General features: G+C 32.6%; 3 non-coding genes across 3 annotated transcripts; 2 read left to right on the top strand and 1 right to left on the bottom strand.

Annotated features, from left to right (window-relative positions):
- Window positions 1-14,579: 14,579 nt before the first annotated feature.
- On the bottom strand, window positions 14,580-14,652 carry TRNAR-UCU (transfer RNA arginine (anticodon UCU)). The gene has a single exon. It is a non-coding gene; the product is annotated as a tRNA-Arg (tRNA).
- Window positions 14,653-39,752: 25,100 nt separating this feature from the next.
- Window positions 39,753-39,824, top strand: TRNAE-UUC (transfer RNA glutamic acid (anticodon UUC)). Its single transcript has one exon. It is a non-coding gene; the product is annotated as a tRNA-Glu (tRNA).
- Window positions 39,825-40,005: 181 nt separating this feature from the next.
- Window positions 40,006-40,124, top strand: LOC143916274 (5S ribosomal RNA). The gene has a single exon (XR_013260964.1). It is a non-coding gene; the product is annotated as a 5S ribosomal RNA (ribosomal RNA).
- Window positions 40,125-72,089: the final 31,965 nt, after the last annotated feature.

Below are 72,089 nucleotides of genomic sequence, written 5' to 3'. Positions count from 1 at the left end.
TATTTCAACTTTTTTTTTAATTATTATGATAGATCAAACGCTTTTTGATCGCAAAAATTTTGTTTTTAATTATGTTTGGCTTTTCTTATCGTTTTCTTGTCGTTTTCTTGACTTTTCTTATCGTTTTCTTGACTTTTATTGACTTTTCTTGACTTTTATTGACGTCATTTAATTATTGCACAAAAAAGTGTTCTTACAGCCGATTGTCACCGATTTTTTATGAATGGGCAGAAGTACCGTTTATTTTCAAGCGGTTCGCGAAGTCGTAAATAAAATATGTATGTATGCATATGCTACATTGAAAAATCAAAGAAATCGTGCGTTAACCATTTCCCGATGAACACATCACGAAGATACGTTATTGTTTTGGAAGCGTGGGCGAACCGAACCGAACCGAACCGAACCGTACATAAATCACCGGCTCGCCATTACTGCCGCGTAATTCCGGTTCCCTGCAGAACATCGCCTGTAATAAGGTAGTTAGGCCAGATATCGGCACATTAGTACCTCTGGGTCCATTGTGCCCTGCCCGCACCAACACTATATACAACATATCAATTACCTGTGCACCTGCAATAAATTCAAATTACGATCCCATTACGTCCCCGGAGGCCGAACGCCTACTACAACACAGATTCAAAAGTCGCTATACAATTTGTCAAAATATCCCGTCTTCGGATTTATATCAGACATATGTATATATGTATATATATGTACATATGTAGATATAATATATACAATTTCGGACGTGCTCCGCCGCAAAAAGTTTTTTGAGAAACGATGACATCGTTCGAAAAAATACACATACATACATATGTATGTACATACGTATATAGGATATACGCAGTGGAACGCATTACGGGCAGAAATAAAAGCAAAACTTTTGCCGGGAACCGGGGACGTATTAATTATATCCGGAGAAAAGTGGACATTGTTTTTATTGCTGGATAAAAGTTATAAGGGAAGAATTGTTTTCTCTTCTTTTTTTCGTCGGCTATATGTCGTCATCACACATTGGTAAGGGTCACTTTATACCCCCAATGAATTCCTGAAAAAATGAAACAAAAATATTATACCTTGACCTAAATAAACTTATTCTATTGAAGTTGTATCTATATGAATTAATCATACCAGTTTATTTTTATGGTACAAGTGTGTACGTACATATGTATGTATAATTGGAAAGATCATTCTTGGTGAAAAAATAGCGGGGAATATATAAATTTATTTTATTTTAATATTATAGTATTCACTAAATACGCGGAACTTATTTCAAGTACTGATACGTCAAATATCATGCACTTATATTTAGAAAATTTTGACATAGTATCATGAGCTTTTAATTGAATAGTTTTCAGTTGGTAAATGAATATTTGAAATATTTTTGAAGAAAGATGATATAATTTTGTTTAAAACTGAGTTGGCAAGGGTTGTCGTTTCATATTTGCCTTACGTCTAATTTTAAATATTTTACTTGCTTTCTTTTCACTTCCCGAATCAAAATTATTGGTCAGTCCAAGAAGATTATTCAGTTTCTATTTTCCATCTGTGATACAATATGATTTAATCAATTGATCTAGTATAAATTCGCCTACCAGGTCACCAATAAACAAAGTAACGTTCAGTTTGACAGTCAAAAAATGAGGTTATGGACACAAACGTACTTTATTGGAAATATAACGTTGCCAGAAAAAAAATAGCGTTTGATTTGGTAATTTTTAGGTGGAAATAAAATAAATTCCAGTGATAATAATTTTTTTCATGCACAATACTATTGTATAATATGTTTGTTGAATGTTGGAATAATTTATTTAAGTTGAATCTATTTAGTTAAAGTAAAATAATTTGTTTTTCGTCCGATATATTATATTTTTAGTGACGAGTGTAAATTAATATTATGAAAGTGCAAATGGTCAAAATTTTTGTTGAATAAGTTAGCACCCAAAAAAAACTCGCACTAAATCGAACACGTCCTCAATATGAAGGAAGTTTCGTCCATTTATTTAGAATTATTATTTTACATCCACGAAAGAATAACACTATGCATTTAGACTTAACGCCCTGAGATTTGTTTGTGTTATAAAACGATTCACTCAACCTCAACTCCATTCCGACCCTCTGCTCTTATTCAATTAAGCTCTATAAAGATAGTCAGTTGCTGATGTGCAAAGCCGTGTACGACCAGGTGCTTATTCAGTGTACCTATGTACTTCGTTTTGTAATATTAACGCTAATATACAAGGTACGTTCCCAGCTTTTTATCATCCCGCTTAATTAAGCAGGAAACTAATTAGTTTGTTTCGCCGTGTTAATATGCAATTGCAACATTATGTCGACACGTTATACTGCGTATATATAGAATAATTTCCAGTTTATGTACATACGACGTCGTTCAATTAACATGTCGACGACTTATGGCTTGTCGACACTACTGTCCTGCTTAACAGTATTTCCTCAATAATTCACTCTCAGAGAATACGTCGTCCCAACACCGGTGGAGCACTTCAACGTATTGATTTAATACCGAGATATCAAACGATGCATCGGTTGCATTGATAAATAAAACATACATATTTCCATAGTGAGATATAAACAAATATGTATGTACATATAATATATAAGGACTTTTGAACTTATTAAGTTTGATTGAAGAAGTTGTCGATGAATGAAATTGGGAAATGTGGATTGTGATCGGGTAAAATAGTCGTGAATGAAACATGATTAAAGAGGGTCATCATTTTTGGGTGAATGATGAAAGTTCGTCGGTGATGTGTGTACACTAATTTTACAATGTAATTTCCCGTTGACGTTCACTCGTCACATTTACTCTCAATTATTCACGTATTCAGCTCAGCGAGCTTATATTAGCGGTAAATCGCAATCGAAATACGGCAAAACTATGAAATGAATTTTCAATAAAAGCTTTCGACTGTGGACCGTTCGAGGGGAGGATGGGAAAAGGGAGCTTCCGCCTATTTCCATTTTGGCTTTGTGCTTTTATGCGGGGGTTACAGTCAATACGGATTCGGCCTGTATTTTTAACTGGAAGTTAATTTACACATAACCACACTGTAATTTCGGTTATAACGCACGCTCGCCCCCGAATGCAGTGGGATTATGGTTCATTGTTCAAAATGCGGTTTTTTTCCGCGTCTGTCGGATTTAAAATTAATAATGCGCGCATTCAGTATGCAATGTAACTGACGGTCGTAATGGTTTCAATAATTGAAAATATACAAATTACACATATTGTAGCTGTTAACGGGAGTATTTGAATAGTCAAAATAATCTACCTACATATATGTACATACATACATACATACATGTGTGTTGCACTTTTATCGGATAAATGTCTTTCACCGTAAATAAAAAAAGTATTGCTAAAAATGGTATCCATTTTTCGAATTTGTTGGATTTGCTATCATATGTATATTTCTCCCAGATTAGATTTAGTATATACATATATGTACCCATATGTATGTACCAGGACTGTAGAGTCGGTTCAAACTTTAACGACTCTGAGTCCGAGTGCAAACTCTGACTCCAACTTGAGCGGTCTTAATAAGATTTTTACCAACGTATAAAATCATTAGTATAGGAATTAATTGTGGTATTAAAAATATTTAAAAAAATGAAGGGAATCTACAAAATCACTAAAAATTGACGTTGAACCCGATTTATTGAATTATTGATATTGAAATATTTAGGTATAAATTAAAAACAAGTACATACATTCATAGTGCATGTGTATAAATTTCATACAAGCAAATCAATTTAAATAAAAAATGAGAGTCAAAATGAAAATAAAAAAGTTTTATACAAAAACACAATAAAATAAATACATCAAAATACTTCAACGATTTTATTTATAGTGCAAATTCATATTAGTGGTTAAAATTCAATAAAATCCAGTTGACACACACACTTATTTTTTTAATTAAAGAAAATAATAAAAAGGAGTCGGAGTCGGTTGATTTTTTACGACTCCGGCTCCGATTCCACCGACCTGATAAACAAAAATGTAATTTAAGTATTTGCTGTCAATTATCACCTAAACTACTCATCGGATTGGGCTCAAACATTTTTACATGTCATGGAAATGATGAATTCCGTTTCTCCCATATCGATACGTCGATATTAAAATACGCTTACCTACATATATTGTATGTAGATTGTGTTTCAAATTCTTTGATTGTATGATATCAGTTTGTCTAAAAATGACACTTTTGTACTGTATTGTATGGTTTAATACTCACGTACAAACATTTGAAAAGTGTCGCCTTGAGGCAACCTGTCATGACACATCGTAGAAATGTATTTATCTATACATCTATATAAAAATCAATGTTTGTCACGTATGCGTTCCTATACCATTCAACTGATTGCGATGAAACTTACAAGAGCTATTGTGTGCATGTCCGCGATGGTTTCTGTAAAAAAATATCCCCCAAAAACGGGAATGAGTGACATTGCATGGCAAATAATTTCAAATCAGCTCGCAACCTACGTTCTTAGGGTAAAATAAACAAATAATTGAATAATTGAAAAAGTGTTCGCCACTATTGGTTTTTTTAGTCATGTCAAGTCAAGTTCGCCGCCTGAGTTTTTCCGACAAATGGGAACGGGTACGAGAATGGGAACGGGAACGGGAATTGCATGCGTTATTGTGGCATTGCAACGCGGGTTCAGCTAGTATATAATAAAATATACTATATATGTACATATGTATATGTATGCAGTTAGTAAAGATAGTAATTAGTTTTTTGAGCGAATTTTTTGAGCAATATATGGAAATATTCATATATTGTAATACTATGAATATTTCCTACAATATTATATCACTGTACAAGTGCTGATACTTGAAGATGGTGTTTTTTTTTTATTGGCTTTAAGCTGCATTAAGCGTTATATATGTATTTCGTGGCGCAGTGTGTAATTATGGCGAGCGCTCCATCACGACCGTGAAATATCTGGCAGCTACTTGGTTAACAACATCATTATTTATCGCATCGGCAAATGGTGTTGCAGTGCGAAAATCTCGCTGTTCCTCTCGACATGGGGTATAAGCACATACACACCATACACAGAGACGAGAGAGCGTCGGATCGCATGATCTGTCAAGAGCCGCCGCGCGTTGCACTCGCGCCACTTTATTGCCGTACCGCACCACCTGATCTCGGATCATTTTTCACCTGCCCCGTGTGTCGGTTCGAAGGTTTTTCCCATATTAATGGATCCGATTACATGCTTTATGATTACATATCGCCCCGCTACACACTCGCCGGCTAAACTATCGACGCGCGTCGCTATCCCTCATATCTGGCGCTAATGCACTCGCTGCAAGCTGTGCATTAAGCGTGTTAACACGCGTAAGGTGCACGAATGCTCGTCGTACTTCGCCGCGGTAATTGTGTGAAATTTTTCGAGGACTTGGTGCGATTTATGGACAGGTGTGAATGTGGACGTATGTGATCATATATTTATATGCAGCGTGTACGGTCGGCACGTATCTATCTATGTACGTACTTGCTCATGAATATCCTTTTCGAGCGGTTCTTTCTGTGAAACTGTAGATGTACATATGTATGTATGTATATAGACTGGCTGGATCTGTTTCGTTTAGCTGTCACAATATTTTCAGTGAAATAAGCGCCCTAATCAACAGAGAGATTAATCGACAGTAAGTTTGTCGTAGGATTTCGTGCTGTTTGTCGTTGCAAGATGCCCTACCTAAAAATTCTGCTGTTTTATGAATCCTCATTGTATGAAAAAAAAACTTCGTCGTTGCATAGTATATTTCCATTTACATATGTATATAGGCAATGAACACAACTATAACCACCCGATTGATTGTGTTGTGTCCTTTTCTGTTGTGGACGAATGACTTTTCTCTGAGCGACAGCTACGACAGGCAGATTTGTTTATGAAAATTCAACCTCGATTTAATTTTTTAAATCCAATCTTTTTACAGGCTTTTTATTAGCTTCAATTGCAGTTAGTTCAATGTCATTCAAAAATTTGTGATCTGCTTTTGAACTACTTCCACTCTTTGGGTCGCTTTGATATTGTAACGTAGAGATTAGGTGATTGGCGCTTGTCGACCACTGGTTTACTAGCGCTGATCACATGATCTCGCAATCAATTTTCAGTTTTAAATGAAATTATTTTAATGTCAATGCCCGATTCGCCAGATATACAAATCTTTTCTATCCACGAATTTGTCATAACAATACATCATTTAATAGTGCAATCGCACGGATATGCCGTCTTTACGATGGTATGGATGATCGCTTTGATCTTTTTGCTGACTATATCAGTACTTTTAGGGCTACGATTAAGAAGCAAATCTGTGGTTGATTTGCTTTCTCACCTTCATTGTCATTTATTATTTATTATTTTTACTATGTTTTTGTAATTTTTCTTTTTTGTTTTATTTATCTTGCCATGTGGTGCTCACTGTAGGTACTTGGAATATAATATTTTCATTTTTATTTATATATTTTTTATCTCATTGTACTGCTTTTTTGTATATTTTATTATGTATGTGTGCCAATTTAAATAAATAAACGTATGAAAGTATAAAAGACATGTGAACAAGCCGTATACAACAGCCAATACGGTCTCGTGACCCATGGACCAATAATGTCTCTGTGTTGAGTGTACATATACGATAGGTATAAATATTAGACGGTTTTGGTCCGTGCTTAAATCGGAACTAGCAGGCCGACGGATCAAGAACAATAAACTGCATCTACTACTACTGTCCGTCTTTCACTCTAATATTGGAAAGAGTGTTCCTTCTCGAGAATTATTTCTCGAGAATTTGTCGAAAAAAATGCCAAATTGAGAATTCTCATTTCTTGAGAAATTTTACAATTTATCGAGAAATATTATAAAACATTTTTTACTATACAATTTTTTTTTTGTCGAATATTTTCAAAAAGTTTACAACCACTGCCCTTTATAAAGCTGCATTTGAAAGGGTATACTTCTTAGAATGTTTATAAGTGGTCTAGGAATGATGAAAAATTGTTTACAAATTTCTAACTTCCGAACTTGCCTTATCTTATGTTATTTTGACTACTTTCTGAATTGATCTTAATATCATTTTGACCTAGACATTGCAAACGCGCCAATCTTTAGAAATATGCAAACAATATCTTCTGACTACCCTCAATTATCCTCTGAATGAATTTACCGTAATTTTTGACCTGACTTTTTTCTATTACTATTTATTTATATTACTCTACACGGCTGGCGGTGTTATATTTGCTTTGGTGATTATAGAAACCTCTATGATAAGAAAAAATAAGGCGTGAGAATCAGTAGAATGCAATACAAAATTACATACCAATAATGCGAAAACATATATTTGTATTCTTGAATCCAATTATGTCGAATAAACGATACTTTACTGTGTTAAATACATTTTTTCATTTATCAAAATTTCTTGAGAATTCTCGAGAAATTTAAGAAGTCAAATTGAGAAATGAAAATCATTGAAAAATCAGAATCACTTTTTGTAAACCTCTATACACGTCCATATTACAATATTTTACCGATATACCGGGGTTAGATACATAATATTGAAGTAAGCTAATGTCTCCGACATTAGGCTAGAGGAATTTAATCATTAAAAATCTCATTAAATACTACATTATAATCTTGTTTCAGATCTAAGCAATGATAGCTAGCTATCCATAAGCGGCTTTCTACTGCCCCATTACCACTCAATTTAAATAATAGTAAACTTTTTTCACTCTCATTTCATATAAACTTAATATAAAGCCTTTATACATTTTCGTATTCCTTTTTTAATTCATTTATAGATTATTTCAAACTTTATTCATTAATCACGAAGTCGTTGTTGATTTTTTGATCATCATTAAATAGAGCAGTACATCTACATATGGGCGTATTTTATCGTGTGATATGTTTATTTGCGACAATTCACATGTTAAATATTGTGAATAGAATGAGTTGTACGTAAATATTTATGTATGCAAATACCGACATATTATTACATCGGTAAATACCCCGAATTCCGCAAAAGTGTTTGTGTTTATGTATTTATTTATTTTCCCTTTTCGCGGTTCTTCCGTATTAACTTTTTCCAGCGGGGCATTTTTTCACTTCTTATTTTTATTTTGTCGGGGAGTATATATTTCATGCGTACATATGAATGTGTGTGTGCGTAGTTTTTTTTTTCTTTTGTAGAAATTCGATTCCTGCGTATAATGTCACACGCACTTTTGACCGTTGTTGCGGTGGTGAATATATTATCAGGAATATATGAATGATAAAAGGGCGTGGAAGAATAGGGAAGAAAAAGAACGAAATGGACCGCGAGCAACGCAAAAAATATGTTTGCGGATTATATATAAATGATAAACGATACCGCAGACATAATGTATCATGTACAAATAAGAAGAAACTTGATCAGCGCTTTTTTTCGTGGGCAGTTCTTCCAGTGGCGAGATAAAGGGAGGCGGGGAGGGAAGATATTCCAGAGCACTCGTAAATCACACATTAGATGTGGCGGCGCTCTTCCATTTTGTCAGGCAGAAGATTTCACACTGCGCACACGCGGATAAGTTAAGCCGAAGTTTGAAATATAGGAAAACAAACAAGATCAAAGCGGTATGATCGTAAATCTGTCCGTTTTTAAAAAGTGCTGACCGCACGGAGGGCTCTTCCAGCCACCTCTCCTCCGGTTTCCTATTAGCGTGCTCTTTGATGCTGAAAATAATGCGGGTCTGAAAAGGGTCAACGAAACCCATTTGCGAGGGTGACCCCCCGTACCACCGACGAATCAACGGTTCTCTTTAACAACGTCATCACAGGTGGTACTCCTCACCGTGGGCCATACTGTTTGTTGAACGTTGCCAGCCAGTATCGGCGGTGATTGATATGAGCTATTGTGAAAATCACACTGCAAGAGAGTGATATTGAGATCTCGAACGAGTTGGAAGTGGTTTCCTTTGATCGGCGATATTTTCGGAAAAGCCGGGTAAAGAGTGACGCGTCGCAGACGCACTGCATCTGCCACCACAAACACTATCGCGTGACCGTGCATTTTCCGAAATAAATTTAAGATGAAAAGCTCTCCTTAGCGTTCGCACTCACCTTAGATGGAATGGATCTGTTTTAAAAATAACGGGATATAGTGAAATTATAGCTCATTCTCCAATTTCCGTTCATCATATACATATGTATGTATGTAGTCATTTGAGCAGTGGATCTACATATATTGTTGAAACCACATACATATACATATAAAATATTCAACGCATGTTTACTCACTGGGTATTTCCCAGAATACTGGAAAACAGCCAACGTAATTCCCATACTTAAGCCCGATAAAAGCTCAAAAAACCCGGCCAATTATCGACCCATTAGCTTACTTTGCACGCTTTCAAAAATTCTGGAAAAAATAATATACACTCGTTTACTTAAATTCGTAAATAAGAAATTAATAAATGAACAATTTGGATTTCGCACTGGACATTCCATGACCCAACAACTAACAAGACTAACTGAACACGTGACGAAGAACTTTAATATGAAGAGAAGTACCGGAATGGTATGTCTCGACATAGAAAAGGACGACACGGTTTGGCACGATGGACTCATTCATAAGCTCCTTATTAACAAAATACCAAACTACCTAATTCTCATCATCAAATCGTACTTAACTCGTAGAAAGCTAGTGGTTAGCGTAAATAATGAATTATCGTCTCCAAAAATAATCACAGCTGGTGTTCCGCAGGGGAGCTTGCTAGGCCCACTCTTGTTCTCCATATATATAAATGACATACCTATTCCAAAAAACTGTCACATAGCCCTATATGCAGATGATACAGCTTGCTTCACAAGTAGTAAAAAACCAGACATCATTCTTAAAAATCTTGAATTTGCAATTAAAACAATGACTGAACACTTCACTAAGTGGAAAATTCAAATTAATCAAACCAAAACAGACGCCATATTCTTTAGTGTTAGAAAGCATAAACCAAGTTCAGATCTGAAAATCCCCTGGAGAAAGTCTTACCAAACCAAATCAAATTAAATTGTAAAATAGAAAATGATCAGTAGATCAGTAGCTATTAAAATATATATAAGATGTATTGTGAACATAATTTCGTAATAATAAAAAGCATTTAAAAATCAAAAAAAAAAAATACATATACATATATGTACATGAATGTATCTACCGTAACGGTCAATAAAAAAGTGTCCACTTTCAAACTATGATAAATGCAGTTATACTTTTTTTTGGGGGCTGAGGATTTGTTCAAAGCCCTTTTGTTTTATGAATATGATCCTTTGCTTTTATTTAAGTTAGTTTAACCGTGGCTTTCGGCTCATTCACATCGTCCATGTGCTATTTACTAAAATTATGCCTCAAATGATATCAAATAATCAAAAATATATTTATGTAACACTTATCATTCAAAGTTGTTGGTCAGAAATTATTTAGAGCAAATTAATTTAAAAAATACGCATTTTTAAGGTGGATACTTTTTTATTGACCGCTACTGTAGATTTTCAGTTTTAGAAAATTTCGATTCCAGAAATTTATATAGCATATGTTTACATACTGATCGTAAGTAGCTGTAACTGTTTTGCTTTACTGTTTAAAAAACCAAAAGCCAATAAAACCCGCAGCTGCGCATAATTTAATTATGTAAAGATCTTTCATGAGGCTATCGAGGATTGCTTTTTGTCCCACATAAAAAATGCTGGTTTGTAAGCAGAACAGAATTTGTTGAAACGTTTTCAAATAGTGTAATATAATTTATAGGTCCTATAAATGGAAGGGTATATGATTTCCACGACTTTTTCAATTCCCGGTATACGGGGCAGAGCTTGTGATCATTCCCGGGATTCCCGATCCCGAGACATATGAAGTAAACATTTAATTTTTCAAAATTATTTATTTTTTATTAATATAAAATTATTTATTTTTTATTAATATTTTTTTAGATTCTGATGAAGATGAGACACACAATTGTCTCATCTTCATAAGAATGTAAAAAAGTTTCTTCAATTGTGGAACAAGAAAGATTCACTCACTTCATAATAATTACATCGTAGAATAGTTTCATTTGCCTTTATTGAGTTATTTAAAGAACGTTTGGATTTAAATATTTTTCCCGGAGTTCGAGATAAAAATTCCCGGGAGACGGGATATAAAAAAATCCCGCGAGTTCTCGGGAATTTCTGTCCCGGGTAGACCCAAACAGAAACTAGCTATTACCGTGACTTTTTCACTAACCTCCGAAATCTGGATAATTTTCTGTCGCACCCGATATTATTAAAGTGATTAAATTCAGCAGTAAATAACAGCTTTATGTCTGATATAAATTTTAAGTTCTTCTTATTCTGTCAACAACAACCACTTTTTCATGAAAGTAATTATGCAAAGTATCTATGATTTTGATTAATCCAATTATTTACTGTAAAACTGCTTTAAGTATATTTATTAATTAATTTGTATGTTTTATTCCCCTTTTTTTTATTATTTTTCTATATATACATATATGTATGTATAAACATATATTCTGCCATTTCAGTAAGTACAATTTTTTTTCTTTATTTCATTTGTAACTTCTGTTTAATCATACAAAATAATGTGATCATAGAAGGCACAATGCTCTGCATTACAGTTTAATTAAAATTAGTCTGACCCATTATTATTCTAAAATACAGCTAAAATTTGCGTTTTTCAAACGCTGGTCCCGGCAGATATGCCCTTTAGCTATCTCCTCGGTTAATTTTAAATGTTAAACTCGTAGACATACCTAGCGTACATATTATATATGCAGACTGTTTGAATTTTGCCAGCAAAACTGTGTAATTCCGTATAATTAAATTGATTAAAACGCACGCGCACAATCACCGACACACATACATTCACCCCCCAGCGCACAACCTAACGTGCAAAATCCTAAATTTATATGCGAGATAATGGTAAAGGGATTAAAACGTCACAAAGTGAACGTAAAGTAAAACTGTTCGGTGGAAATTCTTTGAACGTCGAGCGCAATAAGAAGCTGCCCACGTCGCGCCGGAAACGACGACAAGACCGGGACTTTTACCCACCCCAAAACCACCCCCATCTCCGTCCCACTTCCTCCCCCGTGTCCTACGGTAGCCCGATCAAAGCGGTAGTATTCGGGCGTGCCGTGTTTGATTTCCCATTTGTTGTTGGGGAATCCGTGTTTGCGCCGGTCAGGCCTCCCATCGCCACCCCTATCAATCCCCACCACCCCCTCCCCCTCCCCCGCCTCTGGGGGATCGGATGCCACCCGCTAATAAAGCGCATTCCGGCACCAGAGCCGGACCCCGGTTGACAAAGGGATGAAATGCTTCATTAATTCCGGCTTATGTCTGTTTATTACACTTTGATAACCGACCGTGGCGGACCGGACCGGCCAAGACGCCATTTGCGTCGCGGCCTCGGTGAATAACCGAAACCGGACGTCCACCTATGTATGCGAAATTTAATCTAAATCAAGAAAATGAACATGACTTGGATCAATCATAGTGGCGCAGATGCAACACGAGGTGCGATATACGCGTGCATACTCGTCCCTTTCAATTAGTCAATTGTATAGTTACTGACCCTTTGTTGCCATAGACTCTATCGTCACAAGAGTCGTTATTTCATGACTCTTGATAATCTTTTCCCACTATTTAAAATCTATTGCAATAGGGAACATACTATAAGCATAAAATAAATCGTTCAATCCATTACATTAATGAATTTAATTTTTGGCCAGTCTTTGTTCTAGTAGTGTAGGTATGTACATATGTATGTTGATACTTGCTAAGCTGGCTCATACATATGTAAATATATCTCTTCTAGATATAAATTATATGTATAAATATATCTCTTCTAGAAAAATAAATTTTAATATCTATTTACATATGATAGAATTTTTGTACAAAAATTATGGTAAAAATTTCTATTCCTAATAAATTTCCAGATTTCTTCAAAATGTTCGTTTTGTGTCCTTATAATCTAGAAGGAAAATTTAAGATTTACATTATTTTTTTAAACTTTTTAATTATATAATTATTAGTCCTTTTTTATTTAGTGAGATCCTATTCCAATGTCTAATCAGATCCCTACGCAATCCTTCATTATTTCACATTAATCCCTGTACTACTAACTAGTCCAATAATTTATTTTTGTATAGATCTTGCTCTTCTATTAACAATATTCCCCCACATATTAATCCATTTTGTTGTTCCTTTTCTTGCTATAAATTGTAATTATTTGGTCATTATTCTTAGTATGTATTAATATGTACATACATACATATATCCCGTATCTACCACTAGTAAATGCTTTTCTTCTTAGATTTTATTTTATTTCATTGTTGTAATTTATTTTAAGAAACATTTTTTCTATCAATGTTATGTTATGTATGTTGTGATGCTGTTTGTTTCTATTTTTAAAAAATAAATTAAATATATATACATATACATTTATGATTTATCATATCTTCCCGTAAATCTTGTTCCCAAGTGTGTGTATAATATTTCTTTCGATTCAATTGAAAGTTCAATTAATTAAATTGATAAAACAATGAAATAGCTGTCACGAATTCTAGCTATAAATAAAAATGTGGGCTCGTTTAAATACAACATAGTATTATTGTAACTGTCGCACGTTTGTGATTTAATGCTTATTCATTAACGAAAACGCACATTGTATAAATGCACACAACACTTTTCTACTGCGGTCGTCGTAAATATTATTTTATAATTATGAGTAATAATTGTGATTAATAGCCCGGCTAAAATTTGCATATGCAAAAAATAAAATTATACTGCATCGCGCGCGCACACACGTGTACCCACATTGTTGCATTACCAAACATTTAAACGGGGGTTGGCGCAAAAGAAAAAAAAATTCGCGTTTTCAAATAACGATTTTCACTTATGGTTGGGTCGTTGTAGTTTTTTTTTTTAATTTCATTTTCGGCGTACTTAGTACTTCTTAGTAAATTCTCGGGTACTTGCGTCGAGTACGGTGCAAAGTCACTCGTCTAAGTGCTCGAAAGTTAAGGATCAGTTGGAAAGTTCATTGCATTCCACATTTTATGCTTGATTAATGCAAATTAATAGTTTAAAATGTGACTGAGCGCAGTTTAAAAACGGCGAGCCGCAAATAAATTTATGTATGTTTATATGTATGTATGTAGTATGTAAAAACGTGCATGACCCGAACACATTTGTTATAATCGCGAAATGCGGTTGAGTGCTGTGCTTGCAAAATTTATTGTCTGTCAAATTCTCCTAAAAAAAATATATAAATGATGCAAAAAATATATACGGAATTTTCCACTGCATTCACCCCGATGTAACCTTTGCATGAATCATAGACTTTTTTTATTGTGCACGTAGTAAAATTTCAATAATTGAGTCCCATCGTAACGATACGATTATTCAATTATCGTTCATTGTTTGAAATGTTTATTATCGTCGTTTTTTTATTATTTTTCTAATAAATATTTACACAGCTGCGTTGAATTAAAATTGATAAATAAAAATAATTGTTTGAATAGCATCCCTGGTGGGGATCGAACCCACGACCTTTGGATTAGAAGTCCAACGCGCTATCCTCTGCGCCACAGGGACAGATATCGGTTAGGGTTATCTCGCCGTTCGCCAGTTGTTTCTAAACTGTTTACTCGACCGACGTATATACGTATGTATGTACTGATAACATTGACTTTATCGCATGTGTTTTCATATGCGTCCAAGATGCCACGAGAACACCTGTGCACATTTGCGATAAACGGAACACAATTAATATGAGCAATTTCTTACGTATGTATTTGTATTAGAATCGATACGATGTGATATTATCTCGACGCAATTGATGTGGATTTTATTAATGTGGTTCATTTTCAAAATAATTCTCAATTTTTAAATGATGTTTGATTCTGAAATAAAAAAAAGATTTAATTAGTTATTTATTTATTTTAAGTTTAGACCATTGTGGCATTTTAGCGATTCCTAATGAACCAAAATGGTTGGAAATATAACAATGAAGAAACAAAATAATATCTACTGTACAGAAAACAAAAAAGCGTAAAAAAAAAATTCACGTCGAATCAATAAGAATTTCAGTAACTGATACTAAGTTTTAGTTCGATAGGACTAACGGTGTTCAAAAAATCCCCAAAATACACAGACACACATACTAACACACAGACACATACACAGTCACACACACATACACACACACACACACACACACACACACACACACACACACACACACACACTTTTTTAGATCATGAAAACGTGTTCAGTGTACGATTCTGAGTTGGAGTTACTCAAAATCTCAAGTTCGAATTTTCATATGACCACAAAACTTCATATATTGTTACTACTACGTACATATATTATATAAAGTAAAAAAAAAAACAATAGAATTGAAAGTTAGAATAGTAATAGAAGTAGTCACAAAACATATAATAATAGGAGAAAAATTGGGAATGGCTTGCATCAACAGTCAACATATTGGTGTTGTGCCTATATGTACATACATATGTATATGTATACAAGAACCAGTCGTGAATACAAAATATCCCCGTGAGGCCCAAAAAGAAAAGAGAAGATCAAATTCAGTCATACATCACATCCAATTATGAAACTAATGATGAGCGCAGGCTACCAGACAAATTGGTTAAAATAATGATGTTTGCATACATACATACATATACATATATTTATATATGTATATAGGAGGAGAATTCTTAAGTTGAGGCAAATCTCAAATATTATCAACGGTTTAACCGTGTGATGATTTACTTAATATTTAGGTATATTTATTTCATTAGTGTTATCAATGTGAAAAAACACTAATAACAATTTTTTATTCATGATTTTTTAATAATAAATGTATACATATCCATATGTATACATCTACAGCCACTTATAAAAAATACTCGGATATTTAAAGCAGCCACTCCCTACATCGGATCTTACTAGAATTCCTCTATTGCTTAATCCTACTTTTTCTTCCTTGGGTCATTTGTTATTTAAAAAAATATATGATATTGTTCTACTATTTAAGCAAATCAGTGTTTATATTGTTTTTATTGTTTGTGTTTTTGATTTTTTTATTAATTAAGTGCATCTTTTTTAAAAACACGAGCATCGAATAAAGGAAATAGATAAAAATTTCATTCAAGAAAGTCCAAACATCGTTAAAAAGATACAGTAAGATTGGTTCTATAAAAAACCTACCTTCTAATACCCAGCTTCTCTCAGAAGTATTCTTATCATTCGCAAAAATCATTCCCTTTTCACATTTCCAGCTAGCTCAGAAATATCTTTTTTTGGATTTTTAAAGAAACGGTCGCTAAAATGAGATCTTGTCAGAGTTTTCTTTCTTTTTCTTCTTCTTCCCATTTTTGATCGATTTTTAATTTTTTTCATTTAAATGTTCAATACTAGTAATTAACAGATTTTTTATTGCTTATAGCGGAAAAGTTGAAACTGTTTTTAATACTCACGGGTAATATTTTAGGGCGTATTCTTTAATATTTTATTGTCTGAGAATTAGACGAATAACAAATAAGCAATGTCTTGAACTTTGTTTGATTGTTATTAATGATAAAGTTTTTAATGTTGTTCCGTATCCGGAAAGAATGGTTGCACCGAGCAGTCCCCTTCTTCACTTCGGCGACCAGTTTCGCAAGTATAATATATCTAACGTAAATCTTGCCCTTTAGCATAAATCTCAATTTCGCAAGTGTACAAATATGACGCAGCCTCCCGCTGATTTATGTTATATTCCGGCTGCAGTAATTTCAGCGTCTCTCACCTCTATTTGGCAATTTAAAAAAGATATTCGAGAGCGGAAGACAGTCGCGCCAACCCTCCAGTCCCTAAGCTCACCCTTATTTTGCTTTTTTTGCACACATACACATTCCTTGACTCGCACACACTCACCCTTATTTGCGTGCGGTCTCATCGCCCCATCGAATCGACGTCAGCGTCGTATTCAAACTCAATTTTGGTGAAAGTGTAGAGAGCGGAAAATCCTAAGGGTGCGATCGGAGACGGTCAGTGGATTTTCGCTGTTATAAGCAAAATATACATTTCTTTTTTTAATACGGGAATTGCCTATCCTTAGGAAGGGTAAATAATCCTATTTTTTAACGATTTCGCTTTCGCCTAGCACAAAACTATATGATGTGATTTAACTGTTTATTTGTATACAATTATGATGGTTTAGAATACATACATATTTATTTTAATTTATATTTATTTATTTCAATTTATATTTTCAATTTGGAATTGCGTCAAGTATGCTTTTATGTATGTACTATGTACATAGAAGAGCTTCGGTATATTTCATACAATTTTAAAATGGACTGTACATATGTATGTAGTGCAAGTTAAAACCACGTAATTGCGTTCATTATAATGGGATTGGATTGCCGTAGGGCTATTGAAACACTGAAACGAAATTACATATCGATTTCAGCGATACTAAATAATCAACAAATTTAATGGTGGATTTTTAATTAAAAATTAAATTAAATGCAGACCCGTTTCATGCAGATGAAGGGTGCTTATTAATTATGGTAGAATGTTAGTATAGCTGCCTATATCCATCGACATTGAGTTTGTATATTTTATATATTGCATGTATTATATGTAAGTTTTGATGTGTTCTGTTAAGTCAGGAAAAAATCAATTCACAGGATTTTACTCCTGTCGTGTATTAAATGAAAATCTTATCATAGAACGATTGTGTATCTCTATTTTATGTACATTTAGGGTCACAAATAGTATAATAAATGTGAAAAGTTGATCGCAATATAAACATATTTTTCAGAACCATGCGAATTGTGAAAAAAATCGCGATAAGCGAATTTTAAAATCCAACGTGGACGAAATTTGCGAATTTTTAATGGCCACACTAAAAGGCATTTTAAAGTGAAAGTCATAATTTAGACTGTGGTCGTGACACGCAACCCCCGGCCGATACGGGGGTGAAAAATGAAGCATGACGTGTTAGTTGATTCGATTTCCCCGCTGATTCCATAAACAAGGTATGGTTGTTCACACTCGCACGCGTACAGCCGAAAATAAATAAATATATACATATATCTCTTTCCGTCTTTTCCCGCGTTTTTTTTTTTTTTTTTTACTTTTATTTTAGCCCCACTTTTCTTCGTATCGAACTCGGAGCTAGCACCTTTAGCACAACAACCGCAAACTTACCGGTTGGAAAAGTTTTCCCGGTCCCGGAAAAACGAAACAAGAAGTCGCTTACGTACGACCGAGCTCCGAACACCTGCAATCGGAAAAATTTCGACCCGAGTTGTTTTTACGCCGGAGTTGACAGCTTCTGACCCGAAAAGTGCTATGGGAAAGTTTTGGGATCTCCGACACATACACCGTGCGAACAAAGTATTATATGACTTTATTAACTTACTGTTTACATTTTAAGTTACATAATACTTTGAAAGCAATATAGTTAAAAGACAATAATTTCACTCCATCATCTTATACTAAATATGTATATTATTATATAACTTATTGTTTACCTTTACAATATAAAATATTTATGTATGTACAAATAAATAAATAATTCAATTTTGTAGTTTAGTTTCAAACCATTTTATTTATTTTATCTATTTCAAAAACAAGCCTTTTAGTGACATCTTTGATCAATTTCATACAATGTCAATGTAAATACGAGTTTTATTCCATATCAATAAATTGATTACTAGCATAAAACTGACTTCGAACTGTTCATGTCGTTTCAATAAATAGTTTTATTAAATTTATGCTTCGAAAAAATATTTAATTAAAAAATAATTCATGATAAATAAATACTTATACATATATGTATGTATAAGAGTATTTATCTGAAGAGGTCTATTAAATATTTATTTTGTCTCGAAATTATGACCGGATTTAAGAAGTGTTTTTTATTTCGAAATCGACTGAATACTCCAGGTCTGCCTGTCACCACCCCAAGTCAACGAGAACGAAAATAATTACAACACAGGGGAAAAAATCTTTCGAGTGGAGAGAATCTTCGATGTCAAATTTAATAACTCCCCTCGCGGTAATTCCAAAAAAAAAGTAAAAAATTGTACACGCGTATAAAAATATATATTTGGTTTTTGCCGGCCGTTTCGAGTCCCGTCACTTCCCATCTTCTTTTTATTTCTCATTATTTCTCTCCACTCGGCTTTACGTGGTCTTGACGTAGAAAAATGATTGCTTTGCCGAGGCCTTTGCTCGCCCGTCTCCCGCACTTTTTTCGGCGTGCTAATAGATTTTTGTTACCTTTTGGAGCGGCCGTTAATTTTTCATGTTTATGTATTTTTAAAAAATCTATCTAATCTTATTTCAACTATATTTACAAATATCTTGCGACACTCTCGACATGTACTGTATTTTAATCATAGCCGCCTTTCATGTCATTCCTCTGAAAAGCTCTTTAGTTTAATCCATTCATTTTGTATGTAAATATATTTATTGTATAACTATTCTTTGATTATCATTAATGCGCCAGTATGAGTATGAAATATTTTTAAAATAATACTTTGCTAAGTAACTACTACGAAATTATTTATTAATTTAATTATTTCTACAAACATTACTACTAAAACGTTTGTCAGAAAAAAAATATTTTTTTGCAACGCAACAAGGGTCGTTGGACCCACAAAAGCAATTATAAATTAAATGACATATAATAATAATTGTAAAAAATTATTGATAATTTAGATTTTTTATATATTAAAAATTATAAAAAAAAATTTACTATCAATAATTTTAATTTTAATATAAAAAATTTTTCTTTAAAATTATTTCTATTAAACGTTTGTCAGAAAAAAAATTTTTTTTGCAAGGCATCCAGAGCCGTTGGACCCACTAAGGCAATTAATATGGGAATATGCATTTTCAAAGTTTTTCTGAACTTTATTACATTCAATGATTAAAATAGTTAATATTAATGAGAAAAAATACTATATCCGATATTTGGTTAAAATAAACGAAAATATAAGATAATACTGTACATCCAAAGATTACTTTATATTCAATCATTAATCATTCCATTCATCTGATTATGAGTTGGAATGAGTTTTTGAATTTCCATTTTGACAAAATGCTATCAAAAACTCAAGAATATAATGGAATAAAATTTAGTTATTTTACCATCAAACGACCGCATGCGGCCCGCGAACTACATTATCACGTTTCAAGCGTAAGACGTCATTTTAATTGATATAGATAAATAATTTTTATTTTTAATCAAAAAAATAGCCGTATAATATAGAACTAAGTCAACTTAATTACGTTTTTTCCAAAATGCCATTTATTATTTTGAATTAAAATATATTTTATTTAATAAAATAATTAAATAAAAATGAAATAATTAAATAAAAATAAAATAATTAAAATAAAAAATTATAATTTTATACGTAAGTTTAACAAATTGCAATGATTGAAATTACATATGTACATATACATATTATATTATTTTAGGGTTACTTATTATAGTTTTGTTAATTTTGTTAACTATGTTATATTATAGTTTTTATTTTTAGTTTAAATTTGTTAATTGTTAATTAATTCATTAGAAATTTTCTATTTAATAATAATAAATAAATACATAAATAGAAATCATGTAATGACTTTTATAATCAATTACCCTTCATATAAAACAATAAACAATAAAAAATTAAAATACAGGCCAATATACGCAAGGGTCGAACGGATCCACCGTATCCGTTTGTGCTGTGGTATCCGTACTAGGGTTAAAGTTCAATTTTCACTCGTCTGAAAATATTCTAGATGTAAATATTCCAATAATTTTTTATTGGAATAAATTTTTGTGAAAATTTTGAATTGATATGTACAATGTCATCTGATTAGCTTCAAATGCTTATTTATAAAATGCAAATTTATTTTTAAATAGCTAGACATACACACATATATGTATGTATAAGTATGTAAAGACATACATAGTTCAAGCAGAAACTAACAATTTCATGAGGCTGAAAATTCATATTACAATTCATAACACAGTTCTTAACCTTCACACATGTGTGTATGTAAGTTTGTTTGAATAGGTTTGTTTTTGGTTATGCAACAAGAACACCCATCGGTACGATAAGAATTTCCATTGATGGCGTGCATACATACACACTCGTACATATAAAACATATCCACGCGTGAAATACGAGTGTTAAACGAGGAAAAGACGAATGTTAGACGACAGGGCTTTGAATAAAGGGTCGGGGCGATTCTTTTACGGCCAGATCCGGAGGTATTTTTTCGCCGTGATTTAATGACGGTCGCGCTATACCGTATCGACTGGCAGCTATAGGGGGAGGCTCGAGGGTCGCACTCGGGGTTGGGGGGGGGCGAGAGAGAGAGCTTTTTCCGAAGCTTGAGCAGCGTACCCCTCGCACCGCTCCTCACAGCCCCTCGTCCCAAGAAGAAGCTTTTCATATTTATGGCGAGAGCGCAGCTTGAGTCCGGGACGTAAATAATAACGCGATAGATTTACAGCCGGGCACACTTTGGAAAAACCGACGGCGGCCATTTTCCCCGCGGCGGGGGGGCTCCGACCACGTGTTCCTCCGTGCGTGGCCTGCGCCCCCGGGCCCCCGAGCCCCCTTTCGCCAAATATCTACCGCCAAACCCCTTCTCTCTGCCCTCTTCCCCGTGAGCCCCCAAAACACATTCAGTACAGATTACGCGCTCGCCAGATATGCGCGAATGGTGTATACGGCGACGTGCGGCAGAAGCGCTTTATGGTGATAGATCGGGCCGTTATTTACACCGAGACCCACCCCGTGTATGTATCTGTGTATGGTGTGGTTGTGTGTGTGTGTGTGTGTGTGTGTGTTTTGCCAATAAAAGCCGTATTATTGGGGTGGAAAGGGGGTGTGTGACACAAATAAGCTTCATCGATACGGTGACGGATGTGTGAACGGCAATTATTGCGCGGTGAAAGAATGGTGGGGAATGTTTCTAGGATTTGTGTAATTAATGTTGAAATGGATATATATTTTTTTAATTTTATTAAGTTTATTTAATAAAGGAAGTTGTGCTATAATATTATACATTATTAATTAGTAATTAACGAATAATAACTACTGATACACATAAATAGTCCGATGAAAATTCTTAGATGAAATTTCAAAATATCTATGATATTTATTATAATTTCGCCATAGTGATTTTACAGAGTAGTTCCAAATTGTCATTATGGCTAAAAAAATATATACAATAAGATGAAAATAAAATATAACAAAATTAAACATAATAAAAAAACAAATACAATAATAGAACACATTACGATCTCCAATTTAACAATCGCTCCACCAGATCAGCATATTTAAGATTACACAAATCCAAGCTAAAATCTGGTTGAGGAGATTGATGCCCTTGGCAATAGGCGACGAAACCATCAAATTGGTACATGCCCCAGGTGAGGAGAATGATTTGCGGTATCTAGTCATACCGTATTTGAGTTGGGTGGCAACATTGAACCTGAATTCTGCAAGAATTTGAGGATTGCTAACCAAACCAACAAGTAATTTATAAAAATGTTTCATCAAATATACTAGAAAATTATAACTTAGTGTTCCCAGCAGGTAAGCACTAGGATTGAGCCAAGGATGGCGACCGTTAACTATCATATAGGTATATAGAATATATAGAGTCATGTAGGTTTCTCTGTATATCAATAGAGTACAGAGAAACCTACTCTGTACTCTCTTGATTCAAAAACAATGTGTACATAAGGGCTCTGTTATAGGTCTTGTCTCTGCACTTACTAGAAAGAATAAGATGGCAAAGTACATACATATGTATGTACATAGAGAATGATTGTGTTGACCATGACAATTCTCAGAGGTGATGGATTTTATTCGAGCTATTGGCATCTCGAATTCATTGAATCTTTGCCACATAATGTATTTCTTGCAAATTTGATGTACATATGTATATCAAAAAAATTGTTGATTGTCCATAAATGTGTATTGTACTCTATGTCCTGTATGTTAGAAAAATTGTGAGTACTTTTATAAAAAGTACTCATATTTGTCTAAAGTCGCAAAGTAAAGTACTCAAGTCGCCTTGGAGTAATTCGTGTTATGGCACATGTGTTGTATGTATTTAATAAAAAATATATTAAAGTCAAATTGAATTTAAATAATGTCTTAAAATTCTTTAAAAACATTATTTAAATTAAAATTAAAGACAATAATTACATAAAATTCTTTGACATTGACTTTTTTTCACAATAATTAGCTACCCCCATATAAATTTATCAAAGAAAGCGGATTATACCATGGTGACATCCTGATATACACTGCTGACATCCCGACAAGCGAAGAGACATTCATTGGAACATTTGCAGATGACACAGTCATTATGTCATCGAGCGAGTCACAGGAGGAAGCATTTGAACGCCTGCAGCGTGCACTGGACAAGATCAGCAAATGGACCAAGGACTGGAAAATGAAACTCAACGAGCTAAAATCAATGCAGGTCACATTTGTACTGCGACGAAATAGTGTCAGCACTCAGACTTTCATAAACGGAATCCAAGTTCCACAAGCTTTGTCAGCTAAATATTTAGGACTGCATCTTGACTCAAGGCTTACGTGGAGGCATCACATTAAAAAAAAAATAGAACAGATTCGAATTAAACAAAGAGAAATGCATTGGCTAATAGGAAGACACTCCAAATTAGACCTACAATGCAAAAAACTGATATACCAGGCAATCGTGAAGCCAATATGGACATATGGCATACAACTGTGGGGATGCAGTAAGCCATCCAATATCGAAAAAATGCAAAGATGTCAAAACCAGTTTTTGAGGATTATCACCGATGCATATCGCTTCGTCACAAATGAAGAGATCCACAAGGACCTTAAAATCAAAAAAGTAAAAGAAGTCATCCGAGAATGCGCCGGGAGGCACGAGTTGAGACTGCACCGTCACCCTAACATAGAAGCGTTGCAGCTATTGGACACAACTCACCAGCAGAGGCGTTTAAAGCGAAAAAAGCCTCACGAATTGGTGTTCTGAATGTGAGAGATTCAGAAGCCCAATTCACAAAATTGGGGACGGAGTGATGATTCCGTAGTGCCCGTACATGATCTGAAGAGCAACGATATCGCTGGTGATGATTTATCGGGAATCGATAAGATGGCACCAAAAAAAAAAAAAAAAAAAAAAATACCATGGTGGGTATAAACTACATATATTTTTTTTTTAAATAGCCTAAGTAAAACATGATTTCAATAAAATCGATTAAACAATAGCATTTCTGAATAAATCCTGTAAACATGTATTTTTATTTAATACATGAAAATATTTGTAAAAATAAAAATATATACACCCAGCGCAAAACGAAGCTTATCAGTTGCATCACATGCAAATAACGATATATTTTTAAAGACTAGGAAATGAATTTAAAATAACAGTTTTCGTATTATTTTCTACAACTCCTCTTCATCAATATGCAGCAAAAAAAAGCGATTTCGTCAATAGATAACATTATGAGGGGAATCATTGTAAATTTAGAGTAAAAATGATCATTTTTTTATACCTGGAGTAGATTTCATAAATCAAAAAATCGATAAAAACGGATTTTTTTTTCTTTTTCAAGCTTTTCAACATATCAAGGGGACTTCAAATAATAGTAGGGAATACGAATAAAAATGTTTTTTTTTATTTTAATATTTAATGGGACCCCCTTTGTTTTTAATAAATAGTTTTATTCGTTTAAGTAGTGATTCATATTATTTTTTTAATAATCCATCACTAATTTCATTGTAGCATACATCATAAATAATGTATTTTAATTATTTTATCGTTTTTGTTTTCTTATCTCTAATTTTTTTGCCTATTTTGCTTCAAATATTTTCGATTATATTTAGATCCGAGCTGTTTCCTGGCCATTCAATGGAGTTTATACCTAAACTATCTTTATCTTGATCGATATTTAAACAAAAACTAAATGGTGATATACCATTGCATTAAAAATAATTAAAATAATTGTGAAAAAAATTTGAATACTCTAAAATTTTAAACGATGCGCCGGTGCTGAATCATCGTGAAAGACAAGATCCTTAACCATTTCCGGTAAGCCTTCTAATGTAGGAATAACGCTTTTGTCGATGATTTTTTTATACTCGTGTGAGTTGACTATCCCATCTAGTTTAATGATTGACCGAACACCATACCGTGTGATGGCCCCCAATACCATACCATGGCGAATGTTAAACAGTCAGCGCTTAGCACTATTCTTTATAGCGTTCACCTGATTTTCGTCGTACTAGCGCCATCCCATCTGATCCAATCAGGTTGAATTTGGATTCATCTGAAAAAGTAATTGTCTCCCAATCTTGAACTGTCCAATTTTTCTTCTCTTTGGCCCACCAAAGATGAGTATCCTTCATTTTCTTCGTGAGGAGGGTTTTTTTGCACGGCCCGTTAAAATAGACCAAGTTCATTTAGTTTATATTAAACTGTTCTAAGGTTTACTGTTTTTTCCAACTTCAATGAACTCAAAACCAATTTTTGACGCAGTTTTGAAACGATTTTGAAGTGAAATTCTCTTTAAAATCCGTTCGTCTCGAGAAATCAGTTTTTTTGCCATTTTTCCTCTTTCGACAGGTGTTATGTCCATTGTTTTTTTATACTTTTTAAAAAATATAGTTATTGTAGGTAGAATACGTCCCCGTTCGTCGATAAATTTCCACAAAAGAATAATTTTCCTCCCAGAAACAATTTTTGACAAAACAGTGACAATTTTTGATTTCTCGGCGATCGACAAAAATTCATATTTTACGCTCAACGCTCACAACACTAAAAAAAGACACGCACTACTTGAAATTCTGGGGGAAACTGACTTTAAAAGTTTTTGGCAACAATACGTTGAGGTATGCTGAAAACAACTGTAAAATTATAAAAACAAAATTGCCAGAAAGTGAGACCCAATAGGGCGAAAAATGGGCCATTCCGGTAAAATTTGTGACTGATGCGACTGAAGCTTCGTTTTGCGCTGGGTGTATGTATGTACATGTGTATTAAAAATTATTTGAAAAAATATTGAGTTTTGTAATTTCTAATTAGTAGATAAATAAAATTGTGTATATACATATGTAAGTGAAATTATAAAGTATTACTATGTATAATATAAATTAAATTGTAAAAAATGAATAATCTCAGGTGTCAATCTTCAGTTTTTTCCGCCAGTATTTATTGCTCTTAACACCAAGGAAATGCTATATTTCGTTGTGAATATACATGTATATATATATATATATATATATATATATATATATATATATATATACGTAGTACATTACAGTAGTATTTAATAAAATAGCGTCTGTTCGGAAAATTCAGAATAAGTGTGCATCGTCTAGCGTGCTAACCGTGTCTAATGAAAATTGAGGATTTCCGGCGACGTATACACAGACGCTACTCTGACGGGAAATGTACGGAAAATCTTCATTTAACATCGTATTTCCATTTCGCGAAGCTGTGCATCTAGACGCTTCCAATTCCAATCCTAAGAAAATATTATCGCCTCGCTGTGCATTCGAGTTTGGTGCACCGACCGCGGGGAAAATATTTACACTCATTTACTCGACAGAAGCTCGGTACGTTTTCCGGAATTTGAATAAAAGGTCGAAATGTCCTGATCACCTGGGCAAGTTCCATGTATAATATTACATCCTCTATTGAATCAATTTTCAAATGATGAATGGAGTCTATTCATTCTTTGAACATTGAAAATCAAACCCTCCGTATTTTGTAGTTTACGTAATTTAATCGTTATATAGATGTGTAAACGGACGCAAATTTCAATTCATAGTAATGCGTTTCGGTTGTAAAGTTTAAGCGTTGGTCCTCAAATGTGTACCGTTTGCGTTTAGCTGACGGTAAAATTTCAATTTAGTACGATTAATAGGTGTGTTTAACTTATTCGTTGAAATTTTGCGTCAGTAAATTTCAGCGATTTATATATAGGTATATAAGAAAAGATGCTCTTTGAGGGCGGTCCTTATCCTCGAACCAACGTCCTCCCTTTCATCCGTTTAAATACGAGACCCCAACATCTTGATATACTTGTACTATGTCTACCTATACATTTTTAAGTCCGAATGACCCGAGCTCGATTTCCGTGAACGGTTGAAAAGGAAGGCCTTTCTGGATTTTCCTTTTGAACAAGAACAAAGTTCCCCCGAAGCACTCTCTTGTACGACGGGTGCTAAGTAATCCGCGTACCTTTTCGCCAACGGCGAGGTCCTTCAAATCCATGATTAAACTGAATGAAATTTAATTAAAAATACAATTGCAAAGCGATCGTAAGGTATAATGGAAAATACTTTAATTACTGAGATCACGTTTTATTGCCTTTTTGCGATACGGAATATCCCTAACTGCGCGCAATGATCGTCCAAACGTTTGCTACTGTTTTCAATTAGTTCTGAAGAGAATATTTTCAATTTTGAATAATTCTCAGTAATTGCATCAAATGGTTCATATTTAATTACACGTCATTTTCACCGACGAGAATCTTCTTTTTTGTGCTTTTCAGACGGTTAAACGCCCTCGCTTTGTACATCGCTAAATATATTATATGTAAAACGAATAGGCTATAAACGGTGCATGGATTGGAGTCTGAGGATAAAAGAGGTTAACAATCTATTACTGTTTTCAGATAAGGCCGTCATTAATGCGACAACTGGGAAGGTTGTCGTGGAACGACATCGACCTCAATTCATCCCCTAATATATTGGTGATAAAATGTTGCCGAATGTCTGCGCGATTTTGGTCGATGTCTCGATGTTGCGGCGACGTCATTAGAGCCCGGGCGCCGCCTCATCAATCAACGTCCCGCATCTTTGTTTTGTTTCCAAACTCGAAAACTTGATAAAGCTATTTGGGGAAATAATCCACGGTTAAATGTAGCGAGAGCCAAGGTTTGTGCAGATCTCGGGGCGTCGGCGGCGACTCCGCCCCACCAGCAAATGTTTGTCTTTCGAGTTTACCGCCATCGCCCCTCTATGAGAGACGAGAGGGGATGTGAGGAGAGGGGGAAGTGGTGAGATGGGAGTTGGGGGCTAGCCCCGCCAAAGTGCTGGAAGTATCGACGAATAATAAATTACATTTTTTTCCACTTCGACATTAAGAGAAAGAAACAAAAAAAAATAGCGCGGAAACAACAACAACAGGGAAACAGATGAAAAAGTTGACTTTCGCATAATACATCGCTTTTCTTACAAATAGATTTATGATCTAACCATTTCGCATAAATATATGGTAATAGTAATAATAATTCTAATGGTTTGGTGTAACAGTTGGACACACCGGCATCCGGTTAAAACGTCGCTACAAAAACTTCCAAAAGAAAACATTTTACCATATAAAAAAAAAATATTCAAAACATACATACACTTGATTTAAATCATTGTTGCTTCACAGTAATCAAAATTTTTACTGTCATGTATTCATAACAAGAAAAAACTGTCCAAGTTAATTTAAAAAAGTTTAAAGCAATTTTACTGATTCGAGGTTAGTAAGAATCAGTAAAATTGCTTTAAAAAATCAGTAAATTCCGTATTACAAGTTATGTATGTACATACATATGTATGTATTAAATACATTCAATTTTTGATTTTTGTCGAGAAAAAAATGCTGCATTTTGTTATTTTATTTTCTATGAATAATCTATTGTAGATACCATACATAAATGAGCTGTTATATTTGAACGTGGCGGAAGCTTAATTTTCAGTTCCAAAAACATTATTTCAGTTTTACTTAATTCACATATTGTTATGACTACCTTAATTTGATATGTCCATAATCTCGGGAAGGCAGAATAAACTTATCACAGGCCACCATTATTTTTAATTAAATATTGTAAAACGCAAAACATGATATTTAATGTTTTGCGAGATATTTCTCGAAATGAAGGAAAGTGGACTTACGCCAATTTCAAATATAGCGGCTCATACGTATATTTACCATTTCTATTTATTACCAACTTATTAATGTGAATTTATAAAAAATATCAAGAATTATACTACAAAAATATCCACATACCTACATATTATATTAAATTTCGTCAAAATTTAGTACAAAATCATTAAAACTTTTTCTGATAATGTCTCAAAATCAGATCATCTCCGCCTCAGCTCGCTGATAAGCTCATCCATTAAAACTTTTGATTTCTATAATATTTCCCTCCTCTCCTTCTGATACATATACACAGTCATAATCCCGTATCCCATTAGCTTGGCTTATACGAGTTTTAGGTTTAAATTACATACCGCACGGTTTGAACCGCCAAAATTAAACACGAATTCAAAACATTGATGGAACGCACAACATGTCGTAATATTATGAATATGTACATACATATATAATGTATAAATAAAGATTTTTTAATGCTAAAAAAATATTATGAAAAAAATGTAGCTATACGAGTCGAAGAAGATTCAATTTGGCCCAGGTAACACCGGACAGGATGTATAAAAAGTGAAGGCGTCGTAAAGTCCCTGTATTATTCAACGTTAAGCTGCATCACGGTGCGCGTCCAGGATTAAGCTCCACTCCCGACGCGGCGAAACTTGCCTCATATTTGTAAAAGCTCAATGAAAAGAGGATCAGACAAAAACAAAAGCAATTTGCCAAAGTTACCTAGGGTTTTCCTCGTCGACGTTATGTCGTCCCTTGCCACAGATATACGTGCGCGGAAAATCGCCAGCGCGCGCAAATCACACACCTTTATAGATGAGTATTGTTCATGAAAAATTATATCGCTCTAACGAAGTCATTCATACGAGAATAATTATAATTTAATATTTCTGTCGTTAAAATAATCCAAATTTAAGTCTGTTCACTTAAAATGAAAATATATTGTACTGTATTGTTACGAAAAACTACATAAAATATGTACTACCGGTTTTTAGGATTTTTTGTAAAATTAAAACTACCTTAAAATAGCATAATGTATCACTTATCTACATATGTGGTTTCTATGTAAACATCATACAAATTTGCAATATCTACTTTCGTTTATTACTTTTATTTAAATTAATGAACGACTGACTGACTGTAAATCACCAATCCAATTTATAATCAGGGCCAACTCAAAGAGGCAGCAGACTAGTCATGTGCCTTTTTTTTTTTTTGATTTTAAAATTGAAAAAAAAACTTATAAAACATTTTATATTCAACTTAATTTTTCTACTCGAATTAACAATACTGACTTGTCAAACAATAAACCGTCATCGGTACAAATAGTTACTTTTATTTTAATAAAATGCCGCTGAAACGTGAATACAATCTCGATTATCCGGGCTAATGCTGGGGAGGAAGGGCTCGGATAATTGAAAAACATGGATAATCCGAATCATCAAATTTTGACTTGGTTTCGAATATAATATCATATTTACAACTCAATTTTTTGTTTCACAATTTTAATACTCATTGTTTATTAAGAAAAACGCTCATAATTGAGCAGATAAATGGCGATAAGTTTTGTAAGTCCATCGTTTGTTTTCAATATGCTTTCGTTCGTATGAGAAGAAGCATTATCTAATAATAATACTGCTTTCTATGGCAATCCCCATTTCTTTTTGAACCAATATTCAAAAATATCCCTGACCATCCACGCCCCTTTCTGACTATAATTATCGATTGCTTTCCCAATCATCAAAATTTTCATTTCATCAGTTCCTGATGCGTTTCCGCAACACATGACAGCTATCCTTTCTTTGAACGTTTTATGTCTAGGAGCGGACTTTTCTCTCATTGAAGCGAGCGTTTTTATCGGCAAGCACTTCCAGTACAGGCCTGTTTCATCTGCATTATAGATTTGATCGGGTTGCAAATTTTTTCTTAGCAAATATTCTCGAAATACGATGCAGAATTTATCAGCAATTGAAAATAATTAAACATACGCATGTTACGAAAAAATCTGCTCTGAATACACGCACTTGTTACTTCTTCGCTGATCAAAAGCGACTGAGAGAATCAACGCAAGAGTAAAATACATTTAAAAAGGGAACGTAAAACATTTCTATGTGACATCATTTGTTTCAAATAACACGCCTTTTTACGGTCGCAATCAATCGGTACGTCTCATAATCATACAAGAAAAAAATTAAATTTATTTAAAAAAATTAAATAATATTTTTTCAAGCACGGATAATCCACGCCTAGATAATTGAAAATTTACTGTATGTATATATCAGGGGTGGATTTGTATCACGAAATTAAATATCTTTACCAATAATATTGCAATGAAGAAATATCAGTCGACAAAGTTCTTCACTTCATTTTTATTAATATTGAACATAAAACGTGTCTATTTTGAAATATATTTTTCTCCAACCTTTTATAATATTTATTGTTTAAAATAAAATAAGGGGAGGGCGCTGAGATATTCTGTATTATTGATATTGAAGATGTTTTTTCAAAATATGGCTCACGTATTATTGATCGGCATTAAAATTTTAAAATAGGCTGTGTTTTTATTTCATTTTATTTTATTTATTGAAAAATCAACAGACAACAAGATGTAGACATGCATAAAAACAAAGAGTATATATATAATATATATAACATCCGAGTCCAATTACAGATTTTTACAAAGATAAACAAATGAAAAAGATAAGTATCTACAAGATAAACAAATGAAAAGGAAAAGAATAATAGCTAACGTTTAATAACGTTTTTTGTATTATAATCAAACTACGTTTCTATATTTTTTTAATCGTTCTGAAGTTTTATATCTAGGTTCTTATATAAATAAATACAGTGCCAGCATTCGTAATTATCGCGGTATCGCTTTTCCCGGGAGACATCAACGCGCTAACGAATGGTGAAGGTAAACTGTTCCCGAGCACACTGGGGTCGTTATTGTTTCGCACGAGAGTTACACACAACAAATAACCCTAAGACGACTGACGGGCCTTATCAGCCCGGCCTCAGCTCTAGACGTTTTGACGTGCCGCGAATAAAATAACGCGATTTCATCGTCACCGAAACAACCCCAGTCGTTATGAGGCGCTGTTTAGGGGTACCCATGGTGGCGCCTTAATAAAACCATCAAAACCCACCTTAATTAGAATGCGTATCGCCGTGGATTTTCCCCGGTTTCGTATTTATCGTATGACGTAACTATGTACATATAAAACCCAAATACTAGTAGCTTTTCATTTCACCCGTTTTACGTATCTCAACAGTCGCCACCTTTCAAATGTTTGTGCTCGAATAATAAAATTATTGTTTTAATTTCGATTTAGGCTCGTATAAAATACACGACGCTGTTTGTTTTTTGTTCGGCTCTTTTTATACATTATACGTTTTGTATTTCGGCTGTGGCTTATCGCAAATACGCATGTATAAATTCGTAAAATGCATGCGTTTTTCTACTTAATCATGTGGGTACGTTTGCATGCGTTTTATACGGTTTTTATTAATGCGAATAGACTTGTATGTAGTGCGTTTAAATTTTTTTACTTTCGTTCCGAATCATATTAAATGTTAAGGAAATTTGAAAATAAGGAAAGGTATGTTTGAAATTCGACATAAAAGAGAAAGCTCGCCTTTTTCTAATAAAAAGATAATAAAAACTTTCTGAATCCACAACTCGTAAACTGAAGCATAAAAAGTATTTTACGATTTTTATTAAAGTCTAAATATTTATATTAAGTCGGTTTTATCACATTTTATTTTACTTTAAAGCGTATAATAATAATTTTTTAAATCTGTCAACACTTATATTATATGTAAGTATTTTTTAAATCTGTCAACACTTATATACGTATTTGTTTTTGAATGTTCGTTTGTAATACAATCAAATTCAAAATAATTGAAATGGAACGCCTCAAAGAATATTTCACGAACCAATTTAATTTAAAAAAAAACCTATTGTTTTGTCAGTTTATTTTACTAAATGGAGGAAAAAACTTTTGATTGCAAGTGAGGGCCAAAATAAACGACATGGAACACTATAAGTGATTCATAATAAGGGGAACTGGAGGGGTGGGAGTGGGCGAACGTTCAAAATTTTAACTTTAAAACCTCATCAATGTCATAAAAGGCAATGAAAAGTCGTAATGTCGACTGTAAAGTATTTTCAAGTCGCACCGTGTCGTCACGCAACCTTTGGCCTCCTCTGGAAACTTTTCATTCGTGGAGGAAAGTTTTGGGTATGTTGTAAAAAAATAGCACAAGAAAAGAAAAGCTCTATTTCTCTCGCTCTTTTGTATGGCGAACAATACGAGCTCGTGCATTTAAAAACATTGTTTTACGACGCTGTTTATTGCACGTCAAGCGCAGAATGATTGAGCCATATATTGCACAGGGGCGTTCAATCCGGGCACGAGACATGGTGTTAAAGACTCGAAAATGTATATGTTTAGATGCGAATAAATTCAACCCCTCTTTTGGGTCTTTTAAGGGTATGTATAAGAGTGAGGCTAATTTGCACGTTTTTGCCCAATCGATCAAACTCGATAAGGATTCAATGTTCGTAGGTATTTTCCAGCAATGGTTTCAAAATGCAGCTTAATATATATATATATATATATATATATATATATATATATATATATATATATATATATATATATATATATATATATATATATATATATATATATATATATATATATATATATATATATATATATATATATATATATATATATATATATATATATATATATATATATATACGATTCAATTAGTAAATATATTCTCATGTTTTATGCTGAGAAAGCGTTCAATAAAAAGACCGTCGATATGACGTAATTACGATACACGATAATTTCCATGCATTTTTATTATTTGATTCGTTTTGCGTTCGTCACAATCGTGGAAAATTTCATGAAACCATATTATATGCATGCAAGTAGTACAATAGTAATAATAACGAAAGCTGCTGCTTTTAAAAGGAAAACGCTGTAAAATTATATGCGACAGCTTTCATATTCGTTCGGGTCGCGAGATTGCTGTATAGTTGTATTTTTACTGCCCGCAATCTTGCATTCGAATTGAATTGAATAGCGCACAATATACGAATAGAGAGTTTTATTTTCAAATATTTTATGATTTTGCATTTGCCGCGTTTTATTTCGAATTCTCTATTAAAAAAAGCCGTATTCCGGATTTTTACCTGCATATAAAAAGCTGCAGATATCTTTTATTCTTGCTATTTCAAAGCCAAAAAGCATAACCGATTCAATAAAAATCTAGTTATTTTGTACGTCAAATGTAATTTAAATTATTGTTTTATAGAATGGTCGTTTTATAGAACGACGTCTATGCGACAATATTAGGAAATTTCAGGATGTATAATTCCAGCAAGTCCGTTGAAGATTTCGCTTGCGTATTTATATTTTTCGCTTGCGTATTAAGCGGGGCTTAGTTCTAAATTTTTTCCGAGCTTTCATATCGTTTTTCTTTGAAGCTAATTTTGAGTTTTAGGAGTAGAAAAAAAACATGTTTACATGCATATATTTACTAAATATAATTTTAATTGATATGATTTTGTCTAAAAATTGTCTGAATTCAATATTGAATCGACATTTCAAGGTGTCAAAATATTTGATCTTTAATTAGATAAGTCGGTTTATTTTGAATTTTTCTGCGATACCTACCTACATATATTCATTTAATTGCATTTTATTTAAAATAAAAATAAATATTGCGATTTTCAACACTTTGTATAAAAAAATTATTAATGAATGAATTGAATGTGAATTTTCCACTAACGTAAATATAAAAAAAACACAATTGATTCAAAATTTGTTTTTAAAACATTCATGAATTAATAATTATGTACGTTTAATCTAAAACAATAATCATTAAATTAAACCAAATTTTCATACATTCACTTAAAAAATATTCAATCAATAATAATTTATTAAAAAATTCTCATGTAAACTCAGTATCCGACTGTCTTTTGTGTGTTTTTGAATACTTTTAACTTCTGAATTGTAGAGATAGAAATAATGTTTGCTTATCAAGAAAAAAGCCGTAGATATACTAGTGCGAGTCCGCAATACATTGGCGCGGTCGTGAAGATGTGTTGCGCCGCGCCCCACGTCTCGGTCGAAAAGGACCGAGAATTTGGGTCAATTTGGTCCTTGGTCCATTAGGGGGGGTCCTGGCGGCTTTATCTTAACGACTTTTTGTTCCGTACCCTCCTCTACAACTTCTCCCCGCGCTAAAACTACCACCTCTTCTCCCCCCCAAATACTTGGTCGAATTGCGCGCCCGCCTCTAACGCTTGTTTATGTGATGGTTTAATTTTAAGCTGGCCACAACTTTATCTAAGAGCGCATCTCCCTCTACTATTATTCGGGGAAATATTCAAATTTTTCCGCGATTGCATTAGTCGAATTGAATTTAAATCCGCAAAACGGCACGCGTTTCATTTCGGCGTATCATTCGTCCGACTTGTGATCGTCGAATATAAACAGTAGCTAAAATCTAAAACGAACGAATTGCTTTTACAATAATTACAGTTTTTATATAATATTTCCAACAACCGTAAATAATATATAATAACCGTAATAGGTATATATTTTTTTATATTTAAAAATATGAATAAAAAAAACACATTGTATTTATCCAGTGCATGTATTTCATAGCTTCTCATTTTATCAATTATATTAAGGAGACTTTGAATATATTGGAAAGAAATACATATGTACATATGTATGTACGTGTCCATAAGACTGTATGAAAGACTCCTATTCTATTTTTCCAATATTTCCATTATTTTTATACTTTAGTTTAGTTATGTAATGTGCTATTTAATCATATTATAGCTTTCATTCTTTTCCTTTTCATTTGTTTATTTTGTATTTACCTTTTTCATTTGTTTTTTATATTTGTAAATTTCAATTTTTTCTTATATTCTATCTTATAACCTTTTCCAAATATTTTAATACTATAGTTTAATTATGCAATGTACTACATATTTTGTCATGCCTTTATTCTTTACTTTTTAATTTGTTTTCCTTATATTTATCTTTTTCATTTTTGTAAAAATCTATTATTGGACTCGGATGTTACATATATTATTTATTTACTTTTTGTTTTTTTTTATACCTATCTCTGTACATCCTGTCTGTTGATTTTTCAATTAATAAAATAAAAATAAAATAAAATAAAAAGACCGATAATTATAAAAATCTTGTATACTTAGCACATTGATACAGACAATCGTCTTGAGATAAAAGCAGTATTGCATATGAGACATATAAAAGGAAAGGTGCCTATGTCTACTTTAAGTTAATTTAGAATAAAACGAGAAGAACGTTTTTTAGATTGTGAAAGTGACAATGCTTACTAAAATAGACGCCAATATTTTTTATGCTTTTACTTATGAATAGAATAAAACTTAGCCAAGATACATTATCAAACAATGACACAAAATATTGCGGATTATATTTTGGACAGTGACGGTTTTGCATGTGGCAACTCGTGGCAAACTTGCTTATGTCATTTTTGTAGATTTATTACAAGGCATTAGTGCAATATTTAGCTACATATCACTTTAATTAATGCTACAAATCAAATTTTGAACAGAGCAAACTGATACGCACGCCTTACAATCAACGAAATCAGTTATAAGATTAGTGTTCATCCGACATAAAATAACAGTAGACCTCTCCATTGCCCTACAATCAAGAGACCAAAAAATAAATGGTTGACAATAGTGAACCATTTTTTGTGCATAAAATCATCCTCGGCCGTCGATCTCTGTTCATGATGATGCTGTGTGGTGATTGGTTTAAATAAAGGGTACCCTACCTTTTTAAGGTTGGGAGCTACTTTTTCTATACATTTTCACGGCGATCGACTATTTTGTTGTTGCTTTTAGTGCTTAGAAACTAAAAATATTCATTCCAAAATGAAAAATATTGTTAAATAACTGCAGAAACAAAATAATTATAGCATTTTCATAATTTTTTTTTTGTGTCAATGTAACGTCATTTTTCAATTTAATCAACTGTAATTCATAATACTCCACATCCATTAGAAAAATCATTGCTATGGTTTGTACTAGACTTCGGACATTATTTTCATTCATATTTAAAGGTTAATATTATAAAAAAAACTGCAAATTTTACGAAACTCATTAACCTTCGGTAAAATACTTTATGATTTATAAAATATTAATATGATATTTCTTACTTTAAAAGTCATTCCTTGTTTCAAAGGTATGTCACACTATTATCTTTTCTCTTAAGTAAAAATGTTCTTATTTCAGGTAATAGCTCTCGAAACATAATTAAAACAATCACCTTACTATGTACATACATACATTGTGAATTAGCAAATCTTTGACCCTCAGTCTCAGCCTCTTTGAGTCTCAGTCTCAGTCTCAGCCTCTTTGAGTCTCAGCTTCTTTCAAAAGAATTTTTAATAAATTTTTATTTTTTATTTTTCATTTTAAAATATGTAATTTAAATTTAATAAACAAAATTTGTTTGGCGATCGACCGGTTGGGAACCGTTCGCTTAAATCTTTAAAATCGTGACCTAGTGTTTGCATGTAAAATTGCTTTTTAAACACTGTTTTCTATGGAATATAGGCACTTCTGGATTCCAATTATGAGTTTCATATATAGGGGAACAACTAGTGGGAAAAAATGCATTCACATTTCATCTTGTGTGTGTGTGGACATAGGCACCTTTGCTTTTTACTTTTAAGCCCCTCATACTAAATTCATTAAACACAATGTATCATTTTTATTTATATTCTGTAGTTTGAAAGGTTTTACTTTGTAAGCTCCATTAATGTTGATCAAACGTGGATCATTTTCTTGTGGGAAACTTTCGCTTATTATTATCGGAGGGATCGCCGCCGTTCCCCGACGCGAAATAATCCCATGAATAATTTAAGCGGGATAGCAGAAGGCTCTCCTAGCACTGCCAGATGTTTCTCCCCCGCCCACCCTCGGGACACTTCTTGGGAAACATCAAGCAAACATAACGTACATAGTTGGCGTCCTTACCTGGGAGCTTTTCGCGCCAAGTGCTAAAGTTCAACCGATGCATCCAACCGCAGGCTTCTTTCCCCGTTTGCAACATGTCAACATCAGACACGCTAATCTATTTTGCGTCAATTATGTAGTACGGGTGGCGGATACGTCTGTCTGTCTGTCTGTGTGTCTGTGGGGAACTTGAGAAGCCGTTGTTTGCTTTGGTGGGCCAACCAGAATTAATAATGTTTGCGCCGGCGCCATAATCATTACGTCTCGTGACGCTGAACAAATATCACCATGGGACGGGGATGCGAGAGACGTGCGATTATGTCGACAAACAGCAAAACCGATCGTTGCTTTCCGCTGTGGAGTAGTTTGCCGCAATTGTGTCAACAATTATCAACGTGTTTGACGCTGTTTATTCAAAAATATTGATCTGCCTATAAAACTATGCAAACGCAATTGAATTTCGGTGGGCATTATACAATGTACATACATATGTAGTACGATGTGCATAGATGCGAAACATATTTGTACACGTATGTACATACATACATGTGTATGTTAGAAATTTTTTATAAAAAATAATTGACGTAAACTTTGTCTACTCATCGGGATATTAGATTATATATGTACATACGTATTTATGTATGTACATACATATGTTTGTAAAACCGTATCGCAAAATTGTATCGTCTTTGAATTTGCTCAAAAACAGAGCAAGAATGACGGTTATTAATAACTAGTGTTGTGCCCGTTTAAATATTATCGCAAATCTATTAAATAAAAAAAATTCGGGTGTGACCAACCCATGACTTTATCTATATATATGAGGAATATAAGAAGATTACAAAACAACATTCGATATTGAACCGTACAGAGAGATTTAAAATACTAATAACTATGATAGCGAAACAAATTGAGCGCATACGATAAAAAGTAAATTATTCATTTGAAATTAAGAAAATTTTTGATATGGTTGAGAAGCCCTAACATTTAAACTAATTCAGTGAAATTCGCGATAGAGATATATGTATATACATATATAATCCAATAAAAAGTTACTTTTTCCATTAAAATAGGAAATTTTAGGACATTTTTTCGCGTGATTATTTTGTCGCGTGAACCATTTGTCGCGTGTACATTTTGTCAGTGCACCAATTGTCGGGTACATTGTGTCGTTGAACCTTTTGGAAGTGAACCAATTGTCGCGTCCCCCCTCTACATATAATACATATGTACTTCAATTGTACATATGTATTTCAATGACAATGTGTAACCGATACATTTTCATTTTCAAAAAATACTATCGGTATAATATTGTTCATCGATTCTTATCAACTTAATGTTTGCATTCGGCCCGTTGCGATCATTTTTAAAGTTTAAATGTTGAACGCGCAGCTGCATTTATCTCAACGGCAGATATGTACATACATATATGTATATACATAGTTAGTGATCCTTCAACTTTTTCACCCTTCACTTATGGTATGCTTTGCATCTCCATCGTTTCACTCCAACGCCTACGTAATAATCAGGGAAAACGCATTTTAAACAATCGGTATCCGAGCTGCAGTCATCATATACTGATATCAAGTTACGATAGACTCTTAAAATAGATACATTTTCAAATTACTTTTAATCTGTATCTAAATATATCAACATCAATTTACATTGCTAAATATGAACGCATCAAAGTATATCCCGTATGGTCTAGTGGCTAGGATACCTGGCTTTCACCCAGGAGGCTCGGGTTCGATTCCCGGTACGGGAAAATTTTTTATTACTTTATTTGTATTCAATAAAACATAATATGTGTTAATGATAAAAAAAAATATAAATAGGGACCTATCTAAATACTGTTTTTTTTATTTACAAAAATTTTTACGCGGTTTTTCAGCGCGTAAATTGAGAATTCGTGTAATATTAGAAGTGTATTTAGTAGCGAGCCGTTTGCCAACGACCATACCACGTTGAATACACCGGTTCTCGTCCGATCACCGAAGTTAAGCAACATTGGGCGCGGTCAGTACTTGGATGGGTGACCGCTTGGGAACACCGCGTGCCGTTGGCCCCCCCCACCTTTTTATTTTTGTTTGTTTTGGCCACATGCAAATTTTATTCGGTGACATTTTTTTTTATTTTACAAAATCAATTATTCAAGCACACTCGTCTAACAGATTGCTCCAAAGCGAAGAGTGTGCTAAAAAAATTAAGAAGTACAAAAGGAAAAAATACAAGTTAAATAAAAAAATTATATATACAAATTAAATTTGTATATATAATTTTTTTTTGTATATTAAATTTGTATATAAATTTATTTTGTTTTGTTTTATTTTATTTTTTCTTTCTCTTTTGTACATTTTTATATACTATTTTAATTTTGCTCAGTGTAAACAAAGAATGGGATTTATGGATTTTATTTTTAATTTTTACACTTTTGTTATTTTTTTTTTCTCTCTGAATGAGGTATTATTTTCCTTTTGTTACTTTTTTTTATTATTTTACCATGTTTTCTGCTTTTGCTTTTTTCCTTTATTTACAGTATACTTGTTTTTATATCATGTTTTTATATCTTTTTCAAATGTAGGCCATTGTGGCGCATTAGGTTCTTCCTGTAATGCCACAATGGTCCAAAACTATTAAATAAATAAATAAATAAGGAAAGGATAACTAAATAAAACATGATATCATAATAAAATCATAATTAAAAACACTAACTCAACCTTTCTAAATGGTCGCGACCTCCATAACTTAGGAAGTGGTGCAGAGAATGAAGAGAGACGTGACAAATGTCAATGGCACCATACATACTCCTACTCATTTAAATCGCCAATAATTTAACAACCAATAATCATGATATTTCAGGAAATTTGTATTTACTGTAAGTCTGAACGTTTTCCAATAAAAACTATAAACATATTCTCAGACCTCAAAAATATAAATATATCAAAAATCATGATGAATAATGATGAATGTTTGGAATTGTATTTTAAATCATTTACTAGCTTCTAAGCGTTTTCGAAAATAAAGTCGATGAATTCCTAAGACGTTATAATTTTCATAGTATTTCTTTGCTTCTTTATGTTTTCATCGTTTTAATGTAATTTTTACTTTTTTAGTAGTTATCATTAATGTATTTTCTATCATTTGTTACACGCTATTTATTAGTTTCATTATTGTTAGAGTTTCTAATGTGAAGACAAATCCCTAGAGTTAATAATAGTATTTAAGTAAACTAACAGTTGTACCCAATGACTAGAGACACGTATTTTGGGCACTTTGCTATTTATGCTTAATTGATGCTAAAATTCGGAATAGATGCTAATAGATGCTAAATTCGTAAAATATGCGATTAGATGCAAAAATAACAAACAAAAGTAAAAGTTGCATAAAATTTATAAAATAAATATACAATATTTAGAAGGGCCTTCCTATCCCTTTGTCTATTTATTATATGAAGAAATTGAGGGGATAAAACAGAGCTTGCAGTTTACCATGGACGGTGTTTTTCCTGTCGAAATCAAGCAACTACTTTTGTCTACAAAAGTAGTAAATACTTTTGTCTAGTAAAAGTACTGTAAACAAAAGAATACAGTTGGAGCTGTGTATCCAAAAGGCTGCTCTAAAAAGCGTCTTAAAACTAGACTCGCACTCAAGACTAAATGAGACAAATCTATTCCTCCGAACATTGAGTAAAACTATTCAATCCATCTGTGGCAGATTCAAAATCTAATATTAATGTTAAAGAAACAGTTTTGTTTTTTAGAAACCTGCCATTGTTTATGTATTAACAGAGGCTCAATGGAAGGATATAAGCACTTTTTAGACAATTAATAGAGAATATTAAAAGTGAATCCACGCCGGATATATTGCTATTATTGATGGCAACAAAAATTAAATATGAAGAATTTGATTGTGCCGCTCTAAACTCTATTTGGTGCCCCATCAATAGTGTGGATGCCGAAAGGTATTTTAGTAAATACAATATAATTGTTACCGATCGTCGCACGAGTCTCAAAAAAGAATCTGTAGAAATATGCTCCATGTTAAGTTTTAATCAATTTTAATTGGTATTATATTTTTAGATTAATATTTTTTGTCTTTGTAATTTTAATTTCAAAACATTTTTGAATTTTTCTATTTTTTTAATGGTTGTGTTGTCTTTAAATTGTATATATGTATGTATGTATATAAATTTTATTAAAATTCATCGAAATTTTTTATTATTTAAAATTAAACTTAAATAAAATAGATGCTAAATTGTACATTTTTAATGCCCTAAAACGCTAAAATGCAAAAAGGAAATGCTAAAATTGACAAAAATAGATGCCCAAAATACGGGTCTCTACCGATGACATATCATCGCATGGTTGTTTGCATATTAAGTTATTAAATAAAAATAAATAAAAGAAATTTGTTCGATCCGCACGTGGTCGAATTTTCTTTATATACCTTTTAAATACATTTAATTGTTTAATATAAAAAAATGGTAAAAACTACTTACCTACCTACATATAAACAATATAAAACACCGATAGAAAAATTAATTAATTAATTAAATAAAATGGCGGTTTACCCTCAGACAAGCGGAAATATTGGCATCGATTAGTATATATAGAACTTTTTTTTCTTTTGTTAAACGTATACGTTTTAGCAGTGACGTACATATGTATATATGTCGAATTAAAACGACTATTATAGTACGGCGAGCGTTATCAGACAGACAGATGGATTAGCGATATTATGTTTAATTAAATGTTTATTTTTTTAATATTTTCAGCATTATTTGAATGCGAAATTGTTAACTTCCGCATGAAATAAAAGGTTGCCGATCAACAGTATGCAGTTCGCACTAAAGGCGGCTCACCGTCGAGCGCTAAAGAGCATATCATTTTAATGAGGGGCATTTTGTAGTGAGCCGCATGCTTCGTGTCCACTCGTAGGGGATGCGGAGCGTTCCTTGGAGCCCCCGGGGGGCGCAGCCCCATACCTTCATACGAAACAAGAGTGCACCACCACCCCTCAGAAAGCTATTACGTGCAAGACCTGCCGGTCTCGTTTCGCGCCAGTGGGGCTTTGTATGTCGCGCGCTACTACGACACTAGTCCCCTCGATGCGTCCTACCGATAAATTGAAAAATCCTATAAACAACCACACAGGATGTGCAAATGTGTGTGTCTGTGTACGTTTGGTGAATGGCTCTACTAAAAATCTGTATTGCATCGCGGTTTCAACTATGTACATATGTAGCTCTGATCGATCGCACTCGAGTTGCATTAATGGGTTGCAAAAGGTTTGAAATATAAAATAATTTTAATTTATAATTCTACTACATATATTTTAGAACACATGACTTGAAAATAAAGTTCCTATAACAATTGAAAAGCTTTAAGGGTTGAACTAAGATTGTTGCTATAAAATAAAATTATTGCCATATAAAATAGTTTCAATTTAATTTAAAACCTATAACATGATTATTTTTAAATAATGTTGTATTTATTTTTCTATCCATTGTAAAAATACTTTTTATTTGGGCTTATTTAATTAAAATTCGATTGAATGTCATTATACAGGGTGCACTTCAGATCGATGCAAATCTTTTAGGAGGTAAAAGAAATTTCGAAGTAATCTAACCATTTTTACCATAGTCCAAAGTTTGCTTGCAATTTAATTGAAAAAAAAAAAAAAAAAATAAAGATTAATTATTGTGCTACCAGCGCATAATTATGAGATTTCGGGATTATTTAAAAAAAGGTAAAAAATTCGGATTATCTCGAAAACCGTAAGACTTTGGACAAAGTTTGGCTAGAAAGCTTTTAAGGGTGAAATCACACAGCGTGGGATGTGAGACGTGGGTTTTTTTAGACAGACACTCTTTTAAATAGTTCATAAAAGTAGATGGTAAAATTAAACATTTTTAATGCCCTAAAACGCTAAAATGCAAAATGAAAGTGCTAAAATTGACAAAAATAGATGCCCAAAATACGTGTCTCTAGTAATAATGTATTGAATTTTTTTCTGTGAGAGCTTTTTAAAATGTCTCTATATACATATACATACATACTTCAGATTGATACATGTTCATTATGGGTTAAAATAATCAACATAGATAACAGTTGAATAATAAAAATGAATTCGTAAGCGACAAATATTATTAATTGAAAAACTAACTTTGATTTGAAATATACTAAATCCAGTCTACCGTTCGCATTTATACAGCAAAATTTTAACGTTTTTGAATAACGTATTTTCCTAAAGTCGAAAGACAAACTGATACTTTTAACGATTAAAATTAACCATTTATTAGTATATTTCTGTTGAATTATTCTAGGAATAGCACATGCATCACATTTGCAATTTTAAGATAAAAGTTTCATAGCAAATTTGCAAATAGGTAAATGTGAAAGATTTTATCTTTATTATCGATGTAAAAATACACTAATCTCGTACTTTTAACTGTCCGCTTGTTACCTGCTTGAATCGGCCAAAGGTTTTTTTTACTAAGGCTCGTATTATTCGGGTCAGAATTTTAATACGTTTTTGGTCAGAATTTATATTACATTGGTAAGAATTTATATTACATTGGTCAAAATTTATATTAAACGGTCAGCATACAATGGTCAGAATACTAAAACTAGAATAAATATGAAATGGTCAGAAATTATACTAATTAGTCAGAATTTATATTAAATGGTCAGAATTTATATTGAATGGTCATAATTTGTATTAAATGGTCAGAATTATGTTGACAGATGGTCAGATTCATTTTTGTCAGTTGGCACTAGAATCATTACTAGTGCATGCAACGTTGAAGATTGGTACAAGTGGTCAAGGGGACGACAGTCAAACGTCAAACGAGTATTGTAGTTATTCGACAATCAAACGTCAAGCGTAGTTATTCGCATGCGCAAGATTATTATTATCGATTAGCAAAAAAGTGTATGATATAATGATCGATAAATAAAAAATTATAATACTCTTTAAGTTTTTTTTTTGTTTTCCTTTTTTTGCAATATTGCAATGAATTTTTAATTCATTGCAATATTGTCTACAAAGTTTTATTTTATGCTGACTGACTACTTGTTATTTTTAAATATTCTGACCATTTACCATTTTTCGACATTCTGACCATTTATTAATTTTCACATTCTGACCATTTATCATTTTTCGACATTCTGACCAATTATTACTTTTTTCTGACCATTTATCAATTTTCAACATTCTGACCATTTATTTATTTTCACATTCTGACCAATTATTACTTTTTCTGACAATTTATCATTTTTATTCTGACCATTTATCATTTTTATTCTGACCCTTTATTCTTTTTTATTCTGACCAAATACCATTTTTATTCTAACCATTGATTATTTATTCTGACCTTCAATGATATAATTATGACCGTGCTGTTATTAAAATTCTGACCGAAATTTGATTTTTATTCTGACCCAAAAATGATTTAAATTCTGACCGTTTAATTTGTTGCCTTTTACTAATTCGTTTTAGGATATTGTGACGAGGGAACTGACCATTCTGAACACCAGAACGAATCTTTCCCTAAATTTTACTATGCCATAAAAAGTAGGTAAAATCCGCCACTCGAAAACAGTTATACCATTTTGCTTACTGTCCAAAAAACCCTAAGAGTATAAAGGCCAAATAATGCTTTTATATTTTTACTGAAAATGTACATATTATTTGCGGGGGGGCCTGAACCACCTTCGAAAGCCGGGCCCCAGGTTATTTGCATACTCTTCCCCCCCTTTCGTAAGGCCTGCATACATACACGGATACATATGTACATAGATATATAATATTTAGTTCAGAAATAAAAATTCTCTTTTCAGACAAATTTAGAGTGGCCGTGAGCTTTTTTCCAATATAATAAATAAATACCTTTTTATAACATTTTGTATTCATATAAAAAATCATTTTGTATTATTATGTATATAAAATCCAAGAAATATTCATAAAGTGAGACAGTCATTTAAATGTAAAAAAATTCGTTGAATTTTTTCATAAACAGAAAAATATTGGTTTCTTCGTAAATACTTATTTGGAAAGATTTTTTTAAATAAATTTTGTATAACACCCACACAAATACATATAACATCGAAGTACGAATTTGGTTGTTATAAAGGAATTAATGTTTTCCGTAAAAATGTCTTCTCCGAAAAAATATTCAATGTATTGTCATATTACATAATATTTGTTTGAGTTTAATAATGGCGTATTATTAGCCTGTTTAATATTATAATATTTACATACATATGTATATACTAATTCAGGAATCATTTTTGTGAATTCGTTTTGATATTTTTATAAGATGTCAATACATACATACCTGCAATGCAAAAATACGATGATATTAAAAAAAATTGTATTTTAAGATGAATAACCAGGGGTTTTTCCCTCGTAATGAACCATCTCTTGTTCCACATCACCTTTTCCATCATTGTGTCGTCTCCCTCGCAACTCGCTCTGAAGCATCAACGCTGTTGACCTGAATACGACTACTCCACGCGTACTTCTACGCATAAATCGTCCCGCGTACCACCCCATACACCACCCGCTTCTTTCATGCAACCCCGTGCAATCTCAACATCAGATTAATGCACCCTTCCGCAGCTCCCTTCAGTAAATTTCAGTTGCTAAGCACTGTGTAAAAGTGTTAGTTAGTGGACGTCGTCTGTTGGTGAAACATGCAATTCCAGGACTTGCAGCAGCCTGCAGGTGGAAAACTTGACTAATGGAAAGTCCGAGCAAATACTGCACCTTCGGCTGAAACGTCGCCTAATGGTCGGCATTTAGCGGTTAGTTTGAAATGAACTCAAAGTTTAAGAGAGCGCCAAAACCAACAGACGAACTTGCTAATGCTTAAACAACATTTTATTAATTTAACTTTCAACTTGGGTTATGTAGGTACAAAAGCGTGCAACATTTAGATATATCTATACATACATATATGTATGCATGTGTGTAGTTGCTGGCTTTAAGAACGATGCATGAAGTGTATTAAAGAATAAATACTCTTATGGTGTCGTGAGCAATATTTTCCCGACTGTCATGTCGTATTGTGTTCAGTAGGCGCTTTTTCATACTGATTATTATTTGCAGTGAGATTTCACTATGCTTTTATTCCTCTGTTACGAAGCACGGATCACTGTGTAAGATCTTCGTTCTCTTTTTCCTTGCTTTTTCGCTGTCTACGTATATTGCCTCTATTTTCCTGCTGATATGTTTCATATAAGGGAAGCTTTTGAAAACGTAATAGATACATGGAAAGTGTTTTTTTTTCCCACCATATTATACATAACTTTATTGTATTAATGTTATTTGTTCCTATATGTATATTATTGATGATTTTTTATTGTGTTTTGTGATTGCAGTATACATATGTTACTGTTATTTCAAAGCGTTAACCCGTCTTTTGTGGATTGTGAAGTTTTTCTGTTGTGTAAATACAAACATAAAATAATTTTGTATTTAAACCAGGGCTGTGGAGTCGAATCAAAATTTAGTGACTCTGACTCCAACTTTATTTTATGATTTGACTTCGATTCTGACTCCGACTCTAACTCCAAACTCCGACTCCGACTCCAAACTCTGACTCCGGCTTGAACGATTTTAGTAAGATAGACTTTTCTTGCCAACGTATAAAATTTTAAATAATAGAATAATAACGATTTTCAAAATATAAGAAATTAAAGGATTAAAAAAATCATTAAAACTTAACATGTTACCCAATTTACTGAATTGTTGGTAATTAAATAAGTATAAATAAAAATAAAGTACATTATAGTGCATGTCTATGAATTTCATACACAAATAAATCAATGCAAATAATGGGAGTAAAAATGAGAATAAAAAAATATTCTAGGTTTGGCCAAAAAACCTCAAAATACCTGCAATTTAACGATTTTATTTATAATATAATTTAAAATCATGATTTTTGTAAAGAAATTAATTAATTTAAATTTATTAGTGGATTTGCCAGAGTATTGGACTCTAGTTGACACATACCGTAATACTTTTAATTAAAGAAAATAATAAAACGAAAGAGTCGGAGTCAGTTGATTTTTACGTCTCCAACTCTGCTTGATATGCTTCGACTCCACAGCTCCGACTCTGACTCCACAACCCTGATCTTAACGTTAATTCGTTCACTTTAAGTTGAGTTTTTGTACTTACATATTATTTTTCCTGATTATGGATAAACACAGTGGCGGCTCGTCCATACGCACTGCGGTACTGCAGCACCCCCAAGGAAATTGAGAAAAATTTAATATTATTATATTAAATGTATGTATGTATATTACATGCAAATATCAATACTATTTAGGCGTGTATTAAGCTCGCCCGCACACCGATACATCCAATAATGATCATACATCGCGGTACTAATATCAGAAAGTGAGGCATCGTTTATGATTTTGTGCAGTACGGTTTTCGATGGAATTGCTCGAGTGGGCGAAGGAGGGGCGCGGGGGCAGCTAGAAGCTTGGGTCGTACTGCACTCCCAACAGTGCTATACACATTTCTTGTTGCGTTCGTGTGTGCGCCGCGCGATCGACACGCTCCTCACTTTTCATCATTTCTTCTGCACCTTTTGTCTTTCTTTCTACACCTCTTACACTTTCTATCTTTCTACACTTCCTTCTACACGTCACTCTAAGTATTTAAAATGGTATAAAAATCAAGAAAAGCTGAGCCAATGGTTTCAAGAACTTAAATATTCTTCCGAAAATACTGATAAAACAGATTCTACCAATTTACTGAATACAATTTTTTATTTTAGTCAGAACTTTTTCACAAGTTAATGCCGCATGTAGAAATTATTTATAACCAAATGCAATCTTGTAATATCAATGCATTTTCAATTAAAGAAAACTTAAAAAGTTTTACTAATGTCATTATTCAAATACGAGAAAAAATAGAAGCCAAAAATATGTGATGCATATATTATCGCACATATTATAGAAGCCAAAAATATGTGCGATGCTATTATTAAGGATATAAAAGAAAGATATACTTTTTCTAATCAATTAAAAGCTGTGAAATTATTTAATAAAGAGAATTTTGAAAAATACTGAAAGAAAATGCCAATGAAAGATCTACTACTAACCGTTGAACATATCCAATGCTATGTAGATAAAGAAAAACTTCAAACTGAATTAGAAGTGTTTTACTCAAGGAAAGAAATGCATAGTATTAACGATTTCTTAATCAATTTATGCAAAGTTCGTGTCGAAATAGCAAAACTTATTCAAATTCTGCTTACAACTTTAACTATGTACATCCGAGCCACAACGGTGTTTTTCATCAATAAGTAGAATAAAGACATACATATACGACTATAAGACACAATGGTTCAGGAAAGATTGACGGCTTTGTATATGCTGTCAATTGAAAAAAAATGATTATGGACAGTAAAAAATTTAACAAAAAGGTGATTCTTTTGTCTTTTTTCAAGGAAAAAAGACAGAAGAATCAATTTTATAATGAAATAAAATACATATAATGTTTAATTTTGATAATATTGATGTTAATAGGAAAATATAATCCAACTAAACAATTTTTTTAGACCAATTTTTTTTACAACCCCCAGATATCCACGAGCCGCCACTGGATATACATACATAATATAAAGTTTATTTATACAAAAAGATTATTGATATTTTAAGAAATATAATAACTTTTTTTGCCTTCTTTTAATCCATCAGTGCTTGATAGACAGGAAAAAAGGACTAAATAAAAAACAACAACATGAAATGATGTTTCCTGTTGTAGCATTTACTAACATATTCCAACTTTATATAAATGGAAAATATTATAAGTTAAATATATACCTACATATGTATGTTCGTTTTTTTAATTCTAATACGGCTTAAGTCGTGTACAATTTTGTCACAACATGGCACTGCGCTTGCTGAAGAGATGACAGAAATATTGTTAGATAAAAAGCGGTTAAAGTTCAAGAGATAAACGGTCGTGATGTCTTTATGGCTCGCTCGGCGGCTCCTCATCTCCTTCCTTTATTTTCTTTCATACATATTCCCAATTTATTCCCCGCCTAACAAGATTCTTATCAAGTTGCCGAGGGGTAGGAAGAACGCCCTCCATGTCATTATCGGAGACAACGTAAAACTTTTCAAAACCCCCCCTCCCGAATGTATGTATGTACGAAACAGCAGATGCGATAGCTTCCAGCAGTGATTGACGTACATACAAAAAAATATACATACATATATCTATTACATAATATATATTGTATATTTTTTTATTTATATACGTTTTTTTAGATTTACTTCAATGGAATCGTTTGATTTCGCAACGTATAACTGAAGGCGCTCATAAAGACCGTTCCTTTTAATATTTGCACAGATTATTACTGCGGTAAAAGGAAACGTTTATCCAAAGAGACCTTTTCACGTTTTGGGGGGTAGGTTGGTGTGTGAACGCACCCTTAGGTGTGTAAATGCGTTTTTATTTCGCAGCATTTTCCACTCTCGGCGTATGAGAATTTTCACTTGTTGCCTACATATACATATATACATACATGCATATATTGAATAATAAATTATTTTTTCCAAGGTGGCTATAAAATAAAATAAAATAAAAAAAGTGGCGGCGAAAAAACGCTTTTGCGGGGACAAATCCGCAGTCGGGGCGAAAGCCGTAAATAAAATCCGTATATAAAACGGATTTCCAAGAAAAACAAGCGGCCTTCGCGAGTTCACCTTTGATACTTTGCTTCCACTGAGTCCCCTCTCTCGTAGGTTTCACTCGGTTTGATGGAACCGTGGTTCTGTTGGTTAAAAAAAGGCACATCAAAGAAGGTGCGAGAACGGGTTACCCTGCCACAGGGTTATTGTTTCAGGGGTCCGCCGGAAAAGTCGTTTGTGTTAATGCGAACGAACCGAGTCTCCCTCTTACACCCACTCTCCTTCTCCCGGCAAAGTCGCTTGGAGATGCAAGTGAAATATTCTCCACCAGTCGGCACTTTGCTAATGAATATTCTAAGTCGGGATCTAGACGAGTACGCCGACAAGAAAATGTGATACGTTAAGTGCAGACAGACCATGGCATTGCATTTGGAAATTAAGATATACAGGGTGGATTTTTACTTTGAATCTTGAGAATCTGGTCGAAATGTCAGTTTTAATATCCAACAATATTTTTGTTCACTTTTCAGTCAATGTTCCATAAAATCAATTAACACTAAAGTAAAAGTACACTCAATAAATGTGAGGCTGATAAGTTCTAGAAATTTTATCTCAAATCAAAAGAAATAGTTTAAAATAATACTTGTTTACGGGCGATAACGGATTGTTTTGATAGTGGCGTCAATATCACCATGCGCTAACGCTGAAACAATGCACAAAAATAATAACTCAAAATCGGTGTCGAAGATGCTTTCATGCACAAAAATGGTTCACTATTGTCCTACAAAGCAAGAGAGTAAAAAAAAAGTTGACAATAGTAAACCATATTTTGTGCATAAAAACAACTTCGACGCCAATCTCTGCTTATCTCCATTTCCCTTCCTCTCCCTGCGGTTTTTATTAAGTAAATTTTGCATATGGAATTTGCAAATTTTTACAACCATTCTTTCAATTTTATGGCCACGGGTTCTATCCCTGGCTTTTATGCCGGGAAAACCTTGGATTCCAAGGGCAATTGTTTCCTTTCATGGTTTGCCAATTTATCTGATTTCATTGGAAATGGTTTCAAGAAATTCGCAATTCTGTCCTATTTCTCATAGAATTTGAGTTTGCAGCATGTCAATTATGTTGATATTTAAAATGCTGCAAAAATTTGTCCATAGATGTATCTATGATTGTTAATCGATGTTTATAATTGATATTGAAAAATACTTGAAATACGTATGTACAATATTTGATCATAGATGTCGTGTAAAATAAAAATGGGTGTATACCTGTATAAATATGTATATAAATTTGAAAGTTTTACTTATGTAGTGTTTATGTTTTTTTCACAATAAATACGTAAAATCATTTCTGCCGTGCTATTTTGCTATATGCATGTGATATTTTCCACATCAGTAAGCGTAGATTGATTAAGATTATTATAACTTATTTTTATGTGTGATATATTGGTGAATTTTGATCTTCTCTATTCTATTTTGGTTCTCATGGGGATGTTTTATATACGACTGGTTCTTGAACAAACATACATATGTACATATACTTTGGTGCTGTCTGTCTGTTAAGACAGTCCCAATTTTTCTCCTTATATTTAACTATTATTACATACATATATGTTTTGCGATTATATTTCTATAATTATTTGAACTTTTGCTGCTATTTTTTCTTATGTATTGTATTTATAAATATATATTTTATATTTCGGTATAATAAATATATATTTTTTTGGTATTTTTTTATTCTATGGCGCATTAGATGAATTCCCATAATACCACAATGGTACAAACTTTAAATAAATAAATATAAAACCCACTAATATTTGTTTAGTTATTCACTTTAACTAATTCTAGCATTATTTTTACTCACAAAATATAATGATACAAAAAAACATAAACGTATATACATACATATGTACATATACTAAAAAATACTGGTTGTACTTCTTTTCAACTTATGAATCCAAAAAAATAAAATTATTAAACTTTATGGCGCACTCTGTACAATATATGAAACTCACAACCTTACATTACCTGTTATCGTAATACTTAATCACATATAAAAATGCGAAGAATATTGACGTGGATATGAAACGATGCGATGAGCATTTAATGATCGTAAAATTAAACTATCGCTTCATACAAGCGCGTGCTGTGTAGAATAGATACGTTCCCGATCGGATTTCCCGACATTTTCCTTGGCGCACGAGTCCCACGTATCCCAAATGAAACAATAACTCGCGAGTCTGGCTTATCCGTGCCCAGGTTTATTTTCGATTTGCGGGCAAGCGACGTCGTAAGCGACCATTCGCCGGATTGGTAAGCGAACGAACGGAAAAAGAGAGAGAAAGCAACGGTTTATCGATGGCGCGTGTTCGCCGAATCCATTCCACTTTATACGGCTCGCCAATTTGGCTTTCGCGTTGATGACGAGCGATAATCTGATCCGGGTCTTATTTTTTTGTTCTTCCATATTCTTCCATACAGTCAGCCCTACGGCCGGGCTGTCGTAAAAGATTCTGATGCATCGATATCTCGGATGGTCGTATTATTTTACGACCGAGTCGTCAAAATAAAAAAAACGCGAGAAAATTATGACATTTTTACCTGGCACAACTCTCGAAGACTGCTGGCGGCGCGATAAATTATATGAGATTCAATAATTTTCGCGAATCACAGCATTGCTTGATCTCCACATACCATCGCATAACCTGAAAATTCTTACAATGCATAACGGTCTCGACACTTAATCATTGATTACTATTTTCGGAAAGACCACACGTTTTGCGATATTATTGTACATATAAAAATGTACTGTTTTTAAAAAAATTTCCAGTGAAATTTATAAATATTTCCAAAACTAATCCAATAGTATATTATCTGAATAGCTTCCAGTAACTACCTGTTTTTCGGTGCCAATTAATTGAGCTTTAATTTTGACCATTTTCACTTTCATAATAATCATTTACAGTCATAACTAATATATAGCACGAAAAACAAATTATTTAATTTTAATAAAATGTATTAAACATTAAATAAATTATTTCAACATTCAACAAGTATATTGTGTACATAAAAAAATTATAATCACTGGGAAGTGGATGAAAGATTGAAACTTTTTTGTTTTAAGTTTTTGTTCTGAAAATTTTTTTTGGATTAAGCAATAATTATTATTCGGAATTTGAAAAGGAAGCTAGTGAAATATTTCACAACAGACGTAAGACAAAGATGAAACGACAGCCCTTGCCAACTCAGTTTTAAACAAAATTATAAAATCTTTCTTCAAAAATATCCCAAATATTCAATTGCCAACTGAAACCTATTCAATTTAAAGTTCATGATACGATGTCAAAATTTTCTAAATTTTAGTGCATGATATTTGTCGTATCAGTATTAGAAATAAAGTTAAAGTGAATAGTAATTAGTTTAAAGTTGAAAATATTCAAAATAAAGTTAAGGGTTACCAAGTTTAAAGTATTTTTATTTTTTTAATTTAAAGGTATTTGAAATAAAGTACCGCATAGTAAGTGAATACCATTAAAAATAATGTTCAATCATATGATTATATGTATATTCCAGGAATATATAGATATGTACATATATTCCCCGTTGTTTTTTTTCAATTCTAGTTTCATACAAATTCAATAAAACGACTTGACAAACTCATCAATAAGCAACTCCAATATCAGACAACATTCCCAAAACTGTCCAGTATATGTACATAAATATATTTACTAATTTTACTAAACGTATAATTTCATATTTTACCCTGTAAATGCAGAAATCGGCTACTTCACTGTCGTAAAACTTTTGTATTCAGAAACTTAAGTATCATACAACTTTCTCATAACACGATTTCATTGTTTTGAAACTTTGGTATTCTAAATATGTAATAGTGATCCTATGTATAATTAAAATTTGTTAGAAAACTTGTATTGATATCATATTTTGTTTTGAATGACGTAGATGTCTGAAAAGTCTAAATACTGTATACTTAATTTTATTAAATCATCATTGTTTTCATGATTGATTGTGATTTCTGAGTGAAATTTTGATTAACTCTCTTCCATTTGGGCCTTACAGGGATGTTTTGTATTTGTAGTTGTTTCTTACATATTTATTGAAACTGGCTGTAGGTGCAAGGCATTCCTTATGCTATATTTTATTTGATATTTTTACTTTATCTGTTATTATTAAATGCTATTTTTTATGTATGTATGGATGTATTTATGTTTATGTTTAATTGTTATTTTGTTTTTTTTCTTTTTTGTGTTATATTTTTTGACCATTGTGGCGCTTTAGGAATTCCTGTTATGCCACAATGGTCTGTTTAAAATAAATAAATAAATTATTGAATTATGCAGATGTTCTTAGGGCTTAATTTGTAAATGCATTGTTCTTGTGAATCAGATTGTGAACGCTTCAGATTTCGAAGTTCAACTATTCACTTAATAGCAATATCCACCTTTGTTACACACGAGACGCTACAGAAAGCGAAATTCGGCATCAAGTTTGTTCTCATCTTAACTTTGACCGTAACGTGGGGGATTCGACTTACTTGGTTTCCGGCTTGTATGCAACAATTAGGACCGACTGATAATCACAGGAATAGGAATCCCTGCAGGAGTGATGATGTTGAGATGCAATCCATTGTCTGCGACAAAGCCTCCTTAACGAGCGGTTCCGAACGGATTAAGACGCGTCGTATTCCAGCAGTTTCAAACCTTACTTCAAAGCTTCTGATCTAACTAACACACCAACTAACGTTCGCTTTTTCGTTTAAATCCTAAACTAGTACGGTCACTGTATTTCCGTGGTGTGCAAAGTGTGTGCTTGTGAATAAATTTGAGGATCGTTTTTGCTTACGCTAGATTCATATTCGGCTAAAAGCCATTTTGTGTATCTGTTGTTATTTAATCAGGTATGCGCCATCAATTACCGCTACCTGACAACTGTATCACATTATGTAAATTTTAATACCCGACGGTGCTCGTTCACTCTAATGGCGTGCCTATTACTTAGCCAGTCTTCGCCGCTGCAACCGTTCAACTTTTCAATTAATCAATAAAAGCAAGTGTCATTTCATACCCATGGGAATATTGCACGCCAGTATCAAACCAACCCCTTTTTGCACGAATCGCGTATGCGATTGAGAATATGAATATTCAACATTGACAATAAACCGATGCGTAATTTCAGTCTATGGAAAGGGCGTGCGAATCTTTAATTTTTTTTCGTATTTATAATAAATTTATGTACTCTACGTTCGAAACTTTATTTTTAAAATGGTTCGTAATAATAATAGAGATTAAACATGAACATGTAATTAATTATAATAACATATTATACAATAATTTTCTCGTTTTAGTTTTACATTACGCTAAACATTTCGAGTAAAGTTTTACATTACGCTTTACAAATTATATGTAATTTGAAGATATAATGTTTAAAAAAAAAGCAATCAATCACTGAATTATAAATATGTTTTAACGTTAGTTTCAAATTATTTATTTATAATGTACGTATATACATATGTACATTAGGGTTTTACGGGAAACCGCAGAATTTTCGATGTCCCATATCCCGGCAATTTTTATCTTGAATCCTGGTAAAAATATTTGAATCGAAACTTTATAATAATGGCGAACATGCAATTTTTTCTTTAGAAATATCTGATTTTCGACCCATTTAAAAAAAACCAATAAAAGTTTCAAGCAATTTAAAATATAAATCAAAGTAAAATTTTGAGATATTAAATTAGTATTTATCATATTTTTAAGATAATTTAGTAATTACCTTAAAAGTATGATAAAAATGCAGTGAAAGAAAAAAATCACGGTGTTTTTTACGAAATAATTATTAATCTTCGCGAGAACCCACGGCAACACTGAAGGTAATTCACAAGTAAAATGACTTCCAACATCTTTTTTTTTTTATTTTTGAAGACATTTTGAAGGATAATGTACCGCTATTTTTTGTCAATAAATAAGATGCCTTTAAGGATGAGCTCACAAAAAAAATGAGCCCAAAAGGTCCCATAGTGAGTTATTTATGACTAGTCACCGGACCCAGAAGGTGCCGCGTATTGTTCAAAGGTTGTAAATGCATTGTTAAAGGTTTGCCGAACCTTTTTTACAAAGGATTTACAACAATGGAACAATGGATAGCACTGTGACGATCCTACCTCTATTTATGACCATCACAAATGGACGTACACGCTGTTCAATCGGGGGCGCTAATTTCCTGTCAGGGGACTGTACATACATACATATATCTTGCGATGTCATTACAAGAAGTATCCTTCTTGTAATGACGGTTGCACGATGTAAGAAATTCTTTTAGATTCTGATGAAGATGAGATAATTGTGTGTTTGACGATGAATGAAGAACTAAATAAAGAGTTACCAAAGACTAATCTACAAAATAATGTAAATAAAAATAGTATCAACTTTAAAAAATAAATATATATATGCTGGCAGGAGAAACAGGAGATAACTAAAAAAAAGTTTTCGTCTCTTTTAGCTTTATAACTAACTTCGACCAAAACTGGAAGACTTTTTTCTATTGCTGGAAATATTTGTGCAAAATCTAGAAACAGGCTTTCGGATTCTCATTAATATATTTTAGTATTCTTATAAAGCTATTTCAAATAAATTTGTTTTTTAATTACATTTTTTCTAGTCAATTAATATATTGTTTACTTTTTTTTAAATATTTTGTTAGTAAATAAATTTTATATTACAAAAAATAAATAAAGTGATTTTTTTTACATCACATGTCCCGGGATCCTGGGAACACCGGGAAGGATCCCTAGCACCGTCCCGTGTCCCGAAAATCTAAAAATCCGGGAAACCAGAAACTCTAATATATGTAAATATTATAGATATGATCATATGTATGTACATATATATATATATATATATATATATATATATGTACATACATAAAACGTCTTACTGCATATATCAGAATCTTTACATGATTTAATTAGATCTAGTTAATTAGAAACCACATGCAATAAGCAAATAGTTTCGTTGCAGATACAAACTCTTCGTTCATTGTGAAAATATTGTTAAAAATACACATTTAGTAGCTAATATAATTAAAGTCTAATATTTTTGAACTATGAATAGGTCTATCATAAAAGATTAATGAAAATTACGACTTGCGCATCAATTAATATTAAAAATATTAGTTTCGAGAACAATTTCGTTTACTCCTTCTGCCACTCCTTTTATTTATTTATTCATAAATTTCAATTTAATACCCAGCTATTATTTGGTCATAAAAAGTTTTTCGAAAATTTTATAATTAATAATTTGGCCGCGCGCTTTGTACCGGGCTGGTCCTTAAAAGACAGCGCGGCGGGAGTACGGAGGTAGGGATTTTTACGAGGAAAATTCTGCGAAACGCCATAGGGAAGTTTGCATAATTTGGCGCTAAGATAACCCAAAAATGAAGGCGTCGTTTGGCCCGGGCGTCGCTAGTCGTCGACCATAAACCAGGGCTCGCCCAATGGCGACCCGAGGCTGTATAACGCTCCGGAAACGAGCCGACCCCGGAACAACAACGTCTCTTCTGCTTAGACCACGCTTTCCAAACAGTGCTGAAAAAAATATATACACTTACCACTACACGTATAGTCAAAATGTGTACCGAAAAATTTCATCCCTCTTTACAAGCATTCGAAAAAAAATCACCCTTCCCTATAAATTTTGCTAGATGTACACAATTGTATAAATTTAGACAGGCTTCAAAGGTATTGTCAGCGACATATACGCTTATATAAATGTTATTGTGTGTAAATGCTTTTTTACTTAATATTGAAACATGTCCGGTTGAATACAATATTTTTGCCAAAATAATTAAACACAAGAATACACATATGTACATATGTATATGAGATTATAATCTATTGTATGTATTTTAAAATTTTCATGTAATGAAACTAGCTTTTGTCATTCTCTGAATATTTATTTTTATTACCGTAAGTTTGTTTCCTTCTAAAATGGTTAAATTAAGGTAAATATACGATTTAGTTTTTTTTTTAATTTTTTCATTTTAATCAAATTTCATTAAATAAAATTATTAAATACAAAGCAGAGATGAAATGAATAATAAACGCAAAAAATAGATACTACATATATATTTTATTTCGATTTAATAATAATTATTAATTGAGAACGAATAAATTAAAAATTCCATTCCTATGAAATTCCAGATTCTTTCAAAATTATCGTTTTGTTTAATAAAAAGCCAGGAGTAAAGTTTATGTTTTTTGTTTAAGCTTTTTAATTACATAATTGATAATCCGTATTTATTGAGTAAGATCCTATTCCAATGTCCAATAAGATCCCACCATAATCCTTTATTATTTCACATAAATCCTTGTTCTAACAACCGTTTTCATTTTCATTTATGTACATACATACATATGTACATATATGTACATATGTATATTGATCTTGCTTTTCTCTCAACAATATTCCCTCCCTCGTATTGATCCATTTTGTTGTTCCTTTCTTGTTTTAAATTTCTATTATTTGGTCATTATTCTTAGTACCACGTATGTACATATGTATATATGTATGTATGTATATCCCATATCTACCATTTCAATGTTTTTCTTCATTGTTTTTATTTTGTAATTAATTTTTAGAAAATTTTTGGTATCACTGGCCTTTAATTTTTTTTTAAATAAAGTAAATAATAAGATATATACATAGTATATATGTATAGTAAATTTTTTTTCTATACATAAAATAGATATAGATTCTATGTCCGATGTTTCATAAAAATGCATCTCGCAGTTTCGTGTGTGTTTCGTGAACAAACTTAGGTGCATGGAGGTATATTGGGGTATTTTCCCAAAACCATGGTCTCCAATGGATTAGAGATAAGCCAGAGAGTTGGGATGATGACACGCACGGAAGGAGATCGTCTCGGACCGCATTCTAGGACAAATAATCGTTTCTATGCAAATCTTTCGGCAGACGAAATGGACCAAACAGGATACGCGCCGTCGCCAAAATGAAGACACGTCAAATTATTGCACCACGTCCTAAAGCATTATCCGATACATTTGTGTATGTATTCCCTGAAGAGTCCTTTTTTATTTAGCTGAAATCTCTTGAATATTATCATCGCACGACCATCGACGGGAAGCGCACTGTCGTCATGTCATTTCGGAAAAACCTGGACCAATTTTTTTTTACCGCCCCGGAATATTTACTGCCTGTCGTAGTGATTTCGTTCGAGCGAAGCGGAAAAAACAAGAAGATAGTTCCCCCGAATATTTTTACGTTAGAATAAAAAACATATATTTCCATGAAGCAAAATATTGTATAATATTGACAATATGATATTTCTAATAAAAAATATTGTTTTTATTCATTTTTTATGCCTATGATACACATGTGTGTAATCCGCAACTTTTTTCTTAATAACATTATCTAAATAGTGCCAAAGCCCTGGTAAATAGAAGACATCCCGGCTGAAAAAAACTCCAATAATACATTTAGTTGGATTTCATGTTCAGGAAGATAATCAAGAAAAAGTTAGTTATTTATTGTGATTTAATATCAGCAAATTCGAGATGCCATATGTACATATATGCTATATATAATACATATATCGAATTTACAAGATATAAGAGAGAAATGACAATAAGAGAAACATACAGCTAGTACATCAAACGGAATATATGTACAAAGAATAAGAACGAATAGTGCTTTTGTATGAGGTAAAAATAATGTTTCGAGCCAGATAGGTACATATATAGAAAATAATTTAGTAGGAGATCTCTCTACCTATGTAAATATGTACATCCAGTGGTGATATCTTAAGAATTCCTTTGGTGTTATAATATATACATATATACCGCATAGTTGTAAATTATCTTCTGTACAAGAAGTAAAAATTTAATAATGTAGACTCGGAGTTAATTTGTACCTCGACCTTCATTAGAGTTCCGCAAACGGCACGCGCGTCCTTGAAATACTCCTAAACGTGTTAATAGCCAGGACAATGTTATCATTGAAATTGTCGGCAATGAGCAGCGGTGGCGAACGAATTTTCCGACAGGGTAGGACTCGGACTATCATCGTACGGGTTGGCTAGGGGCCGACCCGAAAAACCGCAGCCGTCCGACCGAGTCGAGACCCAACGAAATTGTCCCTCGCTCAGTCAAATTAAATGCAGGGGTTTGGGGGTTCCTGGAAGGGGGGTTGTAAGGGGTTTAGGTGCCCAATTGTTTCCCGGAATGGGTTCGGGAGGGGTGGGTCGAGCCTGTGGGTGGTAAGGTGTGCGCTTAACTGGCGAACTTTCAAATGAATTGTCCCTCAAAGACCCGCGGGACCCGGACCTAAAGATAATAACGACGAAGCTGCGTGTCTTCTTGGGTCACACGTCCCCTAGCCCCGGACCCGGTTTACACCTAATTGATTTATTCAAGATGACGCCATTTGATTTGCATAAGTGCCCTTTTTAATTAAATTTAAAACCACTCGAATTAAAATCGCTTGTATCGACTCCGCCCACTCATTCAACAAATTGACTGCATAGACGCGATAGACGGCTTTACATTATTTGCATGTAGATATGGTGAAATAAATTATACTATTATGGTACAACATTTTTACATGCATTTGGTTTTAAGTAATTGCGTAATTTAATATAAAAAACCTTCAATGACACTTATGACGATAATTTATTTACGAACTGAATGAGTGGTGATATATTCGGAAGAAATTCAACACTAAATCAAGTAAACCAACGATAGTTTTTAAAAATGTCATACAAAATATTTGAAATAAGCTATAGATATTCTCATTGATAAATAATTCAATTTTTGAATGGGTTTGCATTTTGCATTCAAATTTTTATTTATAAGTAGAATAATTCTGATTAAGCTATTCAAATAATCAAATTTTAGATTTTTAATGGAAAAAAAAAAAAAAATATATATATATATATATATCAGTGGCGTGCGGTCCATGGATGCGGTGGATGCGGCGCATCCCCTATAACTTTAAAAAGCCAAGAGTATTTTTAATAAATATTTGAATTTCGCTTCGATGTATTCTTAGTGATGTACGTGATTATGATGTAGTTTATGAGTATATATATATATATATATATATTTCACATATCACGTGTTTTTTGTTACATGATGCATTATATAGGATCTTTTGATAATTTTTATTAAGGATTCGCATAGGCGGGCGGCCGGCCGGCCACAGGCGAGTGACGGGTGTAGACGCTGACTGAAGTGCGCCCGCGTCATGGATTCGGAGTCGATACCGATCCCATTTGCGCATGCGCACTATGAGGCTGTCTTATTCGCGCGGACGCGTTGACACTTGTTTAACCTCTACGGTGGATTCGGTTTCTCTGTTTGCTTATCTATTGAGTTTCACTTGGAAGCCGCTGTTGATCGATATTTCCGCACGCTACGCCCCAAGTTATTTATCAAAAAGCTAGCCGATTCATTTCTTTAGACGAAGTTAATCATTTATACTGTAAGTTGGTTATTTTTTACTTTTGAATTAAGTTTTCATTTTAATTAGTTTCGTCTAACTTTATTTTTAGTTTACTGTTCCACTACTTACGAGTTTTCATTATTGCCTTTAATATGGATATCGAAAATAACAATGAGAGTGGACTTGTCGTCGAGATCAATAATAATTGCAATTGTTTAATTGAAAATGTGCTGAAAAGAAGATTTGCTTCTCTCCCATTTAATGAAAAGGAGATTATTGTTAAGAGCCCCAAACCCACACCAATATTAAATATTCAGTCTAAAACAAAAACATTTAAAAGGTATTTTAACACAGAAACATACGAAAAAATTTCATGGATTTGTGGATGTGCTCACTTAACGAAATTATTCTGTTGGCCATGTATTTTATTTTCTCAAGAAGTGAATGTCTGGAGTAAATTTGGATTTTCTGACCTAAACAATTTAAGTAAATCGCGCAAGAGACATGAATGTTCTCAAGCTCACATATGTTCTGCTGCTCAATTTAAAAAATTTGGAAAGGGACCTCGTATAGAAAATTTTTTAAGTGCTCAATTTAAAGCAAATATTGAAATGCACAACAAAGAAGTTACTGCAAATAGATACATTTTGTCGAAATTAATAAGCGCGATCTGTTTTTTAGCAAAACAAGAACAACCTTTACGAGGACATTTTGAACACCAGGAATCGTAAAATAGAGGGAATTATATTGAATTGCTGTATCTGTTGAGTGAATCAGACATAAAATTGAAAACTCATTTAGATAACTCTACGGTGTTTACTGGATTATCGAACCATATACAAAATGACTTGGTATCCGCAATATCAAAAGTCTTGCTAGATGAGATTAAAACTGAAATACGTGCATCAAAATTTGTTTCCATAATTGTGGACGAATCTACAGATATCAGTCGCAAAGCTCAGCTATCTACTATTTTTAGATATGTAGATGAAAACAATGAAATTCAGGAGAGATTAGTTGGATTTGTCGATGTTAGTCCCAATAGAACAGCTAATTCTCTTTTTCAGCACATACGTGAGACCTTAGAAGAATTTGGTTGTTTGGACAAATTAATTGCACAAACGTATGATGGAGCGGCTGTAATGTCCGGGGAGCATAATGGAGTGCAACGAAAAATTCGAGATATTTGTCCTAATTCTTTATTTGTCCATTGTTACGCTCAGAGATTGAATTTAGTTTTGTCGCAATCTGTTAACCATATATCCGGATGCAAACGTTTTTTCAGCCGTATGTTGTCATTTTCAACTTTTTTTTGTAAGTCTTCAAGAAGAATTTCCCTTCTCGATTGTCAAATAAAAAAACGATTTCCCACTGCTGCCCCTACACGATGGAACTACAATAGCAAAATTTTAAATATGGTATTAGAATATCAAACAGAATTAATGGAAATATTTAATCAAATAATTAATGATGAAGACGAATGGGATACTGATGCTGTCATAAATGCTGAAGTCCTTCATCGTTATTTAAAAGAGTTTGAATTCAATTTCAATTTGCATTTATTTTCTGCAATATTTAATTCGGCAGATTTTTTATTTGAAATTTTACAAAAAAAAACCTTTGACATATCGTATTGCGTAAGTGAAATTAAAAAATTTGTAAAATATTTAGATAACAAAAAAGACGATTTTGATTCATTGTGGAACAAAGTAATAACTAAAAATTTTAATAGAAAAAGAAAATATGCTGAATGTGAAGAAGATGTGAAAACAACGTATAAACTTCACTATTCTGAAATTTTAGAAACTCTTTCAGTAAATACAACCAATCGATTTCGAGATATCGAAAATTTAAAATTTCTTTTAATTTTTTTTAACGTCAAAAAATTTAAAGAATATGAAAATAATTTTCCAGATATCCTATTTAAATCACTCCACCTAACTTATGGAAAATAATTTGATTTGATGAAATTAAAAAGCGAATTAATTTACATGTACTCAACGCAAGATTTTCATTTGAAATCTATAAATGACGTAAAGGAATTAATTGTGAAAGATGATCTAATAGAAGTTTTGGAACAAGTATTTAGTTTAATACAATTAATTTGTACGATACCTTCCACGAGCGCATCGGCTGAACGATCATTTTCGACTATGAAAAGAATTAAAACGTTCACCAGAAGTAGTCAAAGTGAAGAAAGACTCTCTGGTCTTACTAAAATTGCAATCGAAAAGAAAATAATGTCAAATTTAAAAAACAATAAAAAATTCTATGATGCGGTTATCGATGAATTTTGTAAAAAGGAACGAAGAATAAAATAAAATTTTAAAAAATAAATTGGTCGGTTTTTTTTTTCAAACAAGAGACAGCATCCCTTGTTTGAAAAGTCACCGCACGCCACTGATATATATATATATATATATATATATATATATATATATATATATATATATATATATATATATATATATATATATATATATATATATATATATGTATATAAAGAAAGGTAAAAGAGAGATTTAATTACATTGAAATGAAGAAAATCCAATTATATACATATATAACCTAATACTCAGTTTAAGAGGAAAATATATAATATTTTGTACAAATAGTGTGATTTATATGTATGTACAAGAAAATGGAAAAGCGTGGCGTGGGTGAGAAGCATGACTAAGGTTATAGACAATGTAAAACGAGTGATACGACTGAAATATGATAACGGAAGTTAAATTAAAATTAAAAACACAAGAATTGTAATGAAAATGAGGAAAAGCGTAGTTGGAATAGATATGTAGATGAACTCGAAAAAAATCTGTGCAAGATAAAAGCTACGCAAAATAAACAAGAATAAAATTTTTAAAAAACCGTGGAAATATATGTACATATGTATTTGCTGAAAGACCAGCGTTTATTTGGATCAACATAATATGAGCATTAATAATGAATGCCTTATTTACAAAATTTAATATTCAAAGTACACAAACAAAACGGTTTAGAGTAAACGTGTATTCTTACTGGGCGCTCTGTACTAATTCGAACGTTATAGTGTACAGTGTACTTCAAAGGGTCATGAAATTTTAAGCATATTTCCAGAGGCTGATCCGAAAGGGCGATATAAAGCTGTCCGCAGAATGTTTATAAAACAATTTCAAAGAGTTCAACTTGTACACAAATTCAATGTCGTTTGCTTTATTGGGGAATTTAAAGGATTCGAAACAGCCTCGAACCCTTCCAAACAGAAAGGTCACCTTTCAGTGCCGACCACACAGATGAAATATTATAAGAAAATAAATCTGTATTTCGCTAATTATGTACATGTTAATAATTAGCGAATAACTATGTACATGTTTTTGTTATCCAAAGACTAAGACATATTACATGTTTCAGAAAACAGCAATCGCTACAAATTAATATTTCTCTCTTCGTGTATCGCAACATTAACACAATATTATTTCTTATCAATGTTTATGTTCTCAATACATATATTTAATAAAATAATTTTTATATAGTACATATCAACATGAGCTCCAATTTCTTAATCAAAAGAATCTATTATCAAACCTTCACTTTTATCTTATATCATTAGATTGTTAAATTATCGTTTATAAAGTCTGAGCACATGCTCGTATGTTCTACCCCAAATTACACAATGACGAAAGTTACATACATATGTATACATATATGTAGATATGTGTTATGTTATGTGCGTATTTATTTATTAATTTTTTGTTTTTTATCATGATACGTTAACTTCAATTAGGCTACACACGTGTACGTGGTATATTATATGTATGTACATATATTACTTTTGCGGAAATTTTAGTGGTGTGCGACCCCCATATTGACTTCCCCTGTGTGTGTAACGTGAGGGTTACGTGTCCAAAAGAGCTTTTTGTTCGGCTGCAAACACGTCCCCGGCCAGACGTTTCCTGTTGCGTATCATTTTTCACATTTTCACCAACTCACTACGTATTGTTCCACGGTGGCTAATACGTTCACCTTTGCGGTATCGCGTATTTTGTATTTGTACATGTATCTTTATTTTTTTGAAGTTTTTCCCCAATTTTCCTTAGAATATTTATATCATTAGATAAAAGCACGGCTATCACATTCTCTTAAATGTATGTGCTATTATCGACAGATTAAACAAAATCTTATACACCACGACAAATTATTCATCCTATCAAACTATTGTTTTATTCTTCTATATCCCTTCTGAAAAGCTACAAGAAACTTTATATATACCCATCATTGCAATGCAATGCAATATGAAATTCTTCATAGTCATATTAAATTAACATAAACATTTTTTATTTTTTTACATATGTAGATACATATATACCAGGAAGGCTTGACAGACCCCAATGTGCCTTCCTGGACAATTAATTACAAACAATGCAGCATTTTATTATTACATAAATCACTGTATTTCCAGAAGCTGAAGAACACGAAATAACAATTAATTAAATAATTAATCCATTGAGATACATATCTATGGATTTTAGATTTGTACATATTTTTGACAAATTGTACATACAATATTTATTTTATTTAAATAGGCACACATACAGAATAAAATATAAATATAAAGTTGTATAATGAGACAAAAAATAATAATAAACATAAATAAAAATATAATATTCCATTTACAGTGAGCACCACATGGTGATATAAAAAAGTTAAATTACAAAAATATAATACAGAAGATTTGTGACAGCAAGAAAGATGATTTTTTGCCAATTTCGAGGAACTGTTTTAACAATGATCAGATAAAATTGGCAAACTCTGATTAGAAACGATCGATTTGGAGTCACAAATACCCCAAATATAACCAGTAGTATAGCGGATCGAACCCACTGATCACTTGGTGCTAAACATACATATTCTACCATTAAGCCGTACTGCTGGCTACATAACATAAAATATTAATTTTTATTAAAAAATTTCTCATAAGGCAAAGTTAAAAAAAGCTGCAACATTATTACTAAGGCATTTGGTTAGAGATTAAAGTTTAAGACGCAAGGCCAGACCACTTTTGAAGTTTTTTCTTTATATGAAAATAAATACATTTCATAGTGCCTTTTATATCAAACTATAACAATTTAATACAAAGCGATTCTTCGAAACGAAACAACTACTTCTCCTCATTCTGTAATAAAGTCAATATTCGACTTTGCGTGGAAAATTTACTTAATAAGATTTTATGAGTTAGTTCTATGTAAAGACTAAATTTACATTACAAAGGAACTCTTTTGACGTTTTATTATATAAGCACTCAGTTTCAAGTTTCTTGGCTGAAGAATTAATTATGTACGTTCACGATTGGAATTATAGACTCCAGTTATACATCCACCTTCACAATGAACAACGTTAATCAAGCAATATAATCGAAGCAACGTTTCGCAATATCCACTAACCTCCATATTTGAGATAATAACAGGAGAGATACGACCCAACATCCAGGTGAGATGAGACGAGCACGTCCCAGGACGGGTCGTTCCCAGCCCAGCCATTTGTCCTGACGACTCCCAAGCGACCACCGTCTCTTATTTAATTTCTACGGAATATTAAACTCACTCATAAAAACATACATACATACATACAATATGCCTAAACATTGTTAGGCTCGCTTTACTAAGTGGTAACACTTATAGGCAATTAGATCGTAAAAATATTAAAAATTTTAATACGACGGCCAATTTCTGCACATTTATTGTAGCTTTTTTGTAAATCGGTAATGCAATGTAAATATTTAAAATACTTCAAAATTATACGCCGACTGGTTCGATTCAAATCTACGTACAATTTATTAATCCATAAGTAGAGTTAGGTCTTATTAAATAAATCTATGTATGGCTTTCATGTGTTATGGAAAAGATTTTAATATAATTAGTAAATTATGAATTAAGATTAACCTTATATTTAATCCACAATTTGTAACTATAGATAAATTTGAAAGGTATCAACGTTAGCTGGTAATTACAAGCTTTTTATTAGATTTACTCTGTTAGTAAAATGACAATCCTGCCCATCAAAAATTTGATTTTGAACCACTTCCATTCTTCAGGTCGCTTTGATATCTTACCAACATACGGGTATTGGCTAACATTGAAGTAAGCTAATGTCTCTGACATAAAGCCAGATGAGTTAAATCCAAAACGAACGCATTACAAATTACAACGGACTCATGTGTCAGATTAAAACAATGACAGCTAGCTATCCAAACACGTCTTTCTGTCACCCCTTCAAAACTTACAGGCTAAATAGTTATAATAGTTCATTTATTCACTCTCATTTACTCTCATCTCATATGAACTTCATATTACTTTCTCACATACGTTTTCAATTTACTAACAGATTAAATAAATGAATATATGTATTAGTGAAATTCGTGAAACTATTGAAATGTTTTGGCCAAATCATAACGTAGCTGTCACTTGGTGCAGTGAGCGTTAGAGAGAGATGTTCTATTCCTTATTGAAGACCAATTAAGGTCGTGATCCTCACGAATGAGGGTATCAACAATAATGTATTTAGGATCAAGATCTCTTTGCTGCCGATGGTTACATAGATGTGAAATTACTAAATGTACTGCGCGTTGAAGAATTAGACTGCTCCAAATTAAGTGACAAAACACAAAATTTTTGAACTCTAGAAAGCATAAAATATATATATTTTTTTACATAGATATACATATGTATACCAGGAAGGCCTAATAGGTAAACCCCAATTCCCCTTCATAGACAATTAATTACAAACATTGCAGCATTTTTATTACACTTGTAAATCGCTGTATTTCGACAGGCTTAAGAACACTAAATTAACATTTAATTAATTTATACACATCTATGGATTTAGACTTGTACATAAATTTTTAAATATTTTCCATAAATCAAATTCAGATATTTGTGACGTAGCCGGTAGGATGGTTTTTTGCCAATTTGATTGAGGAACCGTTTAAGCAATGAAATCAGATAAATTGGCAAACTTTGATAGGAAACGATAGACTTGGAGTCTGGACCAAGTCTGACCAGCAGCATTATAGATTAGCACGGGGTCGAACCCGGTTACCTCTCGGTGTCAAACATAAACGCCACCACCGAGCCATACTGCTGGCTGTACTTATATAATACTTACTGTACTTGTACTTATGTAAAATGCTTTTTATTAGTATCAAATAAAAAAATAAAAATGAAAATTGTAATAAAAAATATTATAATAGTATAAAAATGTAATTTGTTAAATAAGATAATTAAATCAACATTTTAAAAGTCAACGATCATATGTACAATATATTAAATGATACAAACTATAGGAAACACTACAGTCGTTGATCATTTGAATTGAAAAAATGCATATACACTAATTGAAAAAATATATATTGCTATTACATAGTTAATATTGGAAAGAAGCACCATTCAGAGTATAAAAGCAAAACTTTTACTTAACTTTACATATGTAAGTCGTCAACGATTGTCATGCTATCAAAATTAAATAAAACGAAAAAAAACTACTGACATGATGTATGTAAGTAAAAACTATGCGCCCAGCTCATTTTCCATACAAAAACGATTCACATATATTATTTCGCGACATAGTTGATGAACCCGAATCATCATTAGACGCTCCCCTCGCGTGACTATAAAGTATCGGGTAAACGATCCGGCAACAATTCGGAAACAATTCATACCCCCGCCCCCTCGTGGGGTAGCGTCGACTCCTCCGCCGATATATAAACGGACAAGCGAGCTTTTTCGATAAATATGTGATACGCATTCCCTTTGAATTTTTCAGCTTGTTCGAATTCTCACCGGTGCGTGTGTTCACAGAGAGTTTTCCCACCCGCATAAATGGCGCGCCACCTAACAACCCGTGCCCGAACTCCTCCGCGAAACCGCACCCCTGCAAAATCCATAATAAATTTTTGAATAAGCTCTTTGGCGAATTTCGATAAAAGCTGCCGAGCTTTCGCGTATCGGGCGCGCCGCCGGAATCAAACATAAAATAGCTTTAAATGAATTCAAAAGGCTTTCGGGGCGCGCGCATAAAGGCGCACCCTCGTTATGTTTCGCCAGTTTGCCTCCCGAACATTTTCCCGTGTCCGTAATAAACTTTAACGTCCGGCGCCACTCTTGTAAACGCCCACTGTGAGAATTTGCTTTAAAAAATATCATTTCCAATAGTACGAAACGTCTGACTTGAAATCTATGACCGTTGTGTTTGCTCGCGCCCGTCAGTTTGCAAACTGCCAAGTGGCTCATTCAATAGCCCGTTATACATATGTACGTATAAATAAATTTGTATTATTTGAAATGTCTGGTACGAACGAAAATTTTATAGGCATTATCTTTACTACATTAAAAAAAATCTTAAATTATTTCGGTATATTACTATATGTTTTAAATTTAAATACAAATAATAAAATAAATTTAAAAATATATACATCTATGATATATTCATATTTTCAAAATGAAGTAACTAAGCTTTTAAAATATAAGTAAAAATTGACACAAATATGTATGTACAAAATTATGGACATCAGGTCAATATCAAGGTATGTACATATAACATTGTATGTAATTTTAAGTACCAGAGCCGTAGAGTCGGATGAAAACTTACCAACTCCGACTTCGACTTTATATTTTGATTTGACTCCGACTGCAACTTGAACGATTTTCATTTTGGCACATGTTGCCCAATATATTGAATTATTGGTAATGAAATAGGTATAAAAAAAGGTAAAGTACATAGGTACAAAGTATATGTATGTGTATGAATTTCATACACAAACAAATCAATTTTATAAAAAAAAAAGTATGAGAATATCGGTTTTGACCAGAACACACAGAATATATGTGCAATTCAACGATTTTATTTATAATGTAATTTAAATTCATGAATTTTATAAAGAAATTATTAAATTAAAATTTATTAGTCGATTTACTTCAGTAAAATTATATGCTCTAGTTGACGCATAGCGTAATACTATTAATTACAAAAATAATAAAAAGTAGTAATAGATTTTTACGACTCTGACTCCGCTTGAAATGCTCCGACTTCGCGACTCCGACTCCACAGCCCTGTAAAAAACTAGCACTTTTTCAATTACTCAAGTAAATTCACTTCTAGAGAATGTTAATTTAATTAAAATCTGTAACATTTATTTCGGTCCGTACTAAAGTGAAACTTTTGTGAAGTTCGTATAGTTCTGTAATGAAATTCAACTTATAAAGATTTGGAGAAAATGGTTTTAACTACATGTTTTAAGCTATGAACTCGATTGCCTACAGCATCTGCTACGCAAAAGCTAAAGTATACGATGAAAATTTAGCTAACACAAGTTTGTGTGAAGACTAGCTTTATGTAGTAGTTGAAATTAAAACTTATTAAATTCATGTGCGCGTTTTTTGACTGACTGAACATTTGAGAAATGAAATATTTTCGTCAAAAAAACATGCATTTTGTAACGTATCATGTTTCACCAATTATTTGCTCTTATTACGCACGTGCACGTACAGCTTTTCAAATAGCCAAATTATAATTTTGGTGTAGATTTGATTAGTTCATCGGTATCGGCTTACCCGGGAAACCAAACACCGTCCGTGCAACTAACAAACGCGTATTCCGGGAATAATGAGCTTTTCAACGTTTTCTCCAGATTTTCCTTTCATTTTTATTCTACGCTATTCACGCCAAATCTTCAACGAAGAAAAACTCAGCCTTTCGTTGGATATCTTAAAAGTTCCCCGCACAAACTACGAACAGAAAACTTCAATCATTACATTCCACAATTAAAATTTGTAATCGAATTATAATAGTATTAAAAAATCTCGACATTTCGATTAGTAAATTTAATCAGTCACAAACAACAATATCTGCACAAATGTTT

Source organism: Arctopsyche grandis, chromosome 8 (genome assembly GCF_051622035.1).
Source record: "Arctopsyche grandis isolate Sample6627 chromosome 8, ASM5162203v2, whole genome shotgun sequence".
NCBI lineage: Eukaryota > Metazoa > Arthropoda > Insecta > Trichoptera > Hydropsychidae > Arctopsyche > Arctopsyche grandis.
Note: the sequence above shows the minus strand (reverse complement) of the source record. Positions and strands in the feature narration are given on the sequence as shown.